Here is a 71,054-nt window from a genome sequence, read left to right as displayed (position 1 = left end):
CATGATCATGCTATGGCCATGGACGTGCCGGAGCTTCGTCAACGTATAGAACAAGAAGACGGAGAAAAGAAGGGAGAAGAAGAAGAAGATCAAGATTGCGATGTTTCGGTTCCTGCTGTGGTTTGCAAAAGGCTATCTCTAGGAGAATTAGTGGAGGTCGAGGAAGACGACGATGGTTTAAAAACTCCAACATCTTTGGATAACAAAATCCCAGCGATCAAACAGTGCCCACCTGCTCCAAGACCTAATAAGCAGCTGCCAATGAAAAGAAAATCCTCGATCGTACTAAAAAAAACCCCTCAACCACTGAATCTACTAGAAGAGATCGAAGCACTCTTTCCTCTCTGGATTGTCTCTGATTTGCACCGCAAGATCAAGAAAGCTCGACGAGACGATGAATAGATCAGACTGTAAATTTTAATTATTTGGTAAGAGAACTTTGAATATTAACAAGGCTCTAGATTCTAGTCCATGAACATGATATTGATCATGAATTGAGAATGATTTATTTCTTTATAGTCATTGTTATTGATCTTCTTCTTCCTTTTTTTTTTTTTTTTTTTTTTTTTCTTTCTTTTTTTTTTCCTGGTCTAGATCATGATTTGATGGGATTGTTTCTAAGACCCAGATGATGGCGTAAAGCGAAAGTTTTGCAAAAGAAATCATCAAAGATATTGAAGTACAGTCCTAGAAAAAAAAAAAGGAGTTAGATGTACTGGAATTCTACTTTTCTCTGCGCCCTCGGGTTCTTTTGTACGTACTCAAGGTGTTACGCTGTTCTAAAGATCGGAATTTATTCTCAGAGACCGAATAAAAACAATAGATTTTAAATCGTTTTCTTTCCGAAAGATTCTATCTTTCTTTCCTCTCACGCTTGTTGAGTTAATAGAAATGTTTTACCCAACAAATTTTATAAAAATAAAATTATAAATTTACGTATAAATAATAAAATTATTTTTATTATAAAATAAATTTAATATATTATATAAAATCATGTCAATTTATAAATTTAATTTATAAAATCTTTTTATATTGTAACACTTATCTTTTTGAATAATCTTTAAACAAGATGATCATTCAAAAATTTTCATCCATTTGCTTAACATAATATTATATGTATATGTGTATATATATATTATATATATTGACGAAAGTTAGAATATGGATAGAGAGAGGCAAACATCCTCCATGATGAAACTCAAACACATGCTGATTAAACTAATCAATTGTAAATGAATATTTATGGGAACATTCCCATTGTGTAAGAGTGTTTTTTTTTTTTTTTTTTTTTTCAATTCCACGTTGTAAACAGATATTAGTACTCGAATCCATGATCAGAGGCTATGAATGCGTACAATCCATATGGGTTTAGTGATTATTCTTCACGAGGTCGACTTATTTATTTATCTTATCCTGATCTTAACGTACAGTAGCCAGAATAAAAAAATAAAAAGAAATGCTTTGTAAAAAAAAAAAAATTATCAAAGAATTTCGTAAAAATATACGCATAAATTGAGATGATTTAGGACCCGTTTAGATACAGAATCGCATTTCATCTAATTTTAACTAATAAGTTTATTATTATTTATAAATTATCTCAACCCATCTCATCTTAATTTATTATCCAAACAATATGTCAAATTTAATTTTGATATTGTACACGAAGGCATGTCCGTTTATAACATCAAATTGTGGCCCAATGATATAAGAACTCTAATTACCGTTTCTATTAATTTAGCCATAATATATATATACTAAGCAAATTACTGAAGTTGGTTTGAGCGGGATGGATGGATCAGCACCCTTAATCTGGTTGCATATATGGCAGCTGGTTTTTTATGACGGAAGAAATTGTCACAAAAAACCCTTAAATACATTAATCAACAATCATTAAAAAAAATTTTGTATCATATTGTGACTTCTAGCTAGTACCTTTTCATGACTATTGGTTTTCATGACTGTTGTGAAAACGATGATAGATAAAGCAAAAGTAAATACAAGCAAATCAATTACACGACACAAAATTAACGTAATTCAGCAATGTGTCTACATCTAGAGAGTTGCAGAGGATTTTATTGTATTGAAGAATCACAAAATGTACTTTGGGACAAAATTTCACTGTCCAGAATCATAGAACTTACTATACTATTCATTAAGTACATATTTATAGTGTCACATGACGTAAATTTCAAATTTTCACTTTTATGCATTATTCGTTTGAGCTGAGTGTTGAGCGCGTCTCAACACAACTCTCTGTGTTAGCTTCACTCGAATTACTTGTTGCACGACCATCGAGTGAACTTTCTATCTCGTGCTTCCTTTGATCGCAAACTCTTTGTCTATACTCCATGACCCAAGACTCCTTGAAAATCTACAAAAAAATTATAATACATCATTATCGGGTAGAGTCATCAAATCAGGCTGACACACTAACAAACTATGTTCCACAAACCCAATAATGAGCATTAAGTTGACATTAACGTTTGAAAGTTTTTTTTGTTGAGAATTAAGCTTATTTTTGTTTCTTCAGTTCTTTATGTTGAATGTTAATATTGACATTCGAATGTCAATTAATATATTAAAATATTTATATTTATATTCAGGCAATATTAGATAATAATTACATTCGAACCGCTACCTTAATAAAACAAAATTATGTTCGAATATTAATATTGGCATGCAAACATTAATAATAAAAAATTGCTACGTTCTAATATTAAGTACCTCAAAAGTTATTGTCGAATGTCAACTTTTACACTAATAGGCGTTCACATGATCAGTAAGTATCTTGAGGGAAATTAGGAGTCGCACGGCATTACTATTATTGCTCAAAAAAAAAAAAAAAAAAAAGAAGAGAGAGAGATCAGAGAGAGAGCCTGCATACTGTAGTGGTACTATTGTGCATTTGGTGTAATTCCCTGGCCTCTGTTGTTTCTCGTCTTCTTGAATCTTCCATTTATACAGCCTCGCTCCCATCTTATAATTAACATCACCTAGCTCTTATATATATTTATATATATCAGTTAATAATATATATATATATATATATATTATATAGTCCCTAATTCACATTTCATGACTTTTCTAAAGAACGACTACTAATTTATAGCTAATTCCTTCCTATATTATATATTTGAAGAAAGGAAGTTTGTCCATCTCAGAATATTTTCAGGCCATCAAATCTCACGGTGACACATTGCGGCCGTTGGCCAACCTCTCCAACACGATGAGTTCCAATCTTATCTCCTAGGAGGACTATATGATGCTATAGTCACGTCAATATCTACTCGGGTTGATCCTATGTCTGCAGAGAATCTTTTCAATCTGTTATCCTAAGAGGTGTGATCATCGAATGATGTATCTCTTGAAATGATACCCTCTAACATGATGATGGTTCCCATAAGGGGTGATATTTAATGAAGTGTCACTAGACATAACCTTTTGATTTAGTCAAAAGGTTGTGTCACTTCTTAAAGTTGCGACCTTTGAGTTACCATTGGTTTACCAATAGTTGTGTCAGTTGCCAATAGATTGTGTCACTTCTTAAGTTTGTGACCTTTGGGTTGTCATTGGTTAACCAAAGGATGTGCCATTTGCCAACCAGTGCATGATGGCCAATAAATATGGGTCATTGGTGCACAAATGAATGCACTCAATTTCCTTTGTTTATCACCAACTTATAGGACAGATACCCTCATGGGAGTGTCACCATCTTGTCAAAATACTGCTTCCATTTGTTCTTTATTTCTCAACAGTGGTATCAGAGCCTAGGTCATGATAGAGAAAATTTTTCCGCGCATTGTGAAGACAATAAATAGGCAAGTGCTTGGTTTGGCAATCACACTTGCATATTATAATCTTCGCTTGCTTGAAAATCTGAGAGAGAAACTTTTTCAGATCACGGTGGGGGGTCTAAAGTATACTAGAAATTTTCAAAATCTTGTAAGTTGCTATTATTTTGAAGAAAAATATTGGCATTATTTTACACAAAGAAACAATGAGTTATCTAGCCCATTTGCACACATTGTCGCTGTTTCGGCCGGTCGCCGGAGCTCCTCACCGTCGCCGGACTTCGTGGACCTCGGGAGCACGTCAGAGTCCTCGTCGCCGGCCACCAACTGGTCTGACGGAAGTGAAGACACGAGCTTCACTGTTTCTGGAAAGTCCCAGCGTGAGGTTGAAGACAACCCAGGACGTATCGTCCAATGGTCATCCAGTTCGAAATCGGGAGGGACAAAACGACAATGTCATTCAGCCTGTAGATCCAAACAACAACGTCGTTTGGTCCAACAGTCAGGAATTTCAAATTCCTTCTAGACTAAATGACATTTTCGTTCAGTCTAAGGAGGAAAAAGACAATGTCATTTTCGGCACTAAAGAGACATAACGGTCACCTCCAAACGGCACCGTTTTGCCCCTTCAAGCCAAGCCGCAAGCCAATCTCCGAGCCGAGCCGCTTACTGAGCCGTTGACCGAGCCGTCGACAGTCGGTTTTCTCCAGAACCCGGTTTGAACCGGCTGAACCGGTTTACTCGGTTTCCTGACCAGTTCGTGATAAATTTTTTCAATCGGGCCGTACGAAATCATTTCAAGCCCGATTTGATCCGTTCAAAAGCCGTTGTGCTCCAAATTTCAAGCCAAAATATTACAAAGCACCTGTTGGTCGAAATTATCGCCAGAAATTCTTTGAAAAATGTGAAACATCAAGGAAAGGTGGTGGATATTCTCGATCGGGGCGTCACTTTCATTATTCTCCTTATTTAAAATATAATAGGAGAATTTCTAGGCTGCCACATTGGATTAAATCCTAGGGTTATTATTACTATTAAGTTTGTAATAGTTTTAATTTTTTCACAGTTGAACTATTATATTTAAATAGTATATAGTTATTATTTTTACATTTTTCTTGTTGATTAATTTTCAAGGTTTATTATTTATGGCACCAAAGAAAAGTATTGATCCCTCAAAGATAGAAAAATTGAATGAAAGAAATTTTCGGGCCTGGAAAAGGCATATAACTTTTCTTCTAACCCATGAAAAGACCTTATATACATTAACAACACCAAAGCTAAGGGAAGAAATTGTAGAAAATGATGAAAGTGAAAGTGGGAGTGGGAGCAGCGTTTCAAATAAAGATAAATGAATAGAACACAATGCATGGGCAAAAGCTTTAATTTTTCATTGCATGAGTGATCATATTATTCCTTTATTTGAAGACTATAAACTGCTAAATTATGGATGCAATTGAAACAAAGTATGATTTAAGATCGGATAATTATACAGTTATTATTGGATAAGCATAACCGGACTTGTATGAAAGAGAATGATGATATTGGTGATCATGTACTTCAAATGAAGTTAATTGTAAAAGAATTACATGATGCCAGTCATCCTCTCACTGATAAAATACAAGTTACAACCATACTAAAATGTCTTTCTTCATCTTGAGATCACATTGTTACTTCTTTAACACAGTGAAAATGAAGTAACAATAATATCGCATCCAGTACTTTTAGTACTTGAAGGAGAAATGATGAAGAGAAGAAATAAAAATAGTAAATCATCCAATTTATTGATGGTTCAGGACAAGCGTTCTACATAGAACAAGATGAAGTCAAAATAATTTAAGAAAAAAAAATGGTTAAAAAGGAAACATAATAAACAATTTTCTGGAAACTATTTTAAATGTGGAAAGAATGGGCATTACAAATCACAATGTCCTAATAAAGGAAAAGTACAAGAAAGTAAGGAAATTGTGATGACAGTTTCAGAAGTAATGCTAGTGGAACTAGCGTCAGATTCATGGTGGGTTGATTCTGTAGCAACAAGACATATATGCAGGAACAAAGACATATTTGTCAAACATGAAGATAAACAAACAGGAGAGCATAGAATGTATATGGGCAACAATACATACTGCGATGTCTTGGGACAAAGTACATGTAAATTCAAAGTGAATGGTTCCATTATTTTACTAAGTGATGTTTTATATGTACCTAGTATTCGTATGAATTTTGTATCAATGCCTGTACTAGATCAGAAAGGCTACACAGTTGAGTTTAAGTATGGAATCGTTGTAATTAGTAAAGGCAATGTATCAGTGAAAGGCATGAAAGATCACAATATGTATGTACTGAATGTTGATATTAATAAAGTACCTATTTCTGAGTATTTGAATGTGTCTACAGATTGTGCATATTTATGATATTTAAGATTAGGCCATATAAATAAAAATAAAATGATCAGAATGTGTAAAAATTAACTAATACCACAAATAAACTCAGATAATTTTGATACATGTGAACCATGTATCAAAGGAAAAATTAGTAAATCTTTTTCAAAAAGTTGGAAATCCACGACTTTATTAGAAATTATACATTCTGATGTTTGTGGACCTTTTAAAACAAAAACCCATAGAGGAATGAAGTATTTTATTACTTTCACTTATGATTATTCAAGATATGGGCACATCTACTTACTCAAGCATAAATCTGAAGCAACTAAGAAATTAAAACAATTTAAATTAGAAGTAGAAATTCAGTTGGGTAGACCCATTAAAAGTTTAAATAGTGATAGAGGAGGAGAATTTGAAGCTTTAGATAATTTCGATAAATTGAATGGTATAAGATACATTTATACTAAGCCATATAAATCTCAACAGAATGACATTGCAGAAAGGAGAAATAGAACTCTATTGGATATAATGCGATCGATGATGGCATATGCTAATCTACCAATACATTTTTGGGGTGAAGCATTATCGACGGCTATATATATATTGAATAGAGTTGAAACTAAAGCAAAATCTCTTACACCTTACAAGTTATGGACGTGACATAAACCAGACTTAAGAAAACTCAAAGTGTGGGGTTGTAAGGCACAAGTGCTTATCCCAAGGCTACTAAGGAATAAATTAAAACTAAAACTTGGGAATGCAGGTTTATTAGGTATGTAGAAAATATAAGTGGTTACAGATTCTATCATTCTGAAAGAGGATTGATAGAAAGTAGGGATGTCGTTTTTTTGAAAAATACGAACCTTATTACTCTTGTTGATCATATAGATTTATTAAATAATTTAGAGAATCAATAGATCTCCACAAAGTCTGACAATGAAAATTCTGATATTATTCAAATCCAGAATAATAAAAATAAAAGAAAGTCAGATGAAAATCAGTCTTCAGGTATTGATGTTGGAGATAATGGGAGTAAAAGATCCAGAAGACCATTAATATTATTTCAAGATCATTATACACTAAATACCAGTTTGGAAAATTTAGATAATGATTCTGAAAATTTTTCTGGGACAGTTAATAATATTGATTTAGATAAATGGCTTGACGCCATAAAAGATGAAATAGAATCAATAAACAAAAACAATATTTGGGAGTTAACAGATCTTCCAAAAGATAGAAAAGCTATTGGTTGTAAATGGGTTCTTAGAAAAAAATTTAAAGTTGTTGGTAGTTTAGAAAGGTACAAAGCAAGGTTAGTGGCCAAGGGATATACTCAACAACCAAGTGTAGACTTTGTGGATACATGTTCGTCTGTTGCGAAATTCACATCCGTAAGGATCATCATGTCCATTGTTGCCAGGATGAATTTAGAATTACATCAGCTAGATGTAAAAATAGCTTTTCTCAATTGTGAATTAAAAGATGATATCTTTATGATTCAACCAGAATGATTCCAAATTAAAGGATATGAAAAGAAAGTCTACAGGTTAAGGAAGTCACTGTATGGACTTAAGCAATCTTCAAGACAGTGGTACTTGAAATTTCACTAAGCCATTTTAGAAATGGGATATGAAATGAGTCCACTAGATCATTGTGTATACATATGGAAAAATGATAATAAATTAACATTATTATCATTGTATGTTGATGATATATTACTAGCAGGTAATTGTCTAGATATGATGCATGAAACAAAAGAATTCTTGAAATCTAAATTTGAAATGAAAGACATGGGTGAAGCCGCCTATATTCTTGGTATAAAAATTTCTAGAGACAGAAATTCAAATCTATTATATTTAAATCAAGAAAAATATCTAGAAAAAGTGTTTAAAAGATTTGATATGGAAAATTGTAAATCTTTAAGTAAGCCTGTTTGCAAAGCTCATACTTATAAAAATATGGATCCAAAAAATAATGAGAAAATAAGTGAAATGCTTAAAGTTCCTTATGCTCAAGTTGTGGGAAGCCTCATGTATGCAATGACAAGTACCAGACCAAATATTTGTCATGTAGTAGGATTGATAAGTAGATTTCAATCCAATTCAGATAAAGAACATTGACAAGCAGTGAAGCGTATAGTAAGATATTTACAAGGTACCAAAAATTTAAAATTGTGCTTTGGAAACAGTGATCTAGAATTAATTGGCTATAGTGATACTGATTTTGGAAGTGATATAGATGATAGAAAATCTATAACTGGATATATATTTCTATTTGGTGGAATAGCAGTTTCTTGGTTAAGTAAGAAACAAGGTTGTGTTGCTAAGTCTACTATGGAAGCAGATTATATTGCTTGTAGTACTGCAGTGAGTAATACGGTGTGGATAAAACGTTTTGTTGAAAGCTTGAATTTGGATACATCCACAGAACTAATCAATGTGTTTTATGATAATCAGTCTGTCATTTCTTTGATAAAAAGTGAAACACAGAGTTCCAAAGGAAAACACATTGATGTGCATTATCATTATATTTTAGATATAGTGGAAAGAGGTGAGGTCAAGGTTAATTTTATTTCCTCGACCAAAATGGTAGCAGATCCGATGAACAAAGGTTTATCTCTGGAGAAATTCAGAGAACATGTGACTAGAATGGGATTGAGAGAAACCTAGATGAAGCAATCTCATGGTCGACATGCATAACTCAGCAAATTCTGGGGACGCCTAGAAAATTGGAGTTATGGTGAGACCCAAATGAAAATTTCGGTCATTTGTAAAGTCACTGATAAGGTGATCAAGAAAAACCTCAGGAATAGCCTTAGGGTGAGTACTTGACGAAATTTCAGTGAAGGTTGATTAACCAGGTAAAATGTTGATCATGGTAAAGTCGCTGATAAGGTGATTAAGGAAAGACTCATGTGAGTAAGTACTTAACGAAAATTTAGTACCATTCACTAAAGTTTTAGTGAAATGTGATTTGATTATCCAAGTAAATGGTTAATCATTTGCAAAGGCATTGATAAGGTGATTAGGGAAAACCTCAGGAATAACCTCAAGCGGAAGTAGTTAACAAAAATTCAGCGCAGGTCGATACATGTGTTATGTATTCGACTGAAGTCGTCAATTGTGACAGGGGAATGAATAATTGATCCAATCACAAGATATGGATTAATTGATCCAGTTAGGGAGAATTGATGTCGTTCACTAAATTTTTCTTTTTAGTGAATGAAGTCACCCTTAATATGTGATCAGTGGGAGAACATATGGTAAATGGTGCGGTCATATAAGGTAATGACAAAAACGTGTGCATGTAGAGGCTTGTCATGCTCTGATGCCGATCTGCAAGAGTAGCAGATGAGAGTTGAGTAGTGGAAAGCTTATATTGGTATCAAGGTAAAATACTCAACTGGATCACACATTTTTGTGTAATCAAGTGGGAGATGTTATTCTAAGGAGTGTGATCACCAAATGGTGTACCCCTTGGAATGATACCCTCTAATATGGTGATGGTTCCCATGAGGGGTGATATTTAAGGAAGTGTCAATAGACACAACCTTTGACGTTGTGTCACTTCTTAAGGTTGTGACCTTTGGGTTACCATTGGTTAACCAATGGATGTGCCCTTTGCGAATCGGTGCATGATGGCCTATAAATAGGAGTCATTGGTGCACAAATGAATGCACTCAAATTCCTTTTGTTCATCACCAACTTGTGGGACAAATACCTTCACGGGAGTGTCACCATCTTGTCAAAATCCCACTTCCATTTGTTCTTTATTTCTCAACACAGTCACCTCTTCAACTTTGAGTTGAGAATTGAGCAAAATGACTCAACTCTAGAAGCCACTGTGGGCTTTGTCAATATAGCCACAAAATGATGGCTCTCAGGGTCATGGAGGGAAAACCAATTTCCAACGCTCTCCAAAAGAATATGCCTACCAGAACAACACTTCTCGTGGCCGTGGAAGAGGACACTGTAGGAGAGGAGGCCAATCTTCTTCCAACTCATGCCCTACCTGTCAAGTGTGTGGCAAGACTGGTCATACAGCAATTCGCTACCATCGTTTCGATCAAGCGCATCAAGGCATTCCAAACATGCTAGCATACCTAACGTCCCAACGCTCAACTCAGGACAACTCTTGGTATCCTGATATAGGACCAACCAATTATCTGACTCATGACCTTCAGAATTTGAACATTCATGCTGAACCGTATCATGGTGGTGACCAAATACAAGTTGGTGACGGGACATGTTTGCCGATCCAAAATATTGGAACCTGTGATCTCACTACTCCCACTAAAACCTTACTTTATCTCATTTACTTCATGTCCTTACTATTCAAAAGAATCTTATTTCAGTAAGTCAATTTACTAAAGAAGATAAGGTTTATATTGAATTTCACGTCTCTTCTTTTTTGGTGAAGGATGAAACGTCGGGGAAGGTGTTGCTGCGCGGCAAGTCTAAGGATAGGCTTTACAAATTTCCAACTACCTCCAGAGCACAACAATCCTTCCTCACTCAACAAGTTCCTCTTGAAGTTTGGCACCGCCGGTTGGGTCATCCCTCTTACCAAACCGTCCAACACATTGTCTCCAAGATTTCTTTACCGTGTTCTTCCAATAAAATTCCTGGAATATGCACTGCATGTCAATAAGGAAAAATTGTTGTTTACTGTTTTTAGATTCTCAGTCTAAATCCAATGGTCCCCTTGATCTGATTTTCTTGGATATTTGGGGACCCTCTCCAAAATTGTCTCAGAATGTTAATAAATATTATGTTGCATTTGTTGATCATTTTAGCAAATACACCTGACTTTATCCTATCTCGGTCAAATATGATGTGTACAAAGTTTTTTGCTCATTCCAAAAACTTGTTAAATGTCAGTTCAATTGCAAAATCAAATCTATTCAAATAGATTGGGGTGGCGAATACCGCTCCCTCAATAAATTTTTTCTCAACATTGGAATCCAACATCATGTTACATGTCCTTATACCTCTCAACAAAATAGGTCAGTAGAAAGAAAACATCGACAGGTTGTTAAAATGGGTCTCTCTCTACTCTTTCACAGCTCTGTCCCACATCAATTTTGGGATGACGTCTTTCTTATGGCAGCCTACTTAATCAACAAATCGCCCACTGCTCCTCTTGGTATATCCCCATTTGGAAAGCTTTTCAAACAATCCCCTAATTTTTCTCTCCTAAAAATATTCGGTTGTGCATACTATCCTTTCTTACGACCATTTAATTCTCATAAACATGATTTTTGGTATAAAACTTGTGTTTTTTTGGGCATTAGCAACATGCATCATGGGTATAAATGCTTGGACCCATCTACTGGGAAGCTTTTTCTATCCCGGCATGTGATATTTGATGAAAATCCTTTACCTTTTCATCAACCTGCACCTTATCCTGCCCCAAATGACCTTGCAAATTTCGAAACCACATCACTGTCCTTCCCTTTAAAGCCAACCGACAATTCAATTGGTCCTAAGTATTGTTGTGTCCAACCACTAGAAAATTTATCAAATAGATATTTAGAATGCCTTCCTTCATGGTGTACTGTCCGAATAAGTCTATTTGGCCCAACTCGTGGGTATGTTGATCCAAACTTCCCCTCTCATGTGTGCAAGCTACACAAAGCGTTGTATGGCCTGAAGTAGGCTCCTCGGGCATGGTACTTTCGCCCCAGTGAACACCTGCTCTCTCTAGGTTTCGCAAACTCAAGCTCAGACCCTTCACTGTTTATTTACAACTTTGGTTTGACCACTATTTTTGTCCTGGTATATATGGATGATATCTTAATTATTGGTTCTAGTGCTACTGGTGTCTCCCAGCTCATTACCGATCCTAGTATGGAATTTGCCGTGAAAGATTTGGGAGATTTAAGCTAGTTTTTGGGGATAGAAGCCCACCATATACCATAGGGAATTTTCTTGACTCAACGCCAATACATCCTGTACTTGCTTTGATGAACAAATATGGGTGAAGCCAAACCCGTGTCTTCTCCCATGTCTTCCTCTCAACAACTATCACTCTTTGCAGAAAATCCTTGTGCTGATCCTTTCCTTTATCGCAGCGTGGTTGGAGCCCTCCAATACCTGTCCTTGACATGCCTTGACATCTCCTTTGCAGTAAACAAAGTATGTCAATTCATGCGCAAACCAACTGAGGTTCATTGGTCTGCCATGAAACGCATTCTAAGCTATTTGAAATTCTCTATTGACTTCGGCATGCTCATTCAACCCAGTTCATCCACTTAATTGTTAATCTTTTCAGACGCTGATTGGGCAGGATGCCCTAATGATAAGAGATCTACCTCCGGATTTTGTATCTACTTTGGTAAAAATCTCATCTCATGGAGCTCCAAAACGCAACCTACTGTTGCTCAATCAAGTATAGAGGTTGAGTATAGGGCAGTTGCTCATGCCACTGCTAAGTCCCTTTGGCATCAGTCACTCCTCAAAGAACTTGGTATCTTTCTCAAACAGTGTCCCATTGTGTGGTGCGACAATATCAACGCTACTTACCTCACGACGAATTCAGTTTTTCATGCACACACAAAGCATGTGGAGATAGATTACCACTTTGTTTGGGAAAATGTCCAGCACAAGTCCTTGGAAGTTTGTTTTATCTCCAGTAAAGACTAGCTGGCTGACAAACTCACAAAACTACTGGTCTCTACACGTTTTTCTCTTCTGAGGGACAGACTCAACGTCATTCCCTCCTCGTTGAGTTTGCAAGGGCGTGTTAAGGAATCATCACAAGATCAAGCTACAATCGTGACAAATACACCATATTCAAAGGGATAGGATCACTGCTAAGGATCACTGTTGGATTACTCTCCTCATTCATAGGGATCAGATCACATACATCCCATTGCATCTTCTCCTTACAGGAATTGTTACAGCCTTGTATCAGGAATTCTGTCCATATTTTTAGCAATTCATATTGTGTATACATTGTAACACCCCGCTCCTTCCTTCTGACGTACTTTCCTTCTTTCTGACATAAGCAAATTCGAGGATGGGATCATGCAACTGTCCGCCCCTTCTCTCTAACTACTGCGAGCCTCGTCATGCATGTCGAATCCCGATGGCGTGTTTCAAAAGATATTAGGTGACTTCTAAGGCACGACCAGTGTTTTAAATGTATTGAAAATATTTATAAGAAGTATTTCCAATGTTATTGAACTAAGTTTGATTTTAAATACAACAATTATAATATTCTTGAATAGCTCCAAAAATATTATAATTTTCGGAAATCATTTTAATAATCGGAAATCATTTTAATATTATTATTAAAATAATTTCAGTTATTTAAAATATTATGGGATTTAAATTATGTTGAAAGCTTTAATTAATTAAATGATTTTATCCTTTTAAATATATTAAATAAGACTTCATCATTTATTAATGATGAAGGAATATTATTTTATAAACTAAAGTTAGTTTAAATAATATTCTATCTTAATTCCTCTAAGTGCTTTTAATTAAGTTAATGTTTACGCATTTTCAAATCAGTATTTTAATCATTCATCGTTAAATCGTTTTGAAGACCCCAAGACAAAGGGACTGGGTTAAATACCCAGACCCCTCTTCCTTCTCCCTCACTTTTCCCCAACCCTCTCTCTCTCTCTCCTCCCTCTCCCTTGTGGCTTGCACTGCACGATATCCTCCCCATGTCCGATTCCTCCACTACCCAGCCCGGCACCGCCGTGCAGCGGTGAGCCTCACCTCCGCCACCATTGGCACCTCCTCCCTTCGGTGAGTTCTCCCATGCCGGCCCTTTTCTCTCATGCTCTCTCTTCCTCTCTCTCGGCAGTGCACAACTCGAATGGGCTTGATGTTGCTGCGCCGCCGTCCTCCGGCGCCACCACCTCCACGGTAGCTTCTTCTCTCACTGGCCATCCTCCTCCAGCGAGTTTGGCCTCCACCATGCAGCCCTCCCTGTCCTTTAACGGTAAGTAGCCGAAATGGGTTTTTAACCCATTTTCCCTCCTTGCGCAGTCGTGCGCGGCCACCCACGGCCACCAAGCGCTTCCCCATCCCTCCCCTTCCTCCTCCACGTGACCCGAGGCCCATAGCCTCCCTCCACAACACGGGCTCTCTCCCTCCTTCACGCACGGGTTCTCCCCTTTCCACCGTCATGCGTCGCCACCCATGGTGTCCAGCTACCGTCATGAGCCTCCTCCAGCCACCACCGACATTTCCCAACCACCCATGGCCCCGATTTGCCACCCATGCATGCACAATCTCCCTCACTCTCTCTCCTGTACTCTCCCTCATTCCCAAGCTCAATCCACCTCCGTAGGCCACTGTGGCGCCACCACGAGTTCCACCGTACCTCCCTTAGCCCCTTCATGGCCAACCATGACCAGCCAATCTTTTCTCCCATTTCCATGCCTCAAGACCCATGGGTTCCCCTTGGAAAGCCACGGCTCCCTGTGTTCCGCCACCCCAGCCACCATGAGACCACCAACAACCTCCCTTGACCTCTCTTAGCCAAACCCTAGGTCCAAACCACCACTTTATGTGGTGGGTAGCCACTGCACGTGATGGACAGCCACTGCGCGTGGCTGACCGCCACTGTACAAGGCTAGATCCACCTTGTTACGCTCATTGCCACCATCACAAGGCCACCTTGAGCCCTTCCAAGACCACACTTAGCTATCCAAACGCCCAAACAGTCACTGTACTTGGGTTAGCCACCACGTAAGACCCTTCCGACATCATCAGCTGTGATGATCAGCGAGCAACACACGGGTTATCTCGTCAATGGTATATCCCTCTATCCTTCGTTATTTATGTTAGATGTTGATTAGTTAATTAGGTTGTAGACTGTGCTGTTAGTATTTGTGGAGTTCGTTGTGTTGTGATGTGCGGTGTAGTGAAGTGTTGGGCATTCTGTGTAGTGAAGTATTGGGTATATCTGTCTAGTGCGCTGTGAAGTGTTGGGCGTAGTGGGGAAGTGTGCTGTGAAGTATTATGGACTGTGCTGTGTAGTATGGTTGTGGAGTATGTGTTGTATTGGTAAAGTAGTATGTGGATTGGGAACAGTACACCCTGAGTGTACTCTATGTGTGACGTAGTATGGGATAAGGAGAGTATATGTAAAATATATCCTTCTGGCGTATTGTGGAATGGGAAGAGTACACGTGGAGTGTACTCTGTGTGGTGTGGCGTGTGTGAAGGGAGTACACATGAAATTTACTCCATGTGGTGGAGTGATGCACCATATGGCGAGTATACCATAGTGGTGATGTGGCATAGAGTGTGTGAAGGGAGTACACGTGAAGTGTACTCCATGTGGTGGAGTGATGCACCATATGGCGGGTATGTCATAGTAGTGATGTGGCGTAGAGTGTGTGAAGGGAGTACACGTGGAGTGTACTCCATGTGGTAGAGTGATGCATCATATGGTGGCTATGCCATAATGGTGATGTGGCGTAGCGTGTGTGAAGGGAGTATACGTGAAGTATACTCCACGAGGTAGTGACACTCCATGTGGCGTGTCACAGAGATAATGATGGTTGTGTGATTGATAGGCATGGAATGTGATGAGTAGCGTCGGGAACTGCGGAACAGTATCCCGAAGTAGTTATGGCGTAGCCTGTAGTCTAAGGTGACAAGTGTCACCGTGATGGACTTATGGCTAGAAGTATGCGTGAAGTGGCAGAACAAGTGTAAGAGTGTGCAGCGGAAGCATGACTGGGGAATGTCACGAAGTGACACGACCACTGGTAGTCGTGCTCATGATGGGTGAGGAGTTAGTGTAAAAATGGTGTAGCAGAAACGAAACGAGATGTCACGATGTGACAGGAGTACGTGAAGAACCGTACTCGTGATTAGTTAGGAGTTGGCGTAGAAATGGCATAGTGGAATGTCAGGTGATGTGACAAAGTCATGGCGTAGCTTGGGTATAGTCTCAAGCTATATGACGTGACATAAGGCGTGATTGTGAACGGAGTCTTGTCGTGTTAAGTGTTGGGATGAACTGTCAAAAAGGGACGGGTAGCATGAAGAGTGATGCTAACTGGGTTAAGAGAAGGTTGGTATCGGAGTATGGCCCTTGTCCCTATGAGCAGGTGATCAACATTTTATATGTTGGTCTCAGGTGATAAAGAGGTAAGGTACATATGTAATCTGGTTAAACACATGTGCTGGACAGATTCACCATATGTAATGGGTAATCTATCCTTGGCACAATTACACGGTGCTTAAGCCTCAGAGTAGCTTAGAGCCATGTGGCTTGTATGGATGGGAATGAGGATTTAGTGTGAGCTAAGGTGCATGGAGGTAGTGATGGGTGTATTATCTAGGATTGAGATGCGTGATTCCATCGGTCAGAATCATGAGTCAAATGTGGTTAGTAAGAAGAGTAAGACGAATGTCTTAGTGTCTTAATCTTAAAGTGAATCACGGGTTAACTTTAGTGGATGAGCACTCGAGGCAACACCTTGATTGGAAGATGTGGTAACCATAAGTGGTCCCCAAAGGGTTTAGCATAGTAAAGTACACGCAAGAGCACGGGATAGAAGGAGAGTGTTCCAAGTGAGGTGTAACTCTAATTCTAGTTTAAGTTGCTTATGCATTAGATAGAGAATGACGTTAAGGTTATGTGAATACATGTAGGTTGCCATCTAACACGCACATGAATGGACTGTATGATATGCAAGTAGCATGGAGTCCAGGTAAGTGTTACGTTCATACTCTTCTAGAGTCTTTTAAATTATAAAGAGACGAAACGAAACGTTTTTCTTTACGATGCTTTACGAAAAGACACGAAAGACGTTTTACGAAAGAAAAAGTTAAGTGTTCAAAGGTATACGTATGTACGGTCCTCATTGGCAGCCCATTTTTACGCAACGAAAGTATTAGTTATACGCATGTGAATGGATGATTATACGTTGTATCTATTGTATGTATTTTCCAAAGAAAATCCATGAGTTGATGAAAATGCATGAAAGACATGAAAACGGAAGTTTTATGGATCCTACAAACCGATGCTTTTATGAGTGCCATGAGATGATGCTTATGGATACCATGAAAGATGACGTTTAAGGTGATGCTTATAGATGCCATGAAAGACGACGTTTAAGCTCATGTATGTTTTCAAATGACGTTTCCCACGAATGAATTGTTAAATGAAGGATAGAGTTGAAATGAACTGAAAGTTTAAGCCCATAACTTAAACGATGATTTTCCATGAACTGAACTGTTAAATGAAAAGAACTGAACTATAAGAAATGACTGAACGAATGAATGTTTTAATATATGAAGATACGTAACTGCCAAATGAATGAGTGCAAATGGTACCAATGAATGGGCAGATTGCAATGCCGGGTAAGTAGTACTGGAAGTGCACCCAGTGTTGCCCCCCATGAAAGGGATTCCCAACCCGTGGCCACGGGCAGTGTCCGGATCCAAAGGAAGACCGCTAACCCCAAGACACGGGCGTAATAGTGTGTACTGGCCTATGAAAGTGATAAGAAAGAATGTATGAATGCATGTATGCATGAACGCACGAATTTTTAAGAAATGAAGGCAGTGATGGGGGAAACGTTTTACGAAAAGAAAGCCCATTTTAAAAAGAAAACTTCGTCCAGTGATGTTCTCAAATGAACGCATGTATGCATGAACGCACGCACTCTTGCAGAAATGAAGGCACTGACGGGGGACACGTTTTACAAAAAGAAAGTCCTTTTTAACAGAAAATCTTGTCCAGTGATGTTTTCAAATGAACGCACGTATGTATGTACGCAAGTACGTATAGTATATATGAAGGATGAATGCATGAATGAAAACCTATGTTGTTATATTTTAACTGTATGAAGTAATGTTTATGAGTCATCGACTCATTTTGATTTTTATGCATGTCCTTCCCCCCACAGGAATTGAATGACCAGGACGGACACGGCCCATAGGGAAGAGCACGAAAGTCTAGGCATGAGTTTTAATCGTACGAGAGACCCTTTTATTGTAAGATTAATATTTTCCGCTGTAAACCTCTTTTATTCTAAAAGCAAATATTATTTTATAAACGTAGAGTTGCACCCTGGGTATGCAAGTAAAAAGTTTTAAATCGAACGGTAATTCCCGTCGTCCTTTCTAAAAACATTTTATAAAAAATCTCACCACAAGGACGGACGTAACATACATCCCATACTTTTATCTATATAACAGATAGCTCTCTCGGTGTATCATGACACAGCAATTTCAAAACTCTCATTATTATAATATCTTATACAACACAAAAACAAGTTGATCATCAAATTGTTTATTTATTTATTGTTACCAAGAGTCACAAATATCCTACTAAGCTAAGATATGCCAATTTTATAACAAAAATTCTACTTTCACATGGGAGGCGTACCCCCCGCGTACCCATGGTTCTACGTCAGCCTAAGTGAAATGGTGTGTTCGGCGTTCGCATCATCTCATGAAACGGTACCCCATTTTCATTTCCTTCTGATTCGGCTGATCATGAAACTCGAAAGCCACCTCCTCGTTTGTTTTCCCTCACCCGATTGAACACCTCATTTTCACCTCAGCAAGGTACATGGCCATGGAACCCCGCACAGAACACAGCAAGCTTCCCAAGCAAGCTACGAAGACGATTCACGCAGGGAGGTACGGTGGGTGGTCGTCTTCTTCGGCTGAAACAAGCTGCCCCACAGACGTGCAGGAAGACGAAACTCGAAGGGAGGTTCCAGTTGTTCTCATCTTCTTTATCTCATCTTCTTCTTCGCATGCCCTAAACCGAATCGGCCATTGGTAGTGTTTCTTCAACCAACGATTTCGATGTTCCCAAAATCACTGAATCGGTATATGCACATGAGGAGGTTTACTGGAAACAAAAACCCTAACCCTAAAGGGAGATTTGAAATTCTTTTAGATTCAAAATATCACTTGATTTAGATTCGAAATTACACTTGATTTCAAAATTCGTTTAGATTCGAAACCCTAACCTTAATCGATATATACTCTGTTTATTTTTTTGTTCTTGATTGTTTCCTTTCATTTCTTCTTCTCCCTTCAGTTTGATTAGCAGTAGCAATGATTTCAAGTTTAATTGGCATGTCGAGACTTCAGTACTGATTGATAAGCATCTATTTCTTCCTTTTTCAAATGTGGGTTTTATTGTTTTGTATAGGAATAGATGAGTGTTCCCTTGAAAAGTCCTATTATACTTGTGCTAACATTCACATAGCATCTGAATTTTCCTTTGTGATATTGACTGAAAGTGTTTCCTGGAACAAATAAGCATAACTCATGTGCGTAGTAATTATTAACCTATAGTGTATCTCCAGAAACCGTACCTCACCCAACTTATCGCAACAATTTGAGTCTCAAAAATCTATGAACTTAGTATATGACTCATAGATCTGGGAACTTCATTAATATATAAATTTGGTCATATAGGATATCAAAAATGAGTATGGTTACGATATAATAACTTGTGTAATCATGTGGTGTTGAATGGGAGGCTATATTTAGGCGGCCAAGTGTTATGGACAATTACGACGAAAATAAGCGCTGCAAGATTTTGAACAATGCAAGATTTTGAACAATTGCATATGCAGTCCAAAAGTTTTTCTTTATTATCTCGAGTTTGTAGTCTGAAGCATTTGATATTCTATTAAATTTATGGAACTCTATATGCAGTACTTATGGAACTGCTTAGCTGTCCATAATGGAAGCATTCCTTCTTGGTCATTTTATATTATTATGCGCAGGTTCCAAACATTAAGGCTGAAATTGATACTATGAGTATATTATAATTAGCTTCTGCTTCTTTCTTGTTGTCTTAGATCATGTTGTTAGGATATATGTGGTCAACTCTAAATGGTGGGATGGGGCTATGTTGTGTTTGAGTTAAGGTGGGATGAAATCTTTAATATAATATTTCACCGTTATGTAATGGCATTTTAATCTTTTCTGCTTACTGTATTTATGGTAGCAAGCAACTAAAATGGTGATTAATTATTCACTTGGTTGTTCTATTTTTCTGAAAATTGTATTGGATTAAATTTAAGAATATGTCATCATCTACCATAGACTCTTCTTCATCTTTTGGTAAATGAAGTATAGGTCAACCATTATGCTTTTGTGAAGTTGAAGCCCAAGTGAGATACTCATCTACTACAAGAAATCCAAGACGACCCTTCTTAGGATATCCTAAGTACAACACAAAGGTAACTACATTCATGTTTAATAAAATTTTTAATATTATGTGCATCTAACATGTTTCCAAAATATGTTTAAAATGATTAGGGATTACCATATTGTAAGTATTTCAAGTGGGTAGAAGGGGATGAAGGAAGTCTGATCTTCGAGAAATTCACAATGAACTGTTAAGAATCAAGAAAGAGCTGAAGAAGATACTTGACGATATCGAAAAGAGCAAGATTGATCTCTGTAAAAGAGCAGATGAGATCGAGATGAGAGAGATGGCACTATCCCATAGAAATGAGGAGGTTGTGAACAAGGAGATGACGCTTGTTGTACGCGAAGCTGAATTAAGACGTTCACGCACACTACTCCAGGTGTATTGGGCATTTACATTTGTTGTAGCATGTTATTTGTATTGTCGATAAGTGACTTAGGATTAGTGTTAGAAGTTAGTTGCTATGTGTATCTAAATTGTTTATATATTGGTGATGTTAGAACTTAGTCTGATTGTGTAGATTAAGACACTCAGAATATTTTCAAAGTGTAAGTCAGAACTTTATTTTTATTTTTATGTTAATGACTTGTGGAAGAAATTGGATGAAGCTACCGTGTTTGACTTGTGTAGGCACATTCTTATTTTTATTTTATATTTTTATGTTAATGACTTGTGTTGGCACATTCCCTACTTGGGTGAATCTATTCTTGCTTGAAACCAAATTTTTTCTGCACCTGGGTGAAATCTGTCCAGAAATGGATGCACCGAACTATAATATGCATTTTTCTATTGTAATTACATGGCTCATAAATGCACCTAGGTGAAATCTGTTCAGAAATGGAATTACATGGCTCATAAATACACCTGGGGGAAATTTGTTCAAGAAATGGATGCACTGAAATATAATCTACCAAAAGTGACATTTACAAAGTGACATGAATATGTGTAAAAATATAACCTGCATTAACCTATCCCATTTACAAAGTGACATTTACAAATGCCATTTACAAAAAGACAACTTACAAGTTGTAATTACATGGCTTAGCATCCCCATATCCAATTTAATTTCAACAAAAATGTTTAAATACCCAACCACATAAACTATATATGCAAATATTATTTAAATTAGTTCTCTGGGCTTCCAACCATGGTTGAACTAGTTGTGATCCATGGAGTCCAATTTGCACCGATTGTGATCTATCCAACCCAATCGACATCGGTTGTGATCCATCCAAATCAAATTGCATCTGTAAGGATTAATATGCAAATATTAGTGTCATGTCAATGTTACTAATTGAATCTAAAAAGTGCAGAAATATTATACTTTCTTGACTCCCAACCACTATTTCTTCGAGCTGGGCTCCACCAATTACATTAACTGATTTGTCTTGAACATGCTAGTGATAAATAACAAAAATCAATACATAAATATAAGAACTCAAATATAAATATAAAAAAATAATATACTTGCACGTAACTAACATTGGACATATCTATCTCTGATGGGCCAAATAAATTCCTGCACGTGTTCGGCACTGGTGTATCTCCTACATCTCTCTAATAAATAAGTAGGATTGGCCATTTGTAAGCTTTTGCATTAATAAAATAACCAGCCTAAACATGTATATTTAAAATTGAATAAGGTGCACTTGCTTACGTTTCCGGTTTACTGGTGCTTTTTTTGTCTTTTCTTTAACTTTCCGCATGTCTTTCTCTATCCTGGATGCTCTCATGAGAGATGGGGGTCTACCTTTCCCTCTAACAACTACTGGACTGAGTACTTGCTTTGAACTACCCACTGTGGTTGTCTCATTTGTCATATAACCAACATTGAAACCAGTGAGGGTCATCGATGGGGTTCTTCATTCTCACTATATAAGTCAATCATAGCATATAACTCATGTGTGGCATCCTCAGTATGTTTTTTTTTAACCCGCTGCATGAGTAATCATTTTATAACAGATTTTCAATAGACTTGAATATCTGCTAACATCTGGCCGCTGATCTCCTGCGTCATAGCTGCTATGGATTAATGTGTATCTTCTTTTGATGTTTTTCCTTCATCGGTCTAAAATGTACTTCTCTGGTAGGGATTTTATCCCGTTACATTTAAATACGGCCAAAATGTGCTTGCGTAATATACCCCTCATCTAAAATAAACCACAATAGCACTTTGCATCTGCATCTTCCTGACTAAAGTCCACAAAATACTTAACCAACTTAGTAAACTCCTCCACATGAACTTCATCCTCTACCAGATAGGTCTTTATTGCACCATCCCTCTTAAGTAACTCTGAATCCAGATCGATAATGCTGGCAAGTTGCAGCTGAACTTCCCTAAATTTAGCATTTGTGTACAACTCTTGAAATCTTTTTTCGATTGGAGATCTAGATATGCATGGAATGGTAACGCTAAATGAGTGGAAGTCCGCGCTATTTTCATTCTCAATTTTTTTTTTCAATGCACTATCAAACTGGTCGACAAACTCTTTTAAGTTTGTCTTAGCATAAACATAACCGTCGAAAAAAGCATTTATGCTTTCCCTGCGCTGCGTTGTACTCATTCCAGCCCAAAAACACTCTTTCAAGAAGATCGGCACCCAATGCTCACGCTCAGTGTATAAACTTTTCAGCCAGGCATTCTCATGCAAGTTGTAAGTGTTGATTAACTGATCCCAAGATTTCTCAAACTCTTCAACACTTTGGGTGTCATAAACAAATTTCATCAATGCATTTTTCATCCCACTTTTGTAGGAAACATTGGGGGATAACTTTTCAGAAACTTTTTTCAGTATATGCCACAAACAAAGTCGATGTTGGCTTTCTGGAAAGACAACAGCAATTGTATTTTTCATCGCTCTGTCCTGATCGGTGATAATAGCTTTCGGAGCTATAACACCCATACACTTCAACCAGGTCTGGAATAACCACACAAACGTCTCCGTATCCTCACTAGAAATCAATCATGCTCCCAACAGAATTGATTGCCCATGGTAGTTTACACCAACAAATGGTGCAAATGGCATCTCATATCTATTCGTCAGGTATGTAGTATCGAATGTGACCACATCACCAAAGTATTGGTAGGCTTCCCTACTACGGGGGTCTGCCCAGAAGATATTTTTTAACCTCCCTTCATCATCCAAATCCATCAGCGCAAAGAAACAGGGATTTTTGCATTGCATCCTACAAAAATACTCTTGAATTACTCTAACACCACCTTTCCCAAGTCGTGGATGTCTTACCTTGTCGATATAATTCCGACAATCTTTTTCCAAAAAGGGAAGGTTCTCAAATCCACCAGCGCCAACGACGAGAGATCCGAAGCTCTTATTCATTTGGATGCCAGTTTCATCGTTGATATCTAAGACTCTTTTTACGGAGTCACTCATTTCTCTATTACATCGAAAGAAGCGAGATTTATTTGGACTGAGGCCGTGGTTATGGATATTATGAATTGTTGTCAATCGGAACTTTCCATAAACTTTTAAGGCATTATTCTTTGCCTTACATTCTGTTTTTCCTGTCGGACGTGGTCTGGCGACATTCAACGTCCTATTCCGGGCCTTCCCACCACGGACACAACCAAGGGTGACATATCGAGCAGTCTCATCATCCCCCTTCTCAGTCCTTCTTGTCATCACCCCAAACCCACATTTCTTAGCATACTGCTTATAATAATTCATTAATTTTTCAAAAGAATTAAACTCCATCCTCGACTCTGGCTCCTCAATCGTATTACCATCAACTACATCCTCTAACTGAGATGTCCTGGCAATGCCATCCTCAGTTTCCCGTGAATCTGGTGTATCTTCTTTACTTTCTTCTACTCTAAAAGAGGTACATGGAATATCACTGTGCCTACAATCAGGCGGTTCCTCTATGTTTTCAACCCTTCTGCTCGTAGCGGAGCTTGTAGTCATGAGAGGAGTCGGGTAACCAGCATTCTGCAAAAAGAGCGAAAAATCAATAACATTAAACTTAAAATAAAAAATAGGCCAACTTATAAAAACAAAAATACAAGAACACAATAGTAACCGTGCATGTAATTTTCAAAGTTTGGACAAGTTGATGGTATATCCTAACATGTTATTATACAACTTATTCATGTATTTTGGAAATAAATATCAACTCAACATAGTCTTACAAATATAAATATAACATACTGTGATTGGGAGATTTGAGCTACATGGTATTAGTAGAGATGAGTGTTCTTCCCCTTTTTCCATGCTGTATCGGGGATGAACTGCATGATTCCACAAGAGGAATTAAAACTGGCCATACAAGTAGTCCATCCTGAATGCAAAACTCTAAAATAAACAAAACTTTCCTATGCTTCCATTAAGCAACAAAATCATTTCTGGAATACCATGATTCCAAGACATTAAAAATATCTCTAGTACTTGAAAATGTTTTGTTGCTTTTGGAACATGGCGGGTAAAAATATCTCTCCCTGCTTTCTTTCAAATAGATATGCTCAATATGTTATTTAATTGTTGTACAAGGGAAAGAAGTTTGCTTTTGGTTTGCTGTTCTCTAGTAAATGTCAATTTGATGTCCGTTTAATAAAGAAAAATCATATTTATCTTGGAGAAATTTTATAATTTGTCATTAAGTAGAAACAATTTTGAAGGTCTTGTGTTTGCTCTGCTGGAGTGAATCGTGTGAGACACTTGGTTTTCATGTTGACTGGATGGTCATTCTATTTTCTTTTATAAATGCATATGACAATTAATTTCATTACTTGTTTCTATTTCCAAGCTAATATTGCAAATGTTATCAGCACCATTCAACAGGGTCTTTGAAGACAAAATATTTAATGAATCAACATTTAATGCAAATGTTATCAGCGCCATTCAACAGGATCGTTGAAGACAAAATATTTAATGAATCAACATTTAATGCAAATGTTATCAGCACCTGCTACATTTGCTTTCTTCCTCTCCAAATCAACATGAAATATTTATATGCATCCTTTTACTTAGCTCAAAAGCACTAGCTTGTACGTGCAAAACATCACAAATAAAACAAAATAAAATGTGGCTCCCGCTTTTACTTTAAGTTCAGGTGCAAAAATTGTTTGTCCCTTCTCACTTTAATGTGAACTTTCGGATTTTTGCTTGCATTTCAGTGGGAAAAAGAACTGCAGTGGGAGCAAAACCCAAGACCAAAAGTGGGAAAAAAAAAATTGCAACTTCAATGTAAAGAACTGCAATGGGAACAAAACCCATCCATTTTGTTTCTATAAATAGTAATCCAGGTTGAGAAACCTCAGTCAAGAATCAAAGAATGAAAAATACAATCAAACCTCTCAGTCTACCCTTTGTTCAAAGAATCAACGATATAGAAAAATAGAAGCATAAAACAGAGGAAAATAGAATCAAACCTTAGTCTACACAAGACGGCACGACGGCACTCTCTCAAACACAGAAATCGACCACCGGCGCAGATAAGGGTTCGACGGCACGATGGGGGTTCGACGGCACAGCGACGCAGTTTCTTCTGGGATGGGTTTTCGACGCCACGATGGGGGTTGGTTCGACCAGACGACGGCAAGTAGCGGCAAGTAGACCTTCGTTCTTCACAACACATTGGGGTATATTTTGATTTTGATCTGGTTTCGACGCTCGTGAGGGCATTTTCATCTATCTGAAATCGATTTTTTTTTTAATAATATCGGCTGACGTCAGCCGGTTACACAAAAGGTACGCCATGGTGGGTACCTGTAGCAGTTTTGATTTTATAAAGGAGACAAGCAACCATATGCCAACTTAGGCCTTAGCTAGATTGTGCAGCTTACTACTCTTGTATCAAATTGTAATTTTGTTTGTACAAAAATGATTGCGCCTAACTTATATATGTGTTTTAAGTATAGCTGACTTTAAATTTATCCATTCTACATGCAAGCCCTCGGCATGAAAGCCTCCATGAAAACCCTTTTAAAAAAATGAATTTCACTAAAAATCTTTTTCTGATAGGACCCACTTTTTTCTCATATGACTTGTCTGGCCGTGCCTGCATACATGGGACTTGTACAAGTTATTATCATACATACTAATACCTACTAAAGTGATAAATTTAAAAAAAAAAAAAAATCTATTTACAAATCAGTGTGAAAAATATATCCTTCACACCATGGATATGACAATATTTGATTTGTAAAAAATTTGATTTTTTTTTTTTTACAAATTAGGTATTGCCATATCAACAGTGTGAAAAATATTTTCTCTGACACCAACATATATACGAGTAGAACTACTCTATCTATATTTTAAGTAGTAGCAATGCTGACAAGAGCTTGATGGTGATCTAATAGTATATGATCCGGTTCTCCAAATAAAAAACCTGGATTGGAAACCCACCTTTGTGTAAAAAATAAAAATAGTAGCAAGTTAGCGACGCTCATTATGCATACAAAATTGCTACAAGCAACCAGGGTGGGTAACCCCTAGGGAATTGGTTGTGCCATGTCAGTGGAGATATTTTTCTTCTCTTTAATCTATTTGCATCTTCAAAATTCTCCAACTATATCTGGTAATAATCCCATATTTCTTTAAAAAAAAAAATCTCATATTTTAAAGCACACGATTCCACTTCGATTCTCTTAAAATCCTTTTAGAAAATCTCATTTTTGCACCTTTATGAGCCCTAGATTTCTGATTTTATTAGCTTAAAGTTTTCCTTCATTTTCCTTCGTTTTATGAGGGATAGGAAATTCTCACGGCCCCATGACTACTGTGCTCAAATTCACACCTTCCAAGGAAACGGCTTCATTCTCGTCACCCTGTTTCGCTGCTTCATATTTAACCACATGCACGCCGATCGCATTGCTAGCTCTCACTACACTCATCGTACCAAGTGGGATGACCTCTATATGAACACCCCCTACCACTTCACTTCCTTTAAACTCGTGTCTTTATGTGGCGAGTTCATTAAAAAGGGTATCCAAGTATCCGATGACAGTCAGAAAATAACGTAAGAGTTGTAATCTTGATAAGAATTCAAGGGAGAAATTTAGCACTAAGTGTTGTACCATACTGAGCTCGGATGGGTACACACGGGAGGTGTGGTCTGAGGACAAGATAGTGATACAAATGGGCAATTCGAGCTTGCATACGGTTCGTGGGAGCGGCGGTGCGAGCCCCGGGTCCGACAGTGGTAGTTTTGGGTCAAGTTCGAAAGATGGGGGCTGGGGAAAGTCCAATGTGGGGAATATTTTTTTTTTTTTTACGCCGAAGGTGATTCGTATGGGGCTCGAGTACCTGGAGGGAGTCACCATGCTGAAGGGGTTGAAGAGGAATGGAGCTGGAGTGAAAATGAAGCTTGTTGAAGACGAATAGAGGATATGAAAAAGGAAGGAAGAAAAAACATGGAGGGAAGAAACAGAAAAACGAGGCCAAAACGTCCATTTTTATTTTTCACGGGGGCAAGGTTCCCCCAACGATTCCCCCAAGCGGATTGCATATCATATTTTTCTTATGCATATATATGCATTTATCGATCTCTCTTCCATCCTCTAATAACTTTTATGATTTGCACGATCTCTCTCTTCTCTCTCTTTATTATATTATGAGTGTATTGCATGTTCAAACGTGCATGTTCGATCGTTTATTATTTGGTTTAGAAATGACCAAAATTAGACCCCATATGTATATACATACATATATATATATATATATATTAAATTATATCCCACCAATTAGGAGTAATGCTCGCAGCCCCACGCACGTACAGACGTGAAGAGATGTGACGAAGCAAACTCTTTTGACCGTTTCTTTTCCTCCAAATACATAACGGTAACTAACTACGTACCTTCCCCCTCCTTTTTCTCTCTTTCATGCTTCCTCCTGGAGCTAAGTCCCAATTCCTTCTCCTTTCCTCACGTTGCTGCAGACTTACCATTTTACGAATGCACCAAAAATGGAACCCAAACGAACCATGACGATGAACTGGGATGGCCTCGGCGACGACGGTGACGAAGATGCCGACCGCTTCCTTGAGTCCAATGATCGCATTTCCTCCGCCGTTTCCCTCGACCTTGCCTCCTCCTCCGATGACGAAGACTTCGACGAAACTCGTACATCCTTCGCCTCTGCTGTCTCTTCTCTTCGCTCTGCCAAATTTAGAAACTCGATCATCTCCGACTCCGCTGCTCCTGATCTCAACTATGATATCTGGATGGCTACGCCTGGTTCCATCAATGAACGCCGCAAGCGCCTCCTCCAAGGAATGGGCTTGGCCACGACCGGGATAACAAGAAAGACTTCCTTAGCTTTAAACGTGTTGTTTCCGATAAGTCTTTGTCTTCAAGGCCTTCTCCTCCTCCTCCTCCTCCTCCACCACCACCTCCTACTAATACTACTACTTCTGCATCTCCTTCTTCTCCAAGTAGAGATCAACTGAAACAAGTCGAGCCTCTGCATTCTCATTCTCGTTCTCCTTCACCCTCAGATACGCCTTCGCCTTCGCCTTCGCATTTACCGATCGTTCTAGTTCGGTCACGATCCGACGGGGACATTGAGATGTTGTCAATACCGAAACGGAGGAAAGAGGACCTAATCGGTAAAACATCGAAGCAACGGCTCACACGAACCTATTCGATGATATTAGCGCAACATGCTCGAATATGTCCTACGTATCTGGATGCCATCAGAATATCGCCAAAAGAAGCTGGACAAGTCTCCTCCAGACAACCAATTCGGCATAGCGGCACCCTGTCGCAGAGCTGTTTCGGGGCTTTCTTTCTAATCAAGAACTTGGATACGGGGAAAGAGTTCATCGTGAGTGAATATGGGGAAGATGGGATGTGGAACAAGCTCAGTGACCTTCAGACTGGAAAGAAGTTGACAATGGAAGAATTCGAGAAATGCGTCGGGTATTCTCCGGTGGTGAAGGAGCTAATGCGTCGAGAGAACGTGTCATCGAGAAATCTGAATAGTATCGATGGGAATGAAATCGACAGAAAAGTGGGCGTGAATTCGTATTTCTCGAAGAGTTTGAGAATGAGCAAGAAAGGAGGGGCTGCTCTGTTGAAGAACGTGAAGGGTTTGGCTAACTCGATGAGTGGAGTACTAATTGGTGAAAAGGAGAGGGAGATTTCACAACTTCCATCGGCGCCAGTGCTGGAGCAGAAACTGGGAAAGAATTCTAACTCCTCAAAATGGATAAAAGCCCAGCAAAGTGGCAAGTCGTGCAAGGAGCTCTCCGCTCTGCATTTGTGCCAAGAAATTCAGGCTCATGAGGGGTCGATTTGGACTATCAAGTTTAGCCACGATGCGCGGTTTCTTGCAAGTGCAGGAGAGGACCGTGTAATTCATGTGTGGGAAGTGCAGGAATGCGAGGTCATGCCTGTGAGGCTAGGTGAGGAAATTGGATATACGACCCCGCTTCATCATTCCTTGTCTGCTTCTGGAGAAAGACCTAATCCAACTCTTGGTGAGGCTATGTCATTGCCATCAGAGAAGAAGAAAAAGGGAAAGTCTAGCTCCAGAAAAGGGAACTCCATACCCGACTATGTTCACGTGCCAGAAAGCATGTTTTCGCTTTTGGAGAAGCCTGTCTGTTCTTTCCAAGGTCATCAGGATGATGTTTTGGACTTGTCCTGGTCTAAATCTCAGGTCAGTATGGTACAACAATTGTAGACAACATGATCTTGTACATTCTAAAAAACACTTCTCCAAAAATCCAGTATTCTGCCAAAGCCAATGTGGTTTCATGATGTGTAACAGTTCTTATATGCATTATCATTCAGAGATTGTAGTATAATCAGGTCCAATTTGAATGGATTTGCAGCTGTTGCTTTCATCTTCAATGGACAAAACTGTTAGGTTATGGGATTTGGAAACCAAGAGCTGTCTAAAGTTGTTTGCCCACAAAGATTATGGTAAGAAATCTTTACATTCCCAATACTATAAATTTACAGCTTTGTGGTTGGAGTTTGCATCTTCAAACCCCCTTAATTTGACAGGTATCAAAGCATTGCTACTCTTCTCTCTTATGTCCAACCATGTTTATTTTAGACCTAACACCACATTGTATCCCTAAATTACTTTGGCTTTCTGAATGTGGATTGGTTCTGCAGTAACTTGCATACAGTTCAATCCGATAGATGACACTTATTTCATCAGTGGCTCACTTGATGCAAAAGTTCGAATATGGAGCGTACCCGATCGACAAGTTGTGGATTGGATTGACTTCCATGAAATGGTCACTGCTGCATCTTACACCCCTGACGGCCAGGTCCAGTTCTAATTAATTACCTTTTGTCTCCATATATATATATATATATATATATATATATATATATATAGTTAGTCTACAGTTCCCATTTGGGAGACTGCTCATGCAAACTTATACAGTTATGTTTAAAAAAATTTTAAAATTACAATAATATCTTTTTTAAAATGATATTTTTTCTCTTTTTACCCTTGTTCATTAATGGAACTGCATACACAATCTCTTATTCAGAACTGCAAATAGAATTTCTCACATATATATATATATATATGTATGTATGTATGAAGCATGACTTTGTTCCTTCAGTGACAATTTATGTTTTGAAAGATGTAGGGTGCCATAATTGGTTCACACAAAGGAACTATTCGCACATATAGCACAGAAGGTAAGGATGAGTTGCTTTAGTACTGCAACACTAAAAATTCAGTCAAACCCTTGCGGCCTAACGTTATTATACTTTCGAATGCAATCTTATAAAATTGCAAATCATAAACCTTAATTGGTTGCATTTTATTTTGTGACCTTACCTAGGTTGCAAATTAGATCAAATAAGCCAGATTGATATTCAAACAAAGAAGAAATCTCAGGCTAAGAAGATCACTGGCTTTCAGGTAATCAATCTTACTTGTGTAACCTTTTTGTTTTCATTCCCTAAAGGCATGTTATAACTTTGTGAATGAAAAGTTTGCCCCAGGAAATCCATCTGAAGTGCTGGTTACTTCAGCTGATTCCCGGATTCGAGTTTTGGCTGCATCAGATGTCACTCATAAGTTCAGAGGTATTTACACAGTCATATTAAGTAAAAAAATGTCTCCTGATCCACCTAAAACATGCATGTTTTTACCATTTTTTGTCGGTAAATCTTATTGGGTTTGTCAATGTTGGATAGCAGGTTTCCGAAATACTAGTAGCCAAATTGCAGCCTCTTTTTGTCAGCGTGGGAAATATATAATCAGTGCAAGTGAAGATTCCCAAGTTTATGTTTGGAAGCATGAAGAGCCCCGAAATGGATCAGGCATGGGAAAAAACAAGAGCTTAATCACCACCCATTCACACGAGCATTTCCAGTGTAAGGATGTTTCTGTAGCAATCCCATGGCTTGGCACCATAAAGGGTGAACCACAAGCCATGCCAACACAATCAAAAAGGCAGTCCAAACGCTACCCCACACAACCAACTTCAATTAATGGGTCGCCAACCAGAGAAGACAACCTTATAGCCAACAGTAAAAGACAGTTGCCACCACTTCCCAAGAAAAGCACCAATAACAACAATCTAGAGAGTGCTTCAACACCCCAAGAAGATGTCGGCCTTGCTCTAGTTTCTCAAACAGATCAATCTGGGATCGGAGAGTCATTCAATTCGGTTTCGAGCTCAGGTAGATATGGTGATTCACCCTCTATTTTGACTGCTAGGAATCCATCAGCATCATCTTCATCTTGGTCTTCTTCTCGGTCTTGGTTTGATGTTGGCAATAACCATGTCGCCCATACCATCCAACCAACAGCATGGGGCTTGGTAATTGTCACTGCCAGTCTAGGAGGTGAAATCAGGGCATACCAGAACTTTGGATTGCCGCATAGGATTGGCCGCCAAACCAATCTCTTCGGAAGCCCCACATGAGTTGATTTCTGTTGATGAAGATAGAATTAATATTCTTTTCTTGACAAAACTTCAGCATACAATATGAATTATATACCTAAGAATATAGTTCTTTGATGTGGAATTAGTTGCCCATTTTCCATAAATTCAAAATGCAGGAATGGTACTAGTTCACATTGTAATTAATGCCAAAAGTTTGTCGCACGAATATTTGTAAACTGTTTTTCTTTTCTTTTTCTTTTTTTTTTTTATATATTTGGGGACCCAGCCACCTTCATTTTGGATGCTGGAGTTATGTCAATCAGGCCACATGCCTTTGACAGAATATTTGTAAAATGTAGTCAATATAAATCAAGGTAATTTTTGTACGTATCTACCTTCGCTCAAAACCAGAAAAATGTTTAGAATTTCTACACATGATCATAGGGGTCATAATCTCATGTAATTTTAGCTCACAGAACAAAGGGAATGGAGCAAATCCCCAAAGTTCAAGTCTCGTGTATATGCCTCTTTATTTCATCTTGATTGAGAATAATTGCATATTTACCTTGCAAAAGAAACTCTGGTTTGGTCTCCTTGATCGTGCTTTTTAGGGTGCTTGCAGAGGAAAATTCTCTGGCAGATGTTGGGGGTGCTAGCTTGCACACCAGATTCTAGTATTCTACATTTGGTTAGATCACTTTCATACGGGTTTCTTCAGTTTCATATTGATTCTATAAATGTTTCTTCGCTATGATGTAAATAGACATATATAATCATATATGCCTCTTTTGGTTGATTGTTGTCCGAAATATGGTTGAGATAATTGAATGAATGATGCTTGATTTGGAGAACTTGCTCATGAGAGAAGCAAGAACATAGAGAGAAAATTCATGGGTTAAGTTGAAGGAACCGAATATTTTTATCACTACAAATTCAAATGAGAAATACTTTAACCACAAATGGATTCTACAAAAATAAATTCACATAGTAACATGACTTGATGTGGTACATCAAATTGTAAAGTTATTTTTATTGCAATATAAATCTAACGGATCATATGAAACAACATTAGTTTACTTTTATATAATTCATTTGTATCTGTGGCACTTTTTAATTTAAAGAGACTATGGAATTTAATGAAGATTCCATAATAACTAACAAGATGCCCCATGATAATTCGACATTTACAAAAAGTTTATAATCTAAAATATGTTTCTCAAATATGAAACACGAGCTCGAAGGTATACCTAGTTGGAAAATGAAGAGCAATATTTATCAGTAGACATCCTTCAAAATCTAATTTCCCAACTTGGAAGTAATTAAGTAATTTGGGGATTCTTGGAGAACTCTCGAATATTACAGATCCCTCTCTAAAAGTAGCTAACGTATACTTTGAGATGGGAGGTAACTGGGAGAAAATTGAGGAGCTAGTGGGGAGTAACCTCTGTGAAAAACTGAAAATTCAAAGTATCGAGATTGTCATAGGTCTTGATATTCCTATACGGAGAGTTGAACAAAACGGAAATTTCTCTACACTTTCAGCTCGGCAATTCACATATGATCACAGAGACAAAGTGGAGCGGGCTAAATTGATCTAGCATAACTTATTGCCCCGTAAAATTTCTACTATTATGTGGGGAGGTATATATAAGGCTTGCCTTTTGACCAAAACATTATGAAGTTGAATGTCTCTATGGTCTCAAAATATTGATGTTGTAAAGTGGTTTCTTGTAAGTCCTTAGATCACTCGCTTCTAATGGGAGAGATGCCTAATTATGTTTGGAAGTCATTTGAATCAGTCCTGGGGCTGAACGGTATCTTAGATAACTGTTGTGTTTGGAATTCTCCCTTCTATTATCAGTCGATTCCTGTGGCTATACAGATGTAAAGCTTGCATGGAGGGGTTGCTGAAACAGGGGAGCAAGTGTGCTATAAGATCAAGAACTTTTTAGCTCAGATTATTCATATCAACATGACTAAACCTTTCCTCAAGACTTTAGATGTTGTAGTTTTAAAGCAACTCATTGATTATATGCCTGTCAAAAATAAGCAAATTCAAATTTTGAAATAGATGCACCCTGCACTGAATTTTGTTAAGTTTAATGGGGACGAGAGTAGCATCAGGAATCTTGGAAGAAGCGGAGGATGAATTATTAGAGATGAGAAGGGTCACATGATATTTACTTTTGTCAAATATTATGGTATCAATTCCAACAATATCGTTGAGATCCGAGCCATCTCGGATGATTTGAATCTCTGTGCACAGATGAATATAACTCATGTTGAAGTAGAAACTGATTATCAGCTTGTGGTAAACTGGTGGGAGAATGGTGGGCTTGTCCCTTAGAGGAGTCAGAAGTACTGGAATGAAGCTATAATTGATGGCGTATTCAATGGTGGTTCGGATTTTCCACTCTTTCAGATAAACGAATCACGTTGCAGACAGATTAGCTAAGTTGGGTTCTAGTGGCAAGGAAGCGTTCTTAGAGAACAAAAACCAAAGTTTTGAATTCCATACCGGTTGAAGTACTAGAGCAGAATATTTCAATATCGGTACGTTTTGGTGTACCGTTTTAGGATAGTCAATATATATATATATATAGAAAAATTATATTCTAAAATAATATCAATACAGTCTTAAAAATATATATTTGAACAATTCAATAGTATTTCTAAGTTTAGTATTTCTAAGTTGTAATTAGTTCTCAATCACATTAATAAAAAAAAATCAATGTAAAAAAAAACTGCTAAAAAATATAAAATATCTTCATAAAAAAAAAAAACACAGTGCATATAGACTGCCATGGGCCCCTTCCGACAATCTGTTGTTTCTGATTACCTTGGAAAGATCATAAGGTCTAATTACCTCTTTTGCCCATTTACTTTACTTCAATTTATGTATTAGCATTTCTTGAGTATTTATTTCTTTTTTGTTAGGTTTTAAGGGCTTTATTAACTTGCTAGTACGGAAAAGGATGTATATATCTATGATGAAAAGGGTTGAGGCTTTTACAAGTTTTTCATTTTCTTTCAACATAAATATCATGTTTGTATACATGTTTGGTTAGTTTTATTTTATTAAGGTATGCATCTTGTTTTCTGTTTTTGTTTTAATGCTTATTTTATTATCTTGTATAATGCTTAGTTATTTATATAGTTGTTTTTTATGCTTGGGTTTGGATTTTATGATTTATTGTAACTATTAGGTGTCCGATTGTAATCACGGTATCCCTCCGCTATAAGTGAGGTTATTAATAAAATTCGGGTATCATTCTCTTTCTAAAAAAAAAAAGAAAAAAGAAAGAAAGAAAGAAGTAAACACAATCAAAACAAATTGACTAAAATTATCAAGTGCATGTTGTTTGCCAAAGTAGTCTAATTTTGAACATTTTCCTATCTACAGTATCAACACAAAGAGTAGATTATATAACACTAGCATTAAAAATATGTGAAGTTTAAATATAAGTGACAAATCGATTGAGTCATTGACAATATAAGTCATCAAGAGTTTATAATAATGATTTGAGCAATGTTCATTATGATCTTTAAATTTATCATCAACAATCATATATGCTAACATGACATATTTAAATGATTTCATATATCTATCATTTAGATTAAAAGTTCCTTAAAACTTATCAAATCAATAGATATGATTAGAAATAATGAAATGATCTACATACGATGAATGATAACATTGAACCCATTATATATCATTGCATGTATTTGGATTAGTCGAGGAGAACTGCTACATACATAAAGATATTATATAAAATAAACCCACAAATTGATGTAGTTTCATGAAATTCGTTAGATCTATTTTATAATAAAAATAATTTTACAATCTGACATATCACATCAAGCTACATCAGTTTGTGGGTTTACTTTTATATAATCACTTTGTGACTAAATTATTTTCCTTAGTCGAGACAAGTTAATATTCAAACTAAACATGTAATTGAACAGATTACACTTGCATATTGAGGATCACCATAAACTTGTTCCCTCTTACTTGCAAAATGGAAGAGAAGTATTATACATGGAAATAGATTTTACAAAAATAAATTTTCTTATAAATTAAGTTGTATCAAGGTGGTGTGTTCTCATCCATGCTTGCAATGATTGTTTTTCTTTCTGAAATGGAATGGAGTGTGTGTAAATATATATCTAATCTATTATAATAAGTGGTTATCTAACTGTAAATAGTAATTTTTGTTTTTTCCTTTAACTTTTCTTGTTTTTCCGTTAAATCCGTTAAGTCTTGTTTTACTAAAAGGTCCTTAAAATTCTTGACAATTTGACGTGTAGTTCCCTTATAGAGTTTAATGAAGGATCATGTTTTACCAAAATGTCATTAAGACCTATGACCATTTGACGTATAAATCTCTTGTAGAATTTAATGAAGAATCATATTTTACTAAAAAACCCTTAATAGCCCCACAGTTAGATACTTTGCTGAAATTTAGATTTTTTTTAATGTTGATTTTTTGTCTTTCTTTAGGTTTGTATTTTCTTTTTTTAGTCAAATAAACTACTGTCTTTTTTATTTTTTTTATTTAAATCATTATGTCAGATGTACCCGTAGACTAACGCACCCGGGGCCGTTTCCTAGCGTGCGTGTGTGTATATATATATACTAGGTGAAAGTAATGTGCAAAGCATGTTTGCCTAATTTAATTATATGATTATTTTCAAGAATTAGTCCCTTCAAGGGAGTAAATGAGCTAACACCGTATCTGCAGAGTCCAAATCACAATGGCAGGATGAAGATGTCAGGAAAACTGACGTCACATTGGGGAGTCGATTAATCAAGGTTAGCAGAAAAATACAAGCTTGTATTTCAAAAGAGAATATGGCACAAAAGGTTTCATACTTGAGTCTATAAACAAAATGCACTTTTGTATTGACATAAAATAGCATATTCAATAGTTTCTTGATGACCTTGAAACCACCAAACAATTCCCTTAAGACAGATTAAACAAGGAGATTGCACTACACACTGCAAAGCAATTGATATGACAAGCACAGCATATGGGGCTCATTCATGCTTTTTTTCACGTCAACTATTAATCTCTATCAACAACACAATTTTTTGTGGGATTAACTTAAAAAAAAGTTACAAAACTATGAACGCCAATAACTTTTCTCTTAGAGGTCCTGGAAAAGTAGCTTACTCCTTAAAAAAATTCTGCATTTGTTGTTGACCTTCAGCCACAACCATGGGCTCCATACCCTGAAAAGAAAGATGAACGTTCACATAAAGGTCCATCTCTGCCATTCCCTGTCCAATTCAGATGAATCATTCAACTCATCTCCAAAACTGTCCCATATAGGTCCATCTCCATCCTGCAAATGATCCCCAAGACAATCTAGAAAAAAGATGAATAAGATATACTGCTGCTAAACTACCAAAATCTCATATTCTACTCCAAAAGAAATTTATGCCATAATAATTGTGAAGATAACAATTAAAGAAAATATCTTGCATGAGAAATTTCAAAAGGTAATTCTTGAGCAGAAAATGTGACGTTTTCTTAAATAATTGAAGAAGAAAATAATGTTTTTCTTTTTGAATGCAAACAATAGCAAAATGGGTTCACTTTCATTTTGAATATCCAAAGTTGTTTTGCCTTAAGGATGTAAAAGGTCAAAGCAAATGTATTCGATCATATAAACGCATGGGAAAAAAGGAAGGTTTTGCTAGTATCAAAATTCACATTTAAGCATGGAAATCTTTTCTTATGATAATGTCATGCAGACAAAGAAAGCAGCTACCAGAGCAAGGGTCTCTTTAACTTTCAATTGCTGAAATTTATTTATAAAAGAAAAAAAAGAAAGGAAATGAAACAAAAGAGCTAAACATAAGAAGTTCTTCTCTTTTTTCAATTAACTGAAATACCCATGGAAATGCACGCGACCTCATGCATCATCCATCCTTATGCAGGTTGGAAGTGCCACTCAACACAAAAATAGAAAACGTAAATAAAATGTAAAAAGCATTTGATCATAAGTTTCTTAGCCAGATTTGCCTTAAAACATATAAATTAAAGTAATACCATGCAAATCATTTTCTTTACTAACGAAAGTTGAAGAAGAAATTAAGTCTGTCTTGGATAGCTTCAGACTTTCAGAGTAAAGCTCTTCAGCAAGATTGTCCTCCATCTGTACAAGCATAAACAAGTAAAACTAAAGTAATAAAGTCCTGCATATCAATAAGTAAAACACCACACAAAAAATGAGGATTTTCAATAATGAATTATCCCAACGGCAGTATTCAGATAAATCGAAAAAATAAAAACTTCAAGTTGCATGGTGCTTGCATAAACACAATCATCAACTTTAGAGCACCAAAGTAGAGAACATAAATGGGCATGCCTGAGTACACAGGTATTTTATATGAGAGAGGTGCCAAAAACCCAAAATGACACATACGCACACAAATTCCACATGTAATCGATGCAGTTCCAAAGCAGAGATTTGAGTAAAATAAAATGACCTAGAGATTTGAGTAAAATAAAATGACCAAAAATACACAAAAGGAAAACCGATGGAATTAATGGAAAATCAAAGCCTGTGTCCAATAAGACATTTCAACAAATACAGAGAATGCCCAATATGAAACCAAACATCAAAAGTGTGAACATTTACCACCAAGATCGATATTCCACAGCAAACCAGCAATCCTCTATAAATTTGTTTTTCAAGTTCATATAAAGGAGGATAGTTTCAAACAGAAAAGGTAGAATTTAATCACAACCACAAAAGAAGTCGGCTACCCCTTTCCTGGCTCTCTCTCCTCTTAGCTGTCCTTTAGTCGCAACCACAATCTTAGTAGGAAAGTCAATGAGGAGCTCCTAGCATATTTTGATCATCTTAACAGATCTCATTATTCTTCTTTGCCTGCCAGTTCAAAAAAGTTTGAGGGTAACTGGTGGTATCTGATTAATTCTCTTGATGATAAGTAATCGAATCAGAGAAAAAAATAAAGGTTACCATGATCGTGGTTTACGGAGGTGCTGTCTCGTGCCTTCTTGGCAATCAGTTTAATTGCCTTAGCTATAACCTTGTTTCCCAAAAATAAATATTTTACATGGAAAAGGGTATAAGAAATAGAAAGGCCAACACATAATGCGATAAACAGAGCAGTTTAAATTGGCAGTGTAAGGCTAGTGAGTACTCCAAGATAACAGTCAATTTGACCCAACAAAGGGAGACAATATTAGAGTTTAGCATTCCAAAAGCCATAAATGAATGTATTTATCCAAGCTAACCTTTAAACTTTCGTTTCTTGTTAGCTCTCCTCCTCTTCCTGTCTGCTTGCGTAAGCTCAACTTCTTCTTTAATGTCACCTTTGCCGGTGAACACTTCCTCAGGGGCCAGCATAGCAAAATGGGTCCCTCGCTATGTTTAGACTTACTTCTTGGAGGAAGTCAGCCACCTCTTTCCTTTCAGGACATTTGAAATCCATAAATTCAAAAAACTCAAGAACTTGCTCACGGGGACCCTGATACACAATCTGGGTCCCCAGATTTCAAACCTAAATGCACAACTCAAACAAAAACCAAGATTTCAAACACACTCAAGAGCACATGCAAAAGCTAAAGTTTCAAAATTATTCTATCCAAAGACAGCAATGACACCAAGGCCTCGCCTTCGACAATGAAACCAGCACATTTATCCGCATCGCAGCCATCAGTGGGCTTTGGCGAACCAGTGTTCAGCAGATCAGGAAATTATAGATACGATTCACGAAGATCAAGAGAAAAAAAGAAGAAAAAGAGACAAAGAATGAAAGGATTTTGGTTTTTGGAGAGTTGTTTGTGTCGGTTTGTATTTCATTGCTGATTTATCCTTGTGCGTTGATTTAAAGTTATTATAACGGAGGCTTAATGCAAAGTCAAATGGAAAACAAGAAAATTCTGTTTCGCTCTTTATATATATAGAGAGATATTGTTCATCTCCTTCGTATCCATGCCGTTCTTTGTCGAGGGTCACCGTAAAACACCACACCGTAGGTGAAACTTGAGGCGGCAAAACACGATGCACGGAAGCAGAGCAGAAGGTTCGAGTCCTCTCGCAACCATCGAAGACATTCAGAGACGCCTCCTCCGTCCATCCTCTCACCACTCAACTTCTCAAATCTCAACCATCTCATCCTCGTTCTCTCTCTTTCTCTGTTTCATAACCAATTCTACTGAAATTTCTTTGGAATTTAATTTTTTAAGGTTGTTTCATTCAACTTCGTGTTACAGAGACGGTCTTGGAAGCCACAACTCCTCACAATTGAAGGTGAGTTTCACGGAATCCTTGAGGAAGCAAGATGCGAAAGAGATGGAAAAAACTAGGACGAAGAGGAAGCTCGAGGATTACCTGGATCTGTTTCTTATCTCTACAATCTCTTCCAAAATCGGTGTCGTCAAGAAGGTTCTAGAGACGAAGCCGAAAAAAGATACCGAGGATTTCGAGTGGCCAGTAGACCAGTTGAAGGTGTTCGTGGCGGATTCGAGCAGCAAAAACGGTGCAAATTGGAGGAGCAATAAAGCTGTGGATCTTGGGAAGGACAATCCGGAGTTGAGCGGCAAAGGTGGAGACGAAGATGAAGAATCTTGCACTCATTTTCGGCGTTTCGAACAAACTGTATTTAGTCATTTCAACACAGTCGGCGAAGCATAATGTTGACCATAGCACAATAATGATGCACAGTTTTTTGAATTTTGAATAGAAAACTCTTGTGAGGATTTCACATACAAATTTCCTTTGAAGAAATCCCACGTACAAGATCATCATAGGTCACATTTTCAAGCTATAATCACATACTCAGGATGTCATATATATCATATATATCAAGAATTCGCTTGGAAACTACCTATGATTAACTCCCTGAGATCATTAATTTAACTGTGCTTGATCAACCCGGAACGAGAGTGGGTCAAAATTGATTTAAAAGAAGCTAAGAATTTCCTCCTTTGATCTATTGAGGCTTTCTGTGATCAATTACAAATATTTAAGGAATTGAAACATTTTTTATAATTAAACTGGAATATTGCAATCCTAATTAGTTAGCAAAAGGTGGTTTTTATTACACAATGAAAATACAGCCAAAGGTCAAGGCTGCAGGTCGTCTGTCTTCTACAGCAGCTACAAGTCGTTAAGCAGAGTCTCCACATGCAAAGCTGAACTGTGGAAAAGGATGATTCTCTCTATTTTGTCTTTACTTGTATTTTTCTATTTTTTATTTTTTATTCTTAGTAAATATTAGGTTGATTAGCTTGATGCTATTTTTAGTATAGGAATTATGTTAGTTGTTAGGGTGGCAGTGTGTATATGAGGCCCTCTCCCGTGTCTCCTTGTCAAAATTTGCAAGGGATGTGCTATTTTACTAGGTGGCTATTGATGAATGGCTGAGGACATGACCACCATGGGAGCATGCTCAGAACTTGAAGATATAGAACCGTTTGCCAAGGAGGTTAATTTTAACCGACGAGCTGCTGAGGCGTCATTTCTTGCGGGGTTGGGAATCGGGGAGCTTGGTGCTGAGCGTACTAAAGTCTAAGCATAGTTGGACCCCGTGACTAATTAAGGTGATTTAAATGTAAGTTTCATGAATGGTGTAGATCAAGTGTGTTGATGTCGTGTTCTGTGGGTTTGGACAATTCTACGCAGACAGTGCTCGGATTGTCACCTGCACAATGAAAAAGGAGGACTTCGGGGTCTGTCGTACCTCCAATACTTGAGTTAGTTGTGATGTAGGAGATGAAGAGAAAATAACAATGAAGATGGGTGTCAAAGTTAACCTTCTTGTTCGCTGCAGGTAATGTTTATTTATACTTACCGACCTGGTCTCTATGGTAGTGGCGTGTTGCATTACAAGAGATTATATATTCACGTCGTCTTCACACCAAGCTATCCTTATGTCGTCCGCTTGCTGAGCAATGAAGTGTTTAGGTTCGTCATGTGTAGTTCGAGCTCTGGGTCGCATTTTTGCTCGGTACCCATCAAGCAAAGGAGCCATGCTCGGTACCCATCAATTAAAAGGAACCTTTGCTCGGAACCCATCAAGCAAAGGAGCCTTTGCTTGTTACCCGTTAAGCAAAGGAACCCTACTCCGGTTCCCATCAACAAGGAAGAGACTTGCTCGGTTCTCATCAAGCAAAGGAGCCCTGCTTGCTACCCATCAATTAAAAGGAACCTTTGCTCGGAACCCATCAAGCAAGGGAGCCATTGCTCGTTACCTGTCAAGCAAAGGAACCGTACTCCGGTTCCCATCACAAGGAAGAGATTTGCTCGGATCTCATCAATTGAAGGATACCTCGTTTGGTTTCTATCAATAACAAGACAAAGCGCATCGTTTGACGAAAGAAGACAAACAAATACAACAGGTGGAAAAAGAAGATAAAACGGGAGGTTAAAATCAACTGAGCTTCGACCAAACCAAAGGTACATTCATATATGCAAATTTGTCAAATTACATCAAAGACCCATGCAGGTTTGGAAACACAAAGAGGCTGAAGGTTAAGAAGGAGCATCACGAAAGGCTAGAGGCATGTCCTTTATGCCCATGGTCAACATTTCATAATAAGCTGACTTATTCGGAGGTAGTTCTCGAAGATTGAGGGTATGGAGATTGATCTCAGGATTCTTAGTCAATATATCTCGCATACGCTCGAGACCTTCCCTTTACCCATAAATCCAAGCCTCATTGTGCAGGCAGGAGCCCGTCTGAGTTGAGATTCAATAAGATTCGCGCGATGCCGAGCTGCATCCAAAGAAGACTCTAGATGGGAAACCTCGAGTTGAAGTCGCCGAGCTAAAGCCCTTAGCTTATCTTTAGACATGGCGATCCCTATGTATTTATGGAACATCTAGCAACGGACTTCGATGTCGCACCTTTTTTCCTTTGCCAATGTTTCGTTGGCATCCTTACACTACTTTAGCTCTTCTTGGATAGGCTCCAACTCGCACTTTAACCTCTGAATTTCAGCCTGGGCATTTTCTCTTTCAGTAAAAAGAAGCTTAGAGTGGACTTGAAGATCTTCAATGTTCTTCCTGGCATATTTCAACTCTTGGACCTTCGAAACAATCTCCGTATTATTCCCTCGATCTCCATGTTTCTCAACTGAATCTCCTTATCTTTGAGCTCAATCTCCAGGACCATCATATGAACCTGATAGTCCATCGCCTTGATTTTCCGCTCCTTCTCCCCAAACTACTTCCGTTGAGCACGAATTCTTCGATGGCAGGACCCATTGTCCTCCCTCAAGGAATTATTCTCCACGATTAAATCGTGGAGGTTATTGCTCATTTTCTTCTCCTGCAAGTGCATTAGGTTGTTTAATGCCTTCTGAGCCCTAAACTCCTCCTCAAGAACCTCTCGCTCTCTAGCAACCTTCTCGGCAAGTTGATCTGTGGCCTGAAAGATCAGAAAGACATGAAGTTTATAGGCAAAAGACAAAGGCTGGAAACCAGTTGACAAAAAGAAAATGCTTATGTTGGCAAACAGGGGTCTGAACTTTTAAGCCTGCGCTGCAAATAATTTCACCCGCGCCTTCTTAAAACCAGGCCCTGTCTCCTGCGATTTTGCTTTCCCAAAAGGGAGAGAAGATTCTACACACACCAACGGCGTGACAGCTTGAGCAGGTACGGATGGCAGACCAGACTCTTCCCCACTTTGAACATGAACTTCTCTTGGGGAGCCCAAGGAGGCACAAATGGAGATCCTGACTGTTCCCCAACCCGAGTTGAGTTTTCACCCTGAGAAGCCCCAAAACAGAGAGAACGATTCCCAGACAAAGGAGAAGCAGACGAAGAACTATCCTCCACTAGGATAACATCTTCGTGGCATAAAGAAATAGCCTCGGCTTGAGGGACCTTAGATTCTTGAAACAAATAAACAGCACAACATGAGACATATATATATATATATATAAAATAAAAAATAAAAAAGGAGGGAAAGAAGATTTGAGCAAAGGATGCAAGAAACAAATATCTGAGAGACTGAAGGCGGAGGGATTACTTCTGGAACCATTAAGGAAATCGGCTTGGAAATTGGGATAGAATTCATCCCAGTAACAGTCGGGATGCCCAATTCAGGAACAAGTGGAGGGTCGGCTCTAAGATTGATGAAGAGGACGGAACTTCAGAAAAAGTTGGCTCCATAACTTCCTCGAGAGACGGTTCCACAATCCCTAGAGGGGTCAGCTCCTCAGCTCCAATAGGTGTAATCTCCATAGCCATTGTCGAAGGCGAAAGTGGAGGGATGTCAAGACCCGTCAATACAGGAACCGTAGAAAAACTTGGGGGAGTCAGACCCAAGAGCTCCGGGGGAGAAACATGGGTGGTAGTTAAACATATGCCAAAGGCAGCTTCAACCTCGGTGAGCCTTTCCTCAAAAAGAGTTGGCTAGTAAACCAGTAGCTCGTGTCGGGAAGCCTCCTCCTGACTAAGCACCTCCTCGAAAGAGGGAAAAGCTCCCATCATTGGATCGAAATCTCGAGAAGTCGGACGATCAAACGTTTTGGAGAAAAGAGAGGCAATGGCAGTATCAGCCTCGTCTTCTCTAGCAGAGCCAAAAAACAAAACAAGTTTGTATTATTCTTTACTTAACAAGTGCAACAAGAAGGAAAATGGTCATAAATCTGGAAAAAAAAAAAAAAAAAACTCTCAGTGGGTGTTTGTTGGGACTCGGCAAGAAGGAAGGCAACTGGTAGGTTGCTCAGTGGGGACTCCTCTTCTCCTTGCGAGGGATTCCAAACGGAGATGAACACAAAGGATTCACGGGAACCCCCTAAGTAGGAATCTTAAAACTCGGGCAGGAACCTCGGGGGGCTTGTACTCTTGCACTTGGAAGGTCGGATGGGGAACTCCATACTCACTAAAAAGAGACGCATTGGACTAAAAAAGGGGGCGGTTTGGGATGTCTTGGATGGGCGAAGAGGAGGGCCACCAACCACATGATGAGCAAGCACAAAAGCGCCTTCCTCAGTTCGAGACCGCTTCACACAGCTACCTTTGGGCGGAGAGGTTGCACAACGCTTCTCCCTCGGAGGGGAAGGGGGAACCATCAAGAACTCTCGATCGAGCACATGTGAACGATGAGGAAGCACAATGTAATGCCGAATGTTTTCATCACTTAGCAGTGAATCAGACTCGGAAAGAATGGGATGAGCTGTTGCCCAGGACATTACGGAGGCAACCCTAAACTCGTCTCTCTCTAATAACTTAATGGAAAGAGATTCGGAACTTGATACCTTACCCCAAACGACTCGGACAGGAAACTCCTTCTATTCCCGCTCCCCTTATGAGAATTCCCAACCCAAACAAGATACAAAAAAGAAACGTTGATGCCACTCTTTTATCGAAGAATACCGCCTCTCCAGGGAAGTGAAACGTTTCTCAAAGGAATAGGATTGAAAACTACAAATGTTCCTATCAAGCCGGTTGATACGATACACTAACAGAAAATCCTAAGCAGTCAGGTTGGGATAATCCTCCGAATCACCAAGAGCAATTTAGAAGGCAACGTAACTAGCCATTATGAAATGCCAAGCATTGGGGTTAAGTTGTGCCGGAGCTAGTTCCAGGAAGACCAAGATATCACGTACCGGATGGTAGAATGGCAACAGTTATCCATTGGAAAACATGTGGGATAAAGAGCAATCCTTGTCGCCAAGCCATCAACATCTACCATTGGAACACGAGAACTGGGAGCTTCCAAAACGGTATCGAGAGGGATAGGGTATAACCTGCAAAATGAATGGAGGTTGTTACTAGTCATAGTTGATGTCCACCGTTTCCTCGCAAAGTAGTTGAAACGGACTTCATTATCGCCACGTTTAGTCATGATAAAAGGAAGCAGAGAGGGTAGAATTTTGAAATTTCAGAAAGACGAAGAGGGAGGACGAAGCAAAAATGGCAGAGAAGAGAATGAGGAGAAATGAATCAATCTAAATAATGCGATGGAATAGCAAGACTTCTGAAGCAGCGGCACGAAGTTCGAAGGGATACATCAGCCGTGGAAATGCAGAATGAAGCTTACCAGCAACACGCGTGCATAAAACAAACCAATCATGGGCGACGTTAAAGTTCACATAAGGAAACAACTTCAATTAATGAGGATATAGTTAATGATTAATCATGCTCATTAACGATGGAGATCTGTTCACATGCCAACAATCTGAGGGAGGTGAAAGGGTGAGTATATGCAAACTCGTTTACCTTCAACATGCTCGCCCAGGTCAGAAATCCTTATAAAGGCTCACTCGGCAAAAAAATAAAAAAATAAAAAATAAATAAAACTTTCTATAATTTTCAGCCCACAAGTGTGCTAAAACTTTGCGGGGTACTATGAAGGGAGTAAATCCCATGGGTCGGGCTAAAAGCAAGGCCCAAGTTAGAGCCCAGATACAAGGTCTGGGCAAGGCTGAACAGATTAGGAAGTCTTGGGTCGGAACCTGGGTATGAGATCCAGGTCAGACCATGCTCACATCAGGAACCTAGTCAGATGATACAAGAGAGGCTTAAGTAAGAAGGAATGTCGCATTAAATTCAAGCCAAGAAAATATAAGGTTGTTCACATCGAGCATTAATGGGATAAGAGGAACTCAGAGTAGAAAGCACGCCACATTCAATGCAGATCAGAGCAGAAAGCATGCCGCATTCAATGTGACCCAGAGCTCAGACTACACACGATGAACCTAAACACTTCATAGCTCGACGAGCAGACAACATAAAGATAGCTCGGCGTGTAGACGACATGAATATATAATCTCTTGCAATGCACACCCCACTACCATGGAGACCAGGTCGACAAGTATAAATAAACACCACCTACAGCGAACAAGAAGATTAACTTTGACACCCATCTTCATTATTATTTTCTCTTCAACTCCTACATCACAACTAACTCAAGCATTGGAGGTACAACACATCCCGAGTGCAGGTGAAGTGTTCAACAATAATTTGTAAAAAGAATTAGATAATGTTTTGATAGAGTTCTAAAAAACGTTGTGGCCCATTGAAAGTAGGTTTGGAGGTAAAAAGATCTTTGAGGGGTTTTTGGATGATATATATAGTAAATAATTTTAAATTAAATTTATTTAAAGAAAAAAAAAGAGGTGCTAGCGGGCCGCCCAGTGCTTACTGCTGGCGTACTGTTAGCCCAAACGTGTAGTTTTTTTTTTATCATTTTTTATTTTTTTAACATTCTTAACCATTAAGAAAAAATTTAAAAAATATATACAACTTCAATAATAATCACTTCCTTAATCACTAAGTAAAATAAAAAAAAATTAAAATATTCGAACAGTAATTTTGAGTGGTAACATTGATGGGGCTAAGCAGCATTTAAAAAAAATACAAACACAATGTGGTTGCCACCACCGGGTGGCCAACCTAGCTACTTGTGGTGTCCCAACCCAAATCAAGCCTACTATTGCCAGGCAGTTGAGCTACCCATGGTGATGTGCTCCATTTGGATGCTACAAGTATTTCAGATCATCTGTGAATGGTAATGAAATAGTTTGTAAATAGTTTATAAATAATAGTGAAGTAGTCTAAAAATGTCTGAGAACAATTGTGTTCCTAAACAAGTCCATAGACCCGGTTTGGATATAAGAAGTTTTTAATCTCATATCATTATTACAACTTTCTTAAATTTTCACACAAAATATAATAAACAATTCAAAATTTTCAAATCTCAAAACAATAATAATATTAAAAAATAATATTCTAACAATATTTTATTCAATTTTTAATTTTTATCTCAACTCATCTTATCTCAACTCACTATCTAAACGACACCTAAGAGTAACCTAGATCGAGTTGCCCTTGGTTGCCAAATACTAGGGCAAACACGAGGCAGCACAAATTGGATTGTTGTGGTGGCTAGAGTCTAATTTGGTCATTAGAGGGTGGCCATCCAAATGGCAGATTAGGCCACCTTTCGTGGCCAAAGTGTGGTGGCTTCCTTCTTCTTAATTTCTCTTTTTTTTTTTTTTTTTAATATTATCTAGAAGATGATTTCTTGTGATTTTGGTATATGGAAAATACCAATGAGCTTTTACTGGATAGACGTTGTTTGTTTAAAAATGAAAATATCTTTCATTGAAAACTAGAGTTGATCTTGGCATTCAAACATGTCTTTAGGGTCCCATTTGGATATTCAGATAAGATGCTATTAGATGAAAAGTTTGTGAATATAATAGTTTGAATTAAGATATTTTATGGGATTTTGAAAAATGATAGTGAAATGTTGAATAAAAATATTATAATGTTAAAATATTGATAGAATATAATTTTTTAATATAATTTTTATTTTGAAATTTGAAAAAGTTGAATTATTTTTTATATTTTGTTTGAAAGTTTGGAAAAGTTGTACTGATTAAATTATGATAAGATGAAAAATTTAAAAATTTGAAATTGAAAAATGTTTATATTTGAGTGATATTTGAACATTTTTCATCTCATCTCAACGTCTAAACCAATTTGGTACCCCAAATTTGACTTCCGTTTTCATCCAGCCACTATGAAGCAACCGAGATCGAGCCATCCTCAACGAACAAAGCATGGTGAGGGTGGTCGTTGTTTCTTTATATATATATATATATATATATATAATTTTAAAGAAAAATGTTACTTTGTCCACTTATTTTGTCCTCTCATTTTGACACCTTATGTATTTTAATTTTTAAAATTTTTTTTATATTTTTTTAAAAATATCTTAAAATGATAAAAAAGTGTGAATTAAAAAATTGAAAAAAAAATAAAATGTTGAATTTGGCCTAGTGGTCAGATGAGCGGGCTACTCTGGGAGGCAGAGTAGCTCGACTCATTTTTAAAATATTATTTGAAAGATGAATTTGTGCTTAATTCCGGCCTTCTTTTTTAAATATTGGGTTTTTAGAATATAGATGTTGTATTTTGAAAATGAAAACATCTTTCAATGAGAAATCACCTCTGACTTCAGAGATAGTCTTGATGTTGAAGAAAAATGATAAACACACATGACTTTTCACTATACTTTACACAATAATATTTTAAAAGGAAGGTCACTTTTGTAAAATAGATTATAAAATTAATATCATTTTACAAAAATACTTTATTTTACAATATGTATTATGAAATATGTTATGAAATGTATTACGTAACTTTCATTACTCAATTGTCAATGTGGCACTAAAAAGAAAAAATTGATTATTACCTTGAGGCTCAAAATATGCATGATAAGAAGAATGGAACCAAATGGAGTTCGTGAGAAGACAAGGGTGGTGAACTCCCTCACCTTCCTTTATATAAGAAATTATGAGGATTTTTTTTTAAAATTTTTTATATATTCAAAATTTTAAAAAACGTGTTCACAAGTCGAAGAAAAATACGAGATCTCTTTATCACATTAGCTACACTAAAAAATTATTGATTTTTTTATTTTCTAAAACGATAATAGATTCCATTATTTATGTGTCAACGCACAACTTATGTATAGAACTCTTTTTTTCTTTTTTATTAAATACATGGGTGAGTTTGGATGTTAAAGTGAGTTGAGTTAAGATGATAAAATATTATTAGAATATTATTTTTTAATATTATTATTATTTTAGAATTTGAAAAAGTTGAATTGTTTATTATATTTTGTGTTAGAATTTAAAAACATTATAATAATAAGTTAAGATAAATTAAGAGTATTTCATATTCCAAACGAAACCTGAGTCTTGACGTACTTGCGCTTTCAACATCATGACTAAGGTTCCAAAAGTATTTGTGATATTACCAAAAGGAAAATAATTTATCAATAATATTTTTTATAACACTTTACATAACTATATTTTAAATGAAAAATATTTTTATAAAATATCTTATAAAATAATATTATTTTATAAAAATATTTTTAATTTATAATATTATTGTGTAATATATTATGTGTATATCATTATTCTAAAAGAGGGCGGGGGGAAAAAGCAAAAAGAAGAATTACCATTAGTGGAGGTTCCTTGAGCAAGTTGCAAGGCATGTTTTTTAAGGTGACAGTTGTGACTATCTCTTTTTTTTTCTTTTCTGTTTTAAGAGGAACTACAAATAAGGACTAATTTAAAGCTTCAAAAATAATGCATTAAACAGTATAATAAAATTTTTATTATTTTTATAAAAAATCTGTGACTTGATTGACATAATTTACAACTTTTAAAAATAAAAATCTGAAGCTGAAAACCCTCTTAAAAAAAAACATTCCCATCATTTTTCTTGTTTTTAAAATTTTTTGTTTATTGTTTATCTGCTAAACCAATATAATGCTTACACAGTAGTCGAAAATTCTGTGCAATAGGTGAAAGCTGGGCCTAGCCCAGATACACATGTGCACTCATTATAGGTGAGCATCGAAGAAGAAGAAAGAAGAAAAAAAGAGTCTTCCCGCCTGCCATTCTAGAATCTTTCCTTTCTTTGGTAAACTCATAAACTAGAGCATGGACACTTCGCCAAGGACAAAAGGGAAATTACGTGGAAATAATGCCTCTCCTTTAGGCATTATCATCTCATTTATTTTAATTATATAGTCTTTAACACAATTGAATCACTCCTTGCTAAAATTAATTTTATTATTTCAACAATGAAATTGATTTCATTCCGAAATATGTAGACATATGAAATATATAGACATAGACTTTACAATATTTACTTAATTTTAAAATAATAATAATATTAAAAAATAATATTTTATTCGCATTAAATATTATATTTTAAATTACAAGTTATAAGGAGGACCGGAGAGGAGTCAACATGGACGGAGAAGGCAAACATCCAAACAATCTGAAACCGTCAGTTTCCATTTGAAATCGGACGGCTCCAAAACTTAAAAATACCGAGAGAACATTCTCGAACATCCTAACACTATATAAGCTGTGCTCAGCCCGTCTCCTTTCTCTCACGTTGAAACCCTAGCTAGCTCTTTTCTTCCTTTTTTTAGCTTGCTTTCAGATCTTACTTTCCTTCTTGCGATTCTATTCTTTTCGTTCCGTCGGCAGAACCGTCGTAATGGCCGGGAAAGGAGAAGGCCCAGCAATTGGGATTGATCTCGGAACCACGTACTCGTGCGTGGGAGTTTGGCAACACGACCGCGTAGAGATCATCGCCAATGACCAGGGTAACAGAACAACGCCGTCCTACGTTGGCTTCACCGATACGGAGCGTTTGATCGGTGATGCGGCCAAGAACCAGGTCGCCATGAACCCCATCAACACCGTCTTCGGTGAGATCTGAGCTCCTGCGACCATATTTCTTTCGCTGATTCTTAGATCTTAATTCCTTTGTTTATGTTTACTGTTGTATTTCTAGATGTCTTTCAGTTTACCGAACACATATAGATCTAGCTTACTTTATTTGGTTATGTAGGCTGTACGTTGGTTATGTTTTTTTTTTTTTTTCTCGGCTTTCTTTTTTTTTTTTTTTTTTTTTTTTTTTTTGACTTTGCAGAAATTTTCTTTGTTTGCGGTCTGTAAAGTGATATTTGTTTTAGGCTATTTACTGTTTCTTTATAATCGTTCAGATCTTCATTGCTGAGTTAGTATTCCCGTTGACTTGTTTTATAGATTGGCACTGCAATCTATCTGCATAATAGTGAAGACTAGTTTCTTTTATTATGTCGTTTGAGGAGGTAATTATTCATAATCAATAAGTTCTCACGCTTTTTGCATGGGTAATGCTATTGCCTCGGTGTGGCAGGAGTAAGAAAATAAGGAAATAGGTTCGTGAATGAATAATTGTTTAAATAAAAGTCGTTTTACATTTATGTGGAATTCAATTTCTTATTTTATTGTTATTTAAACTGCTTGTAGAATGTGGAATCTTTAAGTTCTAGCTAGCATATTCCAGAAGGAAAAACTTGATTTACTCCTGCAATTATTTAACTGCATGCTGGAAGTTATGTTCATTTGTTTTGGTAGTGTATGCTTTCTTCATATAGAATAATAAACTATGATTCATCGAAACTGAAATCTCTAATATTCGTAATTACCTATCTCTGCAGATGCAAAGAGGTTAATTGGCCGGAGATTTAGTGATGCCACAGTTCAGGGTGACATGAAATTGTGGCCATTCAAGGTCATTCCCGGCCCCGGAGACAAGCCGATGATTGTGGTCAACTACAAGGGTGAGGAGAAGCAATTTGCTGCTGAAGAAATCTCTTCCATGGTTCTTATGAAGATGCGCGAGATTGCAGAGGCTTACCTTGGATCGACAATAAAGAACGCTGTGGTCACTGTACCCGCATACTTTAATGATTCTCAGCGTCAGGCTACAAAGGACGCTGGTGTCATTGCAGGTCTCAATGTTATGCGTATCATTAATGAGCCCACTGCTGCTGCCATTGCTTACGGTCTTGACAAGAAGGCAACCAGTGTTGGCGAGAAAAATGTCTTGATTTTTGATCTTGGTGGCGGCACGTTTGATGTCTCTCTTCTCACTATTGAAGAGGGTATCTTTGAGGTGAAGGCTACAGCTGGTGACACCCATCTTGGTGGCGAGGATTTTGATAATAGAATGGTGAACCACTTTGTTCAGGAGTTCAAGAGAAAGAACAAGAAGGACATTAATGGCAATGCAAGAGCTCTTAGGAGGTTGAGGACAGCATGTGAGAGGGCAAAGAGAACTCTCTCTTCCACTGCCCAGACTACCATTGAAATTGATTCTTTGTATGAAGGCGTTGATTTCTACTCCACCATTACTCGTGCCAGATTTGAAGAGCTCAACATGGATCTCTTCAGGAAGTGCATGGAGCCTGTTGAGAAGTGTCTTAGGGATGCCAAGATGGACAAGAGCACCGTCCATGATGTTGTCCTCGTCGGTGGCTCGACCAGAATTCCCAAGGTCCAGCAGCTTTTGCAGGACTTCTTCAATGGTAAGGAGCTATGCAAGAGCATCAATCCTGATGAGGCCGTTGCTTATGGTGCTGCAGTCCAGGCTGCTATTTTGAGTGGCGAGGGTAATGAGAAGGTGCAGGATCTCCTGCTCTTGGATGTCACCCCTCTATCCTTGGGTCTGGAAACTGCCGGTGGTGTCATGACCGTGTTGATTCCCAGGAACACTACCATCCCCACAAAGAAGGAACAGGTGTTCTCTACTTATTCCGACAACCAGCCTGGTGTGTTGATCCAGGTCTACGAGGGTGAGAGAACAAGGACCAGGGACAACAACTTGCTCGGTAAATTTGAGCTTTCAGGAATCCCTCCTGCTCCCAGGGGTGTTCCTCAGATCACAGTATGCTTCGATATTGATGCCAACGGTATTTTGAATGTATCTGCGGAGGACAAAACCACGGGTCAAAAGAACAAGATCACCATCACAAATGACAAGGGTAGACTCTCGAAGGAGGAGATCGAAAAGATGGTTCAAGAGGCAGAGCAGTACAAATCTGAGGATGAAGAGCACAAAAAGAAGGTAGAGGCCAAGAATGCACTGGAGAATTACGCATACAACATGAGGAACACGGTGAAGGATGAGAAAATTGGTGCCAAGCTTGGTGCAGATGATAAGAAGAAGATAGATGACGCCATCGAGCAGGCCATCCAATGGCTGGACAGCAACCAACTCGCGGAGGCAGATGAGTTTGAGGACAAGATGAAAGAGTTGGAGAGCATCTGCAACCCAATTATTGCCAAGATGTATCAAGGTGCTGGTGCTGACATGGGCGGCGATGTTGATGATGATGGTCACGGTCATGCCGGAGGAAGTGGTGCCGGCCCCAAGATCGAGGAAGTTGACTAAACTCCTTCTGCCTTAAAGTTGTTGTCCATTCGTAGCTTTTTATTGTATTTTTCTTTTCAACCATCGAATTTTGGGCTTTGAACTTGGTCGGTATTTTTGTTCAAAGCGTATTTTTGTTCAAAGCCAAAGTTTTACATGTCCTGTGCTACTTCCGTTTATTTAATTACTCACCCCTAAAACAAAAAATCTTGCCGGGCTACCTTTTTGCCAGGCTAATTTCTATACTTATGGAATATCAGGTCGATTCTTGCCCCGTATATGGTTTCTTTGTTTTCGTTATTATAATTTTACCTTATGTTTGGAGGTTTCGTAGTTACTATTACTATTATATTTTGGTGTTCCACAGATTTTGCGTATTTATGAGATTTTGTCTTTTTTATATATATAAGCTGCTGCCCGGGGCTTAAAGTTCATGTTAGTATCTAACCAATAGGGTGTCAAAGTGTGTTGTCGTGGCAAGTATGTATATTATATTATATTATAAGTCAACCTATTAATTAAGTTTATCCTATTAAAATTTCAAATTCTAACAAGATATATTACTATTAACATAAGCGTCGTTTTAATCTGTTTTGATTTGTGTCAATCTGTTTTGATTTATTTATGTAAATAAATTGATTTGTGTCAATCTGTTTTGATTTGTTTATGTAAATAAATTAAATAGAATAATTCGTTTTAATTTAAATATGTTAAGATTAAAGAGTGGTTTATATTTGGAAGTTATCTCAAGTCATCTCACTACTATTTATTATTATTTATCAATTTTAACTCATAAATTTTATTACTATTCATAACTTATTTCATTACTATTCACAATTTATCTCAACTCATTTTCGAATTCAAACGACACTTAAATTTTAATACGTTTTTATCGTATCATATTTGTATTTTATCTTATCATATTTGTATTAAATTAATAGATTGTATTACATAGCATCATCTCTTAACCATTTCTTGAGTTTTTTAGTTAATAGGAATACACTTGATCGAATTTGCTCTAATGAGGTCTTTAAATCTTAGCTTTTAGATTAAAATAAATCTCGTATTTTAAATTTAGATATTCTGATTTATCGAAATAATTAGATGGATTGATTGAAACATAATTTGCTAGTCTTAAAGGAGCCAGGCTGCAGACCTCCGGGCCTACAAATTCCTACCTCAAAACATCCAACCCCAATTAAATATTGCCAACCCATTATAGTCTCGTAGTTTATCTCGGGCCTACAAGTCTACGAGATACTTTGAAAATTTTAACTTTTTTTGTTTTTTATTAAGCGAGATTAAATAATTTGTGAAGGAGGAGCTGTTGTTCTTCCCAACCCTCTCCTTTTGTTGATCAACCACTTTTTGGCTATACTTCTGAGCAACATGTGTTGTATCACCATCTTCTCAAGTTGTAATACAACGTGCCATTGTGTGCCTCCCACGCATTGCCCACCGTCAGAGCTCCACACGCAACACTTCATCAAATTCATATGCCTCGAATTTTCAAGATTTAATCATCCACGCCCTTCCACAGTCGATGCATGAGTCTCATGGGTCAGTACATATCTACTTGCTTTTCAAATGTCTACCACTACCAGGTTGTAATTGAGTCTATCCTCTGCTCTAAGCTCCCTTCCTTTGAAGGGGAGGCCAACGTTAATGTAAAGGTCTCTGTAGGGTATGTTTACTCTGATCCAAATACGAGTGGCACGAACAAATGGGACCTATGAAATAAATGCACCATATGATTTTATTTTGTCGACAAAGTTGAAAATATGTGTTAGTATTAGTTGACGTGATTAAAGAAGCATGGATGGATGCTGAATGTGTAGGATGTTAGGTTAGTTACATTACATAGCATTGAGTTGTACTTTTGATTTTATTTTATTTTTCTCTTTGCTAGTTGGATCTCTGCCATCTCAGCTTCAATCAAACGAAAGTGAAGCGCGTGCTTTTTATTTTCACAATTTTGAAGAATTGTGAATAGTTAGCTAATTCTAAATACCTCTCATCTTATTTTAATCATACTAAGTAATATATGATATATTCATCGTCATTAGATGATAAAGAAATATGTAATAAATAATTATTTAATAGTGATAAATATGTCACATTTTACTTAATAAGATGGGTATATAGAATTTTCTTCAGTCATATTATATCATGTATGAGTATGCCATAAACCAATGCTTTACGACGCCGTTTCCTTGCCTCCAGCAGTCCTACTGCTTTACAATGTGAATTCGAAAACACTTCAAGCGGGATATGACATGCCGTGCCCGGTGACCAGATCCTTTACCATTCAAGCATCAATATCACGACAAGCTTTTTATAAATCTAAAAAATGGCTTCTCCAATCCCTTACTCTGTCGCCGACGACAAGGACCTCGACGACGCAGCTTTGTGGGCCGTAATCGACACCGCCGCAGCCTCTCACTCATCCTCCAAATCTCGCAAGCCTCTCGCAATCAAATATCCCAATTTCTAGCCAGTATCACCAATCTCTAACCCCGCGCCGCCGACAAAGTTTACTAGAAACCCTAGGACCCCTAACTTTGCAGATTCCGACCCTAGGATTTCTGCCGAAGGCGAGGTGGTGCAGGAACCATGGATTTATCGCCCACCTCGCAAGGTGGCGAGGACTTGCGCTTCGGTAGTGAGCGAGAGTAGTCCCCTCCTCGTGGTCAGGAACGTGCAGCGCACGCCCACTACGCCGGCGTATTCGTCTCCCGAAGCGCATTTGTCTCCGGATATCGAAAGGTTCGGCGTGAAGGAGATTAGTGCTCGTTCGGAGGGCTCGCCGGGGAGGTGTGGGTGGAGCGAGGACCTAAATATGAGGCATAGCTTGTCTGGGAGGTTCCCTTCGGTTTCGCTGTTTAAGGAGTATCAGAATGCAGCTATGGCGGTAATTAGTTTAAAATTTAATGCATTCGTTTTTTTTTTTTTTCAATGGATTGTTTTCGAACTGGTATTCCTTGCATACCAATTAATGTTACATGTGCAAATAATTTTTTGTTATGCTGAATTGCTGATGTTAATTATGAGAAATCGGGTGTTTATTTAATTTTTGAAGTGTTGTATATTATAACAGAGTAATGAATCTAATAAAATGATCGATTGGTGCTCTGCAACGGTCCTTCGCTCATCGCGATCTTTATAAATGTGTGATATCTGTGTAAAATGGTACATTTTTTATTCTTCGGTTCTGGCAAGGAAACTTTTGAAAGTTGAGCAAACTTAGAGGTTTGGATTCAAAACTCATCTCACTCATCTCATCTTATCTAACATTACAACTTTCACAAACTTTTATACAAAATATAATAAACAATTCAACCTTTTCAAATTCTAAAACAAAAATAATATTCTAACAATATTTTATTTAATTTTCATCTCATTTCAACTCACTATCCAAACCTCCCATTTTCTGCTAACTTATCACTTTTCTGCCTTTTCTTTTGATAAGTACTTTTCTGCCTTTTCAGACGTGTTCTGCAGCTTCTAAAGTTTGAGGTTCCGAGTTTTGATAGTTATTTGTTAGGAATGAAATCAATGTATCTGCACATGCACAATGCAGTGACAATTGCTACGCACTCTCAAAAATCGCATGCCACACGTAAAATATTCCAATGGAATCCCGGCACATTGATGTAGTCAAGTGCTTTCTTTGACAATTTGTCATTCCATGGACAGATTTTGGAGAAAACTGATTACACAATGATTTCTGGGAATCCTTTCATAAAAAAATCAGGTAAAAGATTATGGGTTTCTCCTTTCTTGCTGATTAAATATGAGAGCAATCGATGTAACATGGGGCATCTTTATTAAGCAGGCTGGAGGAAGATATCATTCTACTTCAATCTCTCTTTTGAAATCAAAGATAAGACAATTGAATTTGATGAGAACCGTAATGTTCAGCGTGCTGAATTTGTGGTTCGGGCATACATGCAGTATGTTCTCTAGCTTTTAAGGATAAAGCAATATCTTCTCTACTATATCTGATATATTTTATGCTGTAATTACTATTTTTCTGTTCTTTTTTCCCTAGAGGTGGTAGGTTCTCAGATGGATGGGGCTCATGTGAGCGGCGTGAGAAGAGATTCTTAAAACCAAATCATGATATACCAAGTACAGCAGAGACCAGAGCCAAAAATAAAGCATGCCAGGTACATATTTCCTTCTACCCGTTGGCTTCTGACTAATTGTGTTTTCTATTCAACAACTAGTTTTTTTTTCCCAAATGACAACTATACACTGTCAAGTTGTGTTGGTGGCCTTAGGTGGTGAAGCAAGGGTCCGGTTTCACCTTTTGTCTGTCAACCACATTGTTATGTGTAATAATTTACATACAAAAAGCAGCTTTGATCAAGTTGAGCTTAGCCTAATGTCATAATCATGCACTAGACTTGGCCAGCTTAGCTCACTTTTGAGTCATATGATATTGTTAAATTTCACCTTAGATGTTATTTCTTCTCTTTTTGTGAATCCTGATAGATTATCTAGGTGAGATGGACTGAGTTGTACGGGTTAGTAACTTACATTTAGGAGTGGGATCTTACTCCAAAGAACCAAGACTCTGAGCTTCTTCTCCATTGTGATTCGGAGTCGTTTCTAGACTCTGACTCTGAATCATAACAAATTTCGACTATGCGCTGCATGCTTGGAATCAGAGTGGAGTTGGAGCCACTCTTTAGAGTTGATCCAAATAAGAAAATTTGCGTACTTGCACATAATCAAACCCAAAACCCTAAATGAGTAAAAATCAAGCATGCAAAGCAGAATTCACAAGCACAAAGCACTGATCACACAAAATTAAAGCCACAAATTTAGCATGCTTCAATTCCATGGACAAGTAGAAAGTAAAAACTCACAGAATTTCAAGACACAAGAACAAGTAAAACCTACAAATTAGATTTGTTAAAACAAAAATAAAAAGAAGTCTTGGGTCTTACGAAGGAGGAGGAGAGAACTTGCTGATAAACACCATGAGAAGGGGATCACGAGCGGAAGCTGTGGATTCTGCAGTTATTCTCGACGTGAAACCAATGCCCTCATGTGGCGGCATTTAGTATTTGGCATCAAAATTAGAGGTGTCAAATCGTGTTAACGGGTCGTGTTCGTATTGTGTCAAGGCATGTATATTATACTATATGGGTCAACCCGAACACGACATGTTAAGCTTATTACGTCAAAATTTCAAACCCTAACATGACCCATTAACATAACAGGTTGACACGACACTACCCGTTTTGACCCGTTAGTGAATACTACAAAATAGGTTAACCCGGCCTGGCCCGATCCGTTCCGTTTCAACCTTTTTATGTAAATGGGTTGAATAGACCTGAAATTAACCCGTTTGACCTTATTAAGTTTAGCTTAATTTTATATAAATGTTAAAATAATATCTATAAAAAAATATAAAACTAACTACAAGTCCAAAATTACAATCCAAACAATAAAAATATCGAAATTAAAATCTCAACAATTTTACTTTTAAGTATAAGGGTATAATTGTAACTTTAACTTTCTCAACGGGTTAGTTGACCCTTTATCAACCCATTAAGCAATCGTGTCTTAACGGATCAACCCGTTTTGACCCAATCCCGTTAAGATTAAACCCAAACCCGCTATTATCGTGTCATGTTTGTGTTAAGTTAACGTGTCGTGTCACATATTGTCATCTCTAATCAAAATCAATGCTCCTCAAGTGGCAGCTTTTGGCATTCAACATGAAACCAAAAGTATAGAGAGAGAGAGAGAGAGAGAGAGAGAGAGAGAGTAATATGTTTAGGGTATCCAAAAGAGCACCGTATTGGATGTTAAAAAAAGAAAAGCCAAAACAGTGCTGTTTTGGATGATAAGTAAATACAAAAGTGTGACTATGTATTGGGCGACAAATGGTACTAACATACAACCTCATAGAAATTCTTCTAAAGCATGCTAGTCACTACACCATTTCAAATTTTGTTCACTGAAGCAGCGTTATTAATACACAGACACATGTAATAAATTGTTTTCAAATAAATTGGAGTTGGGGTTCAGCCTTCAAATTTTTTTCCGAGTCTTGATGGATTCTGAACTCTGTCACCCACTTATTTTAAGCAGAGCTTCTAAAATTCCAGCTCCTCTCGAAACAAAAGTTAGAATGGAGGTTCAAGTAGAGTTGGAGTTTGGAGTTTTGCACAAACCTACTTACATCGTCCCTGAATTGATGTTTAAAACTTATTAAGCTGATTGTCATTGATCACGTCGTTTTTTGATTGACAAAGACCCTTCGCCCCTTGTTTATTTGGGACTTCACCCTTTGCCCCCTGGTTATGGGAGGGAGGAGGAGATCCCATTTGGTCCAAAGACCATTGACTTTACCATTGGTCAATGTCTAGTCAAGTAGACAGAATTAGTAATTTTCTTCCCTTGAGAAGAGTATCCTAGACGTAGAAGTATGTGACTTGATGGGTTCTTCTGTAGAAACTTTCTCATTGTTTCTTAAAGCTTGCTTTCTGTCAAGTGTAAACTTTATGTTAAAAAATTGCGATATGGGTGAAGATAAGTTAGAGCTTTGTTGCAAAGATTATGGATGGCACTAATACAATGATTTGGGATGGATTTTTAGACAGAAAGATGATGATTTAAGATTATTAGTTGAGAAGTGATGCAATATTGCGTTAGATGTTTCCATGCCTCAAAACTTCAGTGGCTGAAAGGTAATTGGCTCGAATACTTCGCTGTTTGAAAGAACAGAACAAGGCCGTCTCACTGACCTCATCAACTAATTCATTGTGCTTTGACCCAAGGTGTACACTTGGCCAGCAAGCTGAGCTTGCTGGTTTGAATTCCCCCTCCCTCCTCCCCTAGGACCACTCATCAAGGAAGAAAAATGGAAATGAAAACACTGCCTTGAGCTTCGCCATCTTCTCCTTAGCCAACCAACAAGCTGAAAATGGAGCTTCACCATCTTCCAGATGCGCTTTTTAATTTCCAAGTCCTATTCTTATGGTGATATCAGTTGTCAATTTGCAAACATGATTTGAATTATTCATGCACTGCTGCTTGCTGGAAAGTTATTTGCAACAATATCAAAATATCTTGCATACAATTGACATTGTTTTCTTTTGTTCTTTTGTTGTGTTTTGTTTTTTTCATAGCACGCTAGTGGCTGGCACGCTCTGTACAATTTGAAGCTTCCTTAGAATCACTTATAAAGTTCCATTTCACCTATTAAGTAATATAGGACTTAGCACACATAACTACCTTTATAACTAACCACCCACTCCATCTGGGTTATTCATATTTCCCAATGTGAAATTCAGGTGTTACTGTTACATAATGGGTCATGGATGGATGTACTCATTCAAACAATGTTAAATGATCTCATTGTCAGTATTATAGAATATTATTGCATGAAGATTAGAATCCACACATTTGCAGGACCTGCTTGGAATCGGAGAATATCGACCCGGTGCATGCCAAGTCCAACGATGACAGGATCAATCTTGTGTCCAGTTAGCAGTTCTAGTTGCTCTAAAAAAAAAAAAAAAAAAAGGGTGAGATTGCATGTGGCATTAGCAAAAAGCTCTGGGCAGTCAAGAAATGTGCATTGAATTTGATTTGATCGAGAATTGTAAAGGAAAAGCAATCAAAAGTTTTGAGTCTCCACGTGCTTGTTGAATGAGGAGAACGCTGCCTCATTGCTTCTTTGTGATATTGATGACATTGAAGCAGAAATATTTTTCTTTCTTCTCTTTTTCCCCGTTCTGGGGGGATTAAGCCTAGTTTTTATTTCTTTTTTACTTTTTATTACTCTTACTGCCTGACTATTCACCACATTTTACGACGTCGGTGGAGTTTGGGGGGCTGAATTAGGAGATACCGACCGAGTTTTTGTCAAACGGAGAGAGAGAGAGAGAGAGAGCTTGCGGGACAAAAAAGCAAAAGGTGACATTACAAAGACCGGATGAAACAGTCGGATGTCTACCAAAGCAGAACGGTTTCCTTTTCAATTTTTCAGTCTTAGCGTGGCGTCTTCTCCTCCTTTCCCTATCAAAAATGATAAAGCCAGGAAACACAATTTTAAAAGATGATAATTTTTGTTTTTTTTTTTTTTTTAACAGTTCGTTCTGGGATCTAAACGAAAAGACTATTGCATCCTTATAATTTTTTAAAATTTTCATACAGAAATATAATATAAAATTTAATATTTTTAAATTTTAAAATAAAAATAATATTTAATAATATTTTATTTAACTTTTAATAAAACATTTTATCTCATTTGAACTCTTTATCCAAACTTATCTTTTTATAATTTTTATAATTTTTTTATAATGAGAAAAGCTTCAAATCAGATGGGTGACTTCGTTTGTTTTATACCCCACCAATGAAATTAAGACATCTAATAATCTAATGAGAATTATGAGTCAAGTGGAAGCCCTCTTCTCAACTGATCATCTTCTCCCCTACAAATCTCTTTCTTCTCAACCCTGAAAAATACAGCTGCAAAAAATGTTGAGATGTTGAACAACACAGCTGCAAAAAATGTTCATGGGCTCGAACCATATATTTGATACTACAAATATTTTGTCTGGGTGAACATGTTGGAAGGATAAGGGGCATCTTTGAACACTTGGAATTCTTCAGGATTTTGTAAATAATATGATTAAAAGAAGATATTAAGATGTTGAACAATACAGCCGCAAAAAATGAAAGTTTAGTAAAACTATTAGATATAAACGTAAATATGATTAATTTCTCTATTTTTTTTTCTGAACATCGTTTCTGTAAATACAAAGCAAATACATCCACAGTTGCAAATATAGAGTAAATATACCCACATTGGCATCAACTACAGGCCCAGCCCTTGCCATTACAGAGCAACAAATACAGCCAGCCTAGCCCTAAAATTATTATAACCATGCAATATTTTCATTACTTAAAATTGTGTGGGATGACGAGTGACGACAAGCAACTTTGAGAAGGGGGACAATGAATGACGAGGGAGGGGTGGGGGGAGATGGGGTTTTTGTTTTTTTGGGGAGAGGCTACAGAAAATCGGGTTATTTTTGAGGAAGATGGCATAATGAATGAAATACTCTATATATATTCTTATTGTTCAACTTAGTGAGCCTCCTACATATCAAATTTTTATTAGTGGGTGTAAAACTAAAAACCTCACCCGATTGGCCTGTAACTGCTCCCCTTTTTAATGTCAAATCAAATGGATTTCATTGCTAAAGATTAAGTCAATCAGGTTGTGTCATGAAACAATTCAAATCAATGGTTTTTTTTTTTTTTTTCCTAAGCAAACATTTCTTAGATAAATTAAGTGGTTATAAGATACTAAATTCAATAGGGTGGGAGTCCCCAACAATCATCTCAAAATAATAAAATGCAATATGGGAGAAATAAAAAAGACGAATCTGGAGTAAAAAAGGCTCTCACCCATTTTTCATTAAGGAGAAGTCACTTGAAGCGATTTTTGCATAGTCTAATAAACAAACTTTAAATTACGACCAAAAGTCGTAGTAGAATGTTGTGTGCTACATTTTGTTGGTCTAAACTAAATGAATGAGACTTTCACGATCACTTTATCTTAATCTTTGGTTAGGAAAAATGGAAACATAAGGAAGTAACAACCGGAAGATGAGTTGATACGTCGGTATAGGACAGTCATTGGATGTGGAGGTGCATGTGGTTCACGCGTCACTCTTGGAAAGAAGGTAATAGTCGGATCTAAAAGATTCAAAGCCACTAATCCCAGTGGTGCCACGCATGACAGTGGCAAGAGAGTCTGTTGGTGGGGTGCGTGGTGGTCGTACGAGGCCAGTAGTCATTAGATCGGCGCATCTTGGTGCTACGGAAGGAAAACTATAGAAAAAACTTAAAAAAAAAAAAATGCTATGGACAATTTTGGCATTGGTAGGTGAAGAGGAGGGAGGGAGGAGCCGAAACTCCACCCCCGTCTAGGCTGAAAGGATGGGATTTTTAGTTACTTTGGTAGAGAGAAAAAAAGCCTCTGGAGAGATGAATGAAGGAAAAATTCAAATCACTTAATAACAAAACCTTTAATTTCTCCAGTATCATGAATAGAGAGTATAATCAATAATGTAGGTATGTAACATATTCAGTATCGGGATTTTGTAGAGGCGTACTGAAAATGTATTTAGATCCGAGAAAATCTAAAACTATGTTATTATAATTTGACAAATTGCTCGAATTGTCTTAATTTTTGATACTTTGTGAAACGTAAAGATGATTTTAAATTATTTTGTATATTAAGTTGTTTGGATTATGAGAAATTATTCAAGAAAAAATCTTTATTCACAAATAGTATCTAAATTCTAAACTTTTTTAACAAGAATCTGATCTCTTAATGACATATGATCCTATTTTTCAAAGGAAAAACATATGTTCTAAAACCCTACCCCTTTATAACAAATAAATAAATAATCGAAACCTTTTACGGGGGTAATATGGTAATTTAGAGAGAAATTCCTGCCACCCAGTCCCCTTCCTCTCAGTGTCCGAGTGGCCCACCCTTCTGGCTCTGGTTTCCCTGCAGCAAGGCGCTTCCCTTTTTATCTCACTCCCGTACAAAGATTATTCGCACTACTGTGATCACCTCCGTCTAGGCCATTCTGTCTGCCCAACCACGATTTCGTAGAAAGAAACGGGTAGAGACATCATTCTCTCCATGGATTTTTTTTTTTTTTTCCTTTTTTGTTTCGACTCTATTGTGCTTGAATCAGGCAATGCGGTTTTGAGTACAGCTTGCCATTTTCAACTTTCTTGTGCTTCTTCTTCTACTGATCTTCATCCATCTATCGAGTCCCTGCATTCTTTTCTTTGCCACTCGCTTTCTTGTTCTGTATCTATGGATTAAAATCATTATAATTTTTATTTATTTATTTATTTACTTTCATGTCCATCTTTTCTAATTTCTATTTTATCCTCTTCTTTTGCTTTATTCTGCTATGACTTGGTCAGAATAGGGAACGATGGTACTGGAGTGGAAATGACAGTTCATTCTTTTCTCTGAGGTGCTCGCTGGACTTCTCATAGTATATCAAATCAGCCCAAGTTTTCTAAATCCTTGGGGCAGCTTGAGAATCATGGCTCGTCAGGTATCTCTGATCTCTTTCTCTTTCATACACAAACACTGCGTAATGGTACTAAGTTAAGATCAAGTACTGATTGGTTTTGAATGCAGGAAGAGGGGTGGCCTCTGGGGTTGAGACCACTGAATGCGAGAGTTGGGTTGGTGAGAAATAGTGATTCGTCTGGATCAATCTCCTTCAGCACTTTGCTCACCGGTTCTCCCACTTGTTCCTCCCTATCTTCTTCAGATCTTGATACCGAGGTCAGTATGATCTTGCCCAACTGCAACTCCTCCCAAAAAAAGACAAAAAGAACATGAGAAGAAACGAAAACCCAACATGATTGATCTTTAACCTATACCTGGAATTTCCCCCCCTCCACGATGTCTTGTACCGGTATGCATGCTTGTTTCTTCGATGACTGTTTTTCTTCTGCTTGCAAACAGTTTTTGATGGGCATGATATATAATACAATAAGAAGCCTAGTTTTCCCTTTTATTGGTATGTACAGGTGTGTCTAGTGGGAAAATTTTAGATATCTTGCTCGGATTTTACGTCTCGGAAAAGAAATACACTTTATGTTTATTAATTGTTGTACGTCATGTAAATTTAAAAATTTCAGATAGCATTTAACGCCTAATGAATGGTTGCGAGATTAGATGAAATAAGTTAAAATTAAAATTAAAAGTTAAATAAAATATTATTAGAATATATTTTTTTAATATTATTTTTATTTTGAAATTTGAAAAAATTGAATTATTTATTTTATTTTGTGAAGAAATTTAAAAAAATTGTAATAATTAGATTATATGAGATAAGTTGAGAGAAATTATGAAAATCAACTAGGTATGAGTGATGAAATTTTCAAGCTCTAACTTTTTAATAATTTCTTTATAAATACGTGTTAATTAAATGAAAGGTACCGATCTTGTCAAATAATAATGCTTTTACAACTAATTTATAAAAAAACTCTCTCTATTAAAAAATAAATAAAATAGAATTGTGTCTATAAAATTTCCCCATCTCATATGCATGCAGTCTCTATACCTCTCTCTCTCTCTCTCTCTCTCTCCGAAATTGAGAATCGAAGATCTCATCATGTATAATTACCGCACAATATGAATGGCTACTGGTTTTTTTTATTTTCAAATATATATGACTACAATAAACATCTACGTTTCCTACGTGCTGTTCATGTATGTGTGGATCATGTGGGCAGTTAATTTATCAGTCTCCTGGTCATGATTATATATATCATGTATAGTACTTTACTCTTTCCACATGGTTTTCTATGATGGCGTTTAATTATATGTATACTTGAAAGTGTTACTTTAGATATCATGAATCTCATGCTTTGCTGTTTGCATTAAAAAAATGTTTAGTACTAATTAAGTACGTGATGCTTCTCAATATATACTCAGCTTCAGCTAATTAAGTTCAATGTAACGAAAACCCATGTTACTATAAGAAAACTGTTTATTTGTGACGAGATATTTCTTACAAAATTGATTATTTTCTATTAAAATGTGTATGTTTTTATCTCAAATGATCAAATTAAACTACTTTTGTGTATATTTGATATGGAAAATTAGTAGTTGCTCTCGGAGGATTGATGACAATATTATGGTCCGGTAGTACTACTAGTTCTATCTTATCATAATTAAGATGTTATGCTATTTAAATTATATATCTACGAGAGACAAGTATCACAGTTACAAAGAGATTTTATAATAATAAATCTACAAATTAACATGATTTTATATATAGGATACATTAGATTTATTTTATAATAAAAATAATTTTACAATTTAACGTATCACAAACTACGTTAGTATATAAATTTAATTTTGTAGAATCTCTTTATCATTAAAATAAATTTATATTAATTTATAGATTTATTTTTGTATAATCTCTTTATGAAATAAGTAACAATTCTCTTTAAATATGACTATGTGTCCCCAAATCTCACATTGTCCAAGACTATCTAATAATGATATTTGTTTGATATGGTCTTCCATGCGGTGTTTTTCTTTCTCGTCGAGCTGATCTTCAATGTGATTGGTTTCAGTCCACCGGGTCATTCTTCCACGAGAAAAGCATAACGCTTGGCAGCCTGATTGGAGTTTCTAGCATGTTAGAGCTTTCACGAAGATCGACGAGGGGAAGAGCAGCAGAAACCGTGAGAGACATGAGAAAGAACAACGTGTACAAGCCCAAGCTGCCTGCATGGCTGTTCTCACTCTGCTCAAAACTCAGCACTGATGCCGTGAACGCCAGCAATAATAGTACTCCATCTCTTGGTCACTTTCTGGAAGCAGAGAGGAGAACTGCAGGCATATACAGAAGGAACCTGCAGAGCCCAACCTCCATTGATATTGTACCTTGTGATTTCTCATCCAGTACCCTCCCCATTTCCGATGCAAACTCGCTGTTTGTCGGTGGCCAAGTTGCTCCTCAATCGAGTTTTCCAATACTGGATGATCATGAGAAAGGTGGTGGATCAAAACAATCCAAAAACGAATTTTTAGAGGCCGGCAATGGGTATGGGATTCCATTACTATTCTCCTGCTTGCGTGGATACCTCATAAAATGATGGACTTCAATCTATCAATGAACATTATATTTAATTTCATGTTGTATGTTTGTCTTGGGTCTACTTAATTGGTTCCTTAATTGTCAATGAGTCAGATGCAGATGGGGCGTTTTTGTTTTCAGGAGTACGAAATTCTAAGGTCCAACATGTTGAAAAGGTGGGTTTTTTTGGCTTATTTATATGTCGAGGTGCGAGTGTTGAGGCAAGCGGCAACTTTGACAAACAATTCTGCATATGTAGCATTAAAAAGTACTATATAATATTGTTGATTAGGCTGTCTTTCAAAATATTCTTTGTGCTTTACCCGTTAATGGAATGCGGCCTAAAATCAACAGAATGGAATTATATAGGGGAAACGAAAAACGTTTTTAAGAATCAAAAGGTAAATTTGGGATCATATGATTAATTGTGATTTTTTTTTTAAAGATAATGTGCGAAACTTACGTATTAAAATTGTATCTAACATTAAGACTACGTTTAAACGTTAAATTGAATTGAGTTGAGATAAAATTAAAAATTGAATAAAATATTGTTAAAATATTATTTTTTAATACTATTATTATTTTAAAATTTGAAAAAATTAAATTATTTATTATATTTTATATTAAAATTTTAAAAAGTTGTAATGATTAAATAAGATAAATTAAAATGAATTGAGATAAATTTGAAATCTAAACTGGCCATTAAAGTTGTGTTTGAATATTGAACTGAATTGAATTGAGATGATAAAATATTATTAGAATATTATTTTTTAATATTATTATTTTAAAATTTAAAAAAATTAAATTATTTATTATATTTTATATTAAAATTAAAAAAAAAATATAATAATAAGTTGAGATAGATTTAACAACTGCCCTAAAGGTATCAATGGAGTAAAATATAAAATTCAAAAGAATGGGTCACTTCAAGCGTGCATTCATATAAGAGTGGGCCGTGGCTCTACAGCGATCTCAATGGGACCCAACAGTGCAATTTGCACTTCTATAATATTCAGTGTAGTGGTGCACACAATACACTATAATTCATTAATTTCTTCTCTCCAGATGGCTAGATTGATGCCACATAAAGTGTACAAAATGGCTATTCTCAAATAGTGACTTCTCCCAAGATTATTTCTTTTTTTTATATATATATTTTTAATACTTTTAAATATTTAAAAAAAATAATTTACAAAATCTTAAAAAAATAATTCCTTAAATATCACTAAATATATATATATAAGGGTTTAGCATTTCTGTTCATATAAATATATATATATATATATATATATATATTTATATATATTTGTGCTTGAGGCATGCATAACCAGCTTAGAAATAAATAGATGGGAAAAAAGGAAAAGAAACTGAAGAAACATAAAATACACTAGCTAGGAAAGAAATATTAAGTCCAGATTTTCGGACCATTAGGAATAAAAACGTGGTATTGTTCATGACATGAATGAAATCCATATACTTTTCATTGATTTGAGCTCCACAAAGCATTGCAGGAGTAGAAATCAGCTCTAGAGATCATGAGTAGATAAGCACTGCTCGAGCTCGGCTCTTTCAGGTCTTAGACCCCATTAATTCTTAGTGGATTAAACAAGTAAGATCGATTTGGAGAAAAACAGCAGCTCCCAACTACAAACAGAATCTTCTCCCAGTTTCCATCAGTAGGATATACAGTTGATCTACTTCTCGGGAGTTGTCTATTTGGAATTGTCCATGATGGTTGAGCAATCAAAGAAAATTGACTATATTTTCGAGGAAAAATAGATTCTGAATACTTACCTGATGAACATCGATGCTTCTCATTTACAGAGAAGCTCTCTGACTAGAATAGTATCACTTGAATGAAGCTCATCTCTATAGAATGGAACTCATCAACCTAAACTTACCCAAGGACCCTTAACTTCTCTATTCTCATATTCTTTTAGAATATTATGATGTATATATATATATATATATATATAAATGGTGTTTGATATTCATACCCCATGTGGGTCTCAGTTCCCAAGCAAATTCAGGATTTCCATAATGCCCCACTCTGAGAAACCAAGTCCAGGGTTGCTACTTCAAGGCTTGTCAACCACCACGTTGCATTCAGCAGCAATCTTACCTGGACTGAGACCACCCAGTCTAGCGAATGAGCCCATGGCAGATAAGCTCTTGAAACTGCTGCTGCCTTCACTGAAATTGGACTTCCTTGATCTCCTTGGCTTCGAGTTCGAGGGACTAAATTCAAGTTCTGAATCATTGCTAGTCTCAATCTTGGCAACTACTAGTTGGGTAATGCTACTTCTGCAAAATGGGCAAACTGGGGCAGTTGGGCAAGCAGCCGTAGGGCTGGGCTTCTTGTAGCAGCATAGGGCTAGGATGCAATGAGCACACATTTGATGACCACATGGTCTGACCTCAATTGTGCATACCTGGTCAAAGCATATGCAGCATAGCTCCACATCGCTGGCCTGTTAATTTGAGAACATTTCACCATTAAATAAGAAGCTAGATGCGAAACATACAGCTCCACAATTCACTAGTTCAGAGGTAAAGCTATGCTGATAAATGTGCTTCTCCTGCATCTTGGCCGGGCATTCCTTCATCGATCCCTGGTCAACTTGGATTATTCATACTCGTACAAATTAAATTAATGCATATTTATTGATGTCACATTTCTTCAACTTAATTGTAAAACATACGTCATCTTAAGAATGGATAAGTATACATTTTTATACAAACATCCTATAAATTCTTTATTTTTTTATAAGTAACATCCTGAATAAATTCTACCAAGGGTTTTAGGTTTTCATCGAATAGTGTTTTCGAGGACTAAAATACATAGAATTTACATTACAATTATCCTTCTACAGAAAAAAAGGGGATATTACCTCAGATGCATTGTCATCCGCTCCAAAAACAGAATCCAGAGAAGATGGAAGTGAGTACACAGTCTCCTTTAATAGGGCCTTCTCCCTCTCCATGTTTGCTTCCTCCAAGGCCCTCTCTAACAATGTTTTTGCCTCCGGATTGAGCTCACTGATGAATTTTAAAGGTGATGGCCAGACTAGAGGCTCTGCTGATGAAGGATCCAATAAGGCTGCACAAACTCGATGCTTGTGTTTCAGTGCAACCGTGTATGGTATTCTCCTGCAAAAATCATTCATTTTCAAGTTTCCGCAATAGACCTTCAAAACCAAACATTCTCACTATGATCATTATACAATGCAAACTTCAAAAATTTTAGGACAAAGGAAAACCGCATGGGAATAAAATCAAGTCAGGCTCGAAAAACATTGAGTGCATTTTTTGTGATAAATGAATTATTAGTTGCTGTGATGCTTTTTTTCCTCTTTATATCCAACCAATGCTGTTGGTGCTACACTATTTACATGCATAATGCAAGGCCCATAAGGTTCAAGTTGGTAGCCTACTTGTAAGAAAACAAATTCACACACCGCTACTCTCCTCATTACAAAGAGATTTCCTGTATTTAGAGA

General features: G+C 37.0%; 8 protein-coding genes and 1 long non-coding RNA gene across 12 annotated transcripts in view; 7 read left to right on the top strand and 2 right to left on the bottom strand.

Moving 5' to 3' along the window:
* Positions 1-658, top strand: part of LOC121264145 (cyclin-dependent protein kinase inhibitor SMR12-like) — a 1,090-nt gene extending 432 nt beyond the window's left edge. Inside the window, exon 1 of the mRNA XM_041167221.1 lies at positions 1-658. This exon is cut by the window's left edge and continues 432 nt beyond it. Coding sequence (XP_041023155.1) covers positions 1-402 — 402 coding nt within the window. The 3' untranslated portion in view covers positions 403-658.
* Positions 659-20,481: 19,823 nt separating this feature from the next.
* LOC121264053 lies at positions 20,482-20,886 on the top strand. The gene is made up of 2 exons (XR_005940446.1): positions 20,482-20,784; positions 20,839-20,886. It is a non-coding gene; the product is annotated as an uncharacterized LOC121264053 (long non-coding RNA).
* Positions 20,887-23,301: 2,415 nt separating this feature from the next.
* Positions 23,302-27,188, bottom strand: LOC121265899 (protein FAR1-RELATED SEQUENCE 5-like). Its single transcript, XM_041169563.1, has 2 exons — positions 27,075-27,188; positions 23,302-24,285 (listed from the first exon to the last, which is right to left on the bottom strand). The coding sequence occupies exons 1-2, from the start codon at positions 27,186-27,188 to the stop codon at positions 23,302-23,304; spliced, it is 1,098 nt and encodes a 365-aa protein (XP_041025497.1).
* Positions 27,189-28,134: 946 nt separating this feature from the next.
* LOC121264052 (WD repeat-containing protein 44) lies at positions 28,135-32,390 on the top strand. Its single transcript, XM_041167099.1, has 8 exons — positions 28,135-28,623; positions 28,731-29,955; positions 30,131-30,221; positions 30,420-30,577; positions 30,908-30,959; positions 31,106-31,185; positions 31,259-31,352; positions 31,467-32,390. The coding sequence occupies exons 1-8, from the start codon at positions 28,259-28,261 to the stop codon at positions 32,195-32,197; spliced, it is 2,796 nt and encodes a 931-aa protein (XP_041023033.1). The 5' UTR covers positions 28,135-28,258; the 3' UTR covers positions 32,198-32,390.
* Positions 32,391-40,120: 7,730 nt separating this feature from the next.
* LOC121266018 lies at positions 40,121-42,028 on the top strand. 2 transcript variants are annotated; one of them, XM_041169706.1, is made up of 2 exons: positions 40,121-40,754; positions 41,542-42,028. In XM_041169706.1, the coding sequence occupies exons 1-2, from the start codon at positions 40,199-40,201 to the stop codon at positions 41,550-41,552; spliced, it is 567 nt and encodes a 188-aa protein (XP_041025640.1). In that variant the 5' UTR covers positions 40,121-40,198; the 3' UTR covers positions 41,553-42,028. The 2 variants fall into 2 exon arrangements, with proteins under 2 accessions (XP_041025640.1, XP_041025639.1); XM_041169705.1 differs by having other exon boundaries at positions 41,523-42,028.
* An 8,851-nt stretch (positions 42,029-50,879) lies between these two features.
* On the top strand, positions 50,880-54,165 carry LOC121266017 (heat shock cognate 70 kDa protein 2). The gene is made up of 2 exons (XM_041169704.1): positions 50,880-51,395; positions 52,173-54,165. Exons 1-2 carry the CDS (start codon positions 51,182-51,184, stop codon positions 53,906-53,908), a joined length of 1,950 nt encoding a protein of 649 aa, XP_041025638.1. The 5' UTR covers positions 50,880-51,181; the 3' UTR covers positions 53,909-54,165.
* A 2,066-nt stretch (positions 54,166-56,231) lies between these two features.
* LOC121266016 lies at positions 56,232-61,390 on the top strand. The gene is made up of 5 exons (XM_041169703.1): positions 56,232-56,798; positions 57,584-57,641; positions 57,723-57,840; positions 57,939-58,056; positions 61,319-61,390. Exons 1-5 carry the CDS (start codon positions 56,727-56,729, stop codon positions 61,370-61,372), a joined length of 420 nt encoding a protein of 139 aa, XP_041025637.1. The 5' UTR covers positions 56,232-56,726; the 3' UTR covers positions 61,373-61,390.
* Positions 61,391-64,418: 3,028 nt separating this feature from the next.
* LOC121266015 (uncharacterized protein At3g17950-like) lies at positions 64,419-67,842 on the top strand. 2 transcript variants are annotated; one of them, XM_041169702.1, is made up of 4 exons: positions 64,419-64,557; positions 64,876-65,007; positions 65,094-65,243; positions 67,049-67,842. In XM_041169702.1, exons 2-4 carry the CDS (start codon positions 64,996-64,998, stop codon positions 67,571-67,573), a joined length of 687 nt encoding a protein of 228 aa, XP_041025636.1. In that variant the 5' UTR covers positions 64,419-64,557; positions 64,876-64,995; the 3' UTR covers positions 67,574-67,842. The 2 variants fall into 2 exon arrangements, with proteins under 2 accessions (XP_041025636.1, XP_041025635.1); XM_041169701.1 differs by having other exon boundaries at positions 64,449-64,557; positions 64,871-65,007.
* Positions 67,843-68,946: 1,104 nt separating this feature from the next.
* The window catches only part of LOC121266054 (putative E3 ubiquitin-protein ligase XBAT31), a 4,036-nt gene continuing 1,928 nt past the window's right edge, over positions 68,947-71,054 (bottom strand). For both annotated transcript variants that reach the window (XM_041169754.1, XM_041169753.1), the window contains 2 exons: positions 70,446-70,704; positions 68,947-70,025 (listed from right to left, as the gene is read on the bottom strand). In XM_041169754.1, the coding sequence (XP_041025688.1) occupies positions 69,633-70,025; positions 70,446-70,704 (652 nt within the window). In that variant the 3' untranslated portion in view covers positions 68,947-69,632. The remainder of the gene's footprint in view (positions 70,026-70,445; positions 70,705-71,054) is intronic.

The sequence above is a fragment of the Juglans microcarpa x Juglans regia genome, chromosome 5D (assembly GCF_004785595.1).
Source record: "Juglans microcarpa x Juglans regia isolate MS1-56 chromosome 5D, Jm3101_v1.0, whole genome shotgun sequence".
Classification (NCBI taxonomy): Eukaryota; Viridiplantae; Streptophyta; class Magnoliopsida; order Fagales; family Juglandaceae; genus Juglans; species Juglans microcarpa x Juglans regia.
This window is presented reverse-complemented; position numbering and strand designations above follow the sequence as displayed.

Coding starts and splice junctions, on each gene's coding strand:
- LOC121266016 (XM_041169703.1), top strand. CDS start 56,727: ATGAGGCATAGCTTGTCTGGGAGGTTCCCTTCGGTTTCGCTGTTTAAG. Junction 56,799..57,583: donor ATCAGAATGCAGCTATGGCG/GTAATTAGTTTA, acceptor TTCCATGGACAG/ATTTTGGAGAAAACTGATTA. Junction 57,642..57,722: donor TCCTTTCATAAAAAAATCAG/GTAAAAGATTAT, acceptor TTTATTAAGCAG/GCTGGAGGAAGATATCATTC.
- LOC121266018 (XM_041169705.1), top strand. CDS start 40,199: ATGCACGGAAGCAGAGCAGAAGGTTCGAGTCCTCTCGCAACCATCGAA. Junction 40,755..41,522: donor CGGCAAAGGTGGAGACGAAG/ATGAAGAATCTT, acceptor AAAATTTGCAAG/GGATGTGCTATTTTACTAGG.
- LOC121264052 (XM_041167099.1), top strand. CDS start 28,259: ATGGAACCCAAACGAACCATGACGATGAACTGGGATGGCCTCGGCGAC. Junction 30,578..30,907: donor CTTACACCCCTGACGGCCAG/GTCCAGTTCTAA, acceptor TGAAAGATGTAG/GGTGCCATAATTGGTTCACA. Junction 30,960..31,105: donor TCGCACATATAGCACAGAAG/GTAAGGATGAGT, acceptor GACCTTACCTAG/GTTGCAAATTAGATCAAATA.
- LOC121265899 (XM_041169563.1), bottom strand. CDS start 27,188: ATGAGTGTAGTGAGAGCTAGCAATGCGATCGGCGTGCATGTGGTTAAA. Junction 24,286..27,074: donor AAGGTGTGAATTTGAGCACA/GTAGTCATGGGG, acceptor CTCTTTTTGCAG/AATGCTGGTTACCCGACTCC.
- LOC121266017 (XM_041169704.1), top strand. CDS start 51,182: ATGGCCGGGAAAGGAGAAGGCCCAGCAATTGGGATTGATCTCGGAACC. Junction 51,396..52,172: donor CCCCATCAACACCGTCTTCG/GTGAGATCTGAG, acceptor CTATCTCTGCAG/ATGCAAAGAGGTTAATTGGC.
- LOC121266015 (XM_041169702.1), top strand. Junction 65,244..67,048: donor CTTCAGATCTTGATACCGAG/GTCAGTATGATC, acceptor GATTGGTTTCAG/TCCACCGGGTCATTCTTCCA.